The sequence below is a fragment of the Quercus lobata genome, chromosome 7, assembly GCF_001633185.2.
Source record: "Quercus lobata isolate SW786 chromosome 7, ValleyOak3.0 Primary Assembly, whole genome shotgun sequence".
In the NCBI taxonomy this organism is placed as follows: Eukaryota; Viridiplantae; Streptophyta; class Magnoliopsida; order Fagales; family Fagaceae; genus Quercus; species Quercus lobata.
In genome coordinates, this window is record NC_044910.1 from 28758988 (window position 1) to 28830175 (window position 71188).

At 35.2% G+C, this 71188-nt stretch overlaps 5 protein-coding genes and 1 long non-coding RNA gene across 7 annotated transcripts; 2 read left to right on the top strand and 4 right to left on the bottom strand.

Annotated features, from left to right (window-relative positions):
• The first annotated feature begins 16776 nt into the window (after positions 1–16776).
• Positions 16777–27419, top strand: LOC115953117 (delta-1-pyrroline-5-carboxylate synthase-like). The gene is made up of 20 exons (XM_031070623.1): positions 16777–16961; positions 18403–18474; positions 18662–18765; positions 18910–19012; positions 19436–19597; positions 20357–20634; positions 21012–21165; positions 21341–21505; positions 21637–21714; positions 22004–22093; positions 23139–23225; positions 23353–23439; positions 23515–23611; positions 23684–23787; positions 23946–24021; positions 24752–24902; positions 25021–25089; positions 26353–26419; positions 26521–26591; positions 26953–27419. The coding sequence occupies exons 1-20, from the start codon at positions 16896–16898 to the stop codon at positions 27032–27034; spliced, it is 2163 nt and encodes a 720-aa protein (XP_030926483.1). The 5' UTR covers positions 16777–16895; the 3' UTR covers positions 27035–27419.
• Positions 27420–28341: 922 nt separating this feature from the next.
• LOC115953399 (NADPH-dependent aldo-keto reductase, chloroplastic-like) lies at positions 28342–30642 on the bottom strand. Of its 2 annotated transcripts, none has more exons than XM_031071036.1 (8): positions 30535–30642; positions 30180–30320; positions 30001–30051; positions 29772–29848; positions 29512–29599; positions 29119–29394; positions 28773–29018; positions 28342–28647 (listed from the first exon to the last, which is right to left on the bottom strand). In XM_031071036.1, the coding sequence occupies exons 2-8, from the start codon at positions 30309–30311 to the stop codon at positions 28561–28563; spliced, it is 957 nt and encodes a 318-aa protein (XP_030926896.1). In that variant the 5' UTR covers positions 30312–30320; positions 30535–30642; the 3' UTR covers positions 28342–28560. The 2 variants fall into 2 exon arrangements, with proteins under 2 accessions (XP_030926896.1, XP_030926895.1); XM_031071035.1 differs by lacking the exon at positions 30535–30642 and adding an exon at positions 30436–30528.
• An 8332-nt stretch (positions 30643–38974) lies between these two features.
• Positions 38975–39187, top strand: LOC115952806. The gene is made up of 2 exons (XR_004083574.1): positions 38975–39013; positions 39143–39187. It is a non-coding gene; the product is annotated as an uncharacterized LOC115952806 (long non-coding RNA).
• Positions 39188–40063: 876 nt separating this feature from the next.
• Positions 40064–42255, bottom strand: LOC115951279 (uncharacterized protein At2g39795, mitochondrial-like). Its single transcript, XM_031068464.1, has 3 exons — positions 41894–42255; positions 40583–40932; positions 40064–40492 (listed from the first exon to the last, which is right to left on the bottom strand). Exons 1-3 carry the CDS (start codon positions 42158–42160, stop codon positions 40333–40335), a joined length of 777 nt encoding a protein of 258 aa, XP_030924324.1. The 5' UTR covers positions 42161–42255; the 3' UTR covers positions 40064–40332.
• Positions 42256–44842: 2587 nt separating this feature from the next.
• LOC115953665 (NADPH-dependent aldo-keto reductase, chloroplastic-like) lies at positions 44843–50883 on the bottom strand. Its single transcript, XM_031071418.1, has 7 exons — positions 50609–50883; positions 47635–47685; positions 46902–46978; positions 46697–46784; positions 46031–46306; positions 45538–45786; positions 44843–45132 (listed from the first exon to the last, which is right to left on the bottom strand). Exons 1-7 carry the CDS (start codon positions 50726–50728, stop codon positions 45046–45048), a joined length of 948 nt encoding a protein of 315 aa, XP_030927278.1. The 5' UTR covers positions 50729–50883; the 3' UTR covers positions 44843–45045.
• Positions 50884–57030: 6147 nt separating this feature from the next.
• Positions 57031–58350, bottom strand: LOC115951849. The gene is made up of 2 exons (XM_031068981.1): positions 57500–58350; positions 57031–57418 (listed from the first exon to the last, which is right to left on the bottom strand). Exons 1-2 carry the CDS (start codon positions 58348–58350, stop codon positions 57031–57033), a joined length of 1239 nt encoding a protein of 412 aa, XP_030924841.1.
• Between the last annotated feature and the right edge of the window lie 12838 nt (positions 58351–71188).

The window sequence follows — 71188 nt, forward strand, 5'->3', positions numbered from 1 at the left end:
TATTATGCCTCAACTCATTTTGGAACACCAAAGTGCTTTTATGTCTGATCGTTTGATTTCAGATAATATCCTAGTGGCTTTTGAAACACTGCACTACATGAGGAATCATAATACGGGTAAGACTGGATTCATGGCATTGAAGTTGGATATGAGCAAGGCATATGACAGGGTGGAATGGTCTTATATGGAGAAAGTCTTGGTGAAGATGGGTTTTCATGATAGATGGGTGAAACTAATGATGGCATGCATTACCACGGCTTCATACTCGGTTTTGATAAATGGAGAACCCCACGGCCACATCAGACCATCAAGGGGACTTCGACAGGGAGACCCCTTATCTCCATATCTTTTTCTCATGTGCACAAAAGGGCTGCATGGATTGATAAGTAGAGCAGTAGACAATGGTGAAATTAGAGGCATGTCAATCTGTCACAATAGGCCTAAATTAACCCACTTGCTTTTTGCAGATGATAGCTTAATATTTTGCAGGGCTACGAAGGATGAATGCCAAATTTTGTTGAACATTCTTGCTAATTATAAGAGTGCCTCTGGCCAACAGATAAATAGAGCAAAAACCACACTCTTCTTTAGTAAATCCACCAAAGTTGATATGCAAAATAGGATCAAAGATATGCTGGGAGTTACCGTGGTTCAGCAATATGAGAAGTACTTGGGTCTCCCTTCTTTGGTTGGTAGAAACAAGAAAGAGAGCTTCACTCATATCAAGCAACAGATTTGGAAGAAACTACAAGGCTGGGAATCAAAACCCTTGTCTCAGGCAGGTAGAGAAATTCTTATTAAAGATGTTGCTCAAGCTCTCCCCACCTTCACGATGTCTTGTTTTAAACTACCAATCACTCTGTGCAATGAGATTGAGGCTTTAATCCGGAAATTTTTTTTGGGGCCAAAGTGGTGACAACCAAAAAATCCATTAGGTGAAATGGTCGGATCTGTGCAAGCCTAAAACACAAGGGGGCATGGGGTTCAAAGATTTAGCCATGTTCAATGATTCACTTCTGGCTAAACAAACATGGAGACTGCTACATGACACCCAATCACTATTCTACAAAATCTTCAAAGAAAATTTTTTTCCAAATACCTCTGTGATGGAAGCACGATCCCCGAATAATGCTTCATATGCCTGGAAAAGCATAATAAAGGGAAGAGAGGTAATAAAACGTGGAGCGGTATGGAGAATAGGTACTGGGAAATTCAATTAGGGTGTGGGGGGACAACTGGCTCCCTGTGAAAAACAAGCCCAGAGTTTTATCACCTCAGCCGGATGTGGAGAGTACAATATGGGTGAGTGATTTGATCGACCCAATAAATAGAACGTGGAAAGAGGATGTGGTGGACCAGGTCTTCTATGATTTTGAGGCAGCTATCATTAAAAACATTCCTCTGTGTCGCTCCATTCAAGAAGAAGTTCTGATTTGGCCTTTTAATCCAGATGGGGTGTACTCTGTAAAGTCGGGCTATAGATTCTTACAAGAAGCAACCACACCCCAACAATCGGGACCCTCTAACATTGAAGTCATGAAGCCTTTATGGAAAAAAATATGGGGCCTGGAAGTGCCAAACAAGGTTAAGAACCTGGTCTGGCGTGCGTGCACAAACTCCTTACCCACCAAGGCAAACCTTGTCCGACTCAAAATTATCTCTGATGGCCTGTGTAATATTTGCAGATTGCACTAGGAAGACACGAACCATACCCTGTACTGCTGCCCTATGCTGAACCCACTATGGAGTCAAACTCCAATATGGGTTCACAATGCACTCAAGGGCAGCAAGACTTTTACTGACATTATGGATTTTGTTTTTGTAGGTAATAAGGAGCCGGAGTTATTTTCCCTTGTTATCTAGAATCTGTGGAACCGACGTAACAACCTCCGACTTGGCAAGACTGCTCTGCCTCTAGACAAAATAACAGAGCATGCTCGGGACCGACGGTTTGAAGCACTGGACCCCCCAGTAATCCCTTCTCTGCATCGAGGCCAACGACAGGTGGCCTAGTCTCCGCCAGAAGCTCCAAGATACAAGATTAATTATGACGCGGCAACCTTCGCCGAAGACGGTAAGGCTGGACTGGGAGTTGTAATCCGAAATAGTGAAGGTCTCGTAATGGCCTCACTGACACAACAGATCCCATTGCTAGCCACTGTGATCGAGACTAAAGCACTCGCAGCGCGGAGAGCGACGAAGTTTGCATTAGAAATCGGCCTTGCAAATATCATATTAGAAGGTGACAACGAGACTCTATTTAAAGCTTTGAAGACTAGAGACAATAGCTTGGCGCAACATGGTCACATCATAAAGGATATTTTAGTTCTTAGCTCATACTGCTTAGCTTTTAACGTGTCCTTTGTACGTAGACAATGCAATAAGTTGGCCCATTCTTTAGCTCGTAAGGCCAAATTTTTACCCTCTATGACAATCTGGATAGAAGAAGTGCCACCAGACCTTGTACCCATCTTTGAGGCTGACATGACTAGCCTACCTAAATAAAATGCTTTGACTGGATTCTAAAAAAAAAAAAAAAAAAGGATAAAATATAGGGTATTTTCCTTTTTTTTTTTCTCTCAAATATGGGATATATTTTATTTTGGTCCCTTAAAAAAGAGTTCAATTTTGGTCTCTCAAAATTTTAAATGCAACAATTTAGTTAATTAAACTCTTTTCCATTCATATCCTGCATACTTGACTAATAATGTAATATTGATACAAGAAGCAACCATATTTAAGTGAACAAAATCGTACTAAACCCTACACACACACACACACACACACACACACACACACACACACATATATATATATACACAAGTAATAGAGATTTTTATTATGTACAACGGGTAAGAGAAATGAAGTACATGTTGAAACATCTTCAAAAACAGATCCAAATATCAAATTGGATAATAGAAAATTTAAACACCTCTTAAATCACTAGCATAGATTTTTAACAAATTAAGGAGTCAATAAACATATCAAACCTGAGGAGCACTCCATGAGAATGAGAAAGGAAGCCACAAGTTCCTGGGATGCTCAGACTGGCTGGCTAGCTGAAGGGAAGGAGAACCACGTCCCTTCACTTGCTCATCTTTGTCTCTCTCATTCCATATTCAAGTCACACCCTTACTAACTCACTAACACGATATATGTGTGTATGTATGAGTCTATCAGAGTTAGTGGCAACGCCATGTGTAACTCAGGGTGTTCCCAGGAACACCCTGACCTAAAAAAAAAATTTACAAAATTTTTTGTATTTGCTCTGTATTAGGAACACCCTCAATCACAAAATTAGGAACACCTTCAAATTAAAATAAAAAATAAATAAATAAATAAATTATTTGTTCTACTTTCAAGCCAAAAAAAAAATGTAACAGAGCCAAGCCCACGGCAACTTGGCAAGCCCAATAGATTACAGAGGTAGAAAACCCACAGATTCTCCAAAAAAAAAAAAAAAAAAAAATTCCAAACCCCAATATAAAGCTGCAGAGCAAATCAAATCAGAAATCACTTCTACATCAGAAATCTCTAAAGGCCTAAAGCAAACCTAAAGAGTAAAGACAGAGCAAGCAATGCATTAGGCTCAACCCAACTACCAACAGCCGGAGTCACAGAGATCAGATCGATCACATCACTTGCAGCTCGCTCGTCGTCGGAGATCGGTCCAGTCCAGATCGTCATCATCGCTCGGGTTACTCGCCCCTCATCATCGTCACTCATCACTCGCCACTGCCCTCATCGAAGATCACTCATCGCCTCATCATTGCCTCAGCCTTTAGGCCTCCCTGCTCCGATGCTCCCTCCCTCAAGGTATTTCATTTTACTAAACTAACTTCTCTCTCTTTTTCTTTCTGACTCTCTCTTAGTCTCTCTCTCTCTCTCTATCTGAATCACTGAAATGAAAATTATGAATCTCTCTCTCTCTCTCTCTTTATTCTTTAAGACTAATTTTAATACTTTGTCTTTATCTGATTCTGTGATTGGGCCGCTAAACTGCTGAAGCTTTAACTTTATCTTTATTAATATTTGGTTGTTTTTTTGACTTTTTGAATTTGGCTTTATCTTAATATCTTATCCATTGGTGTTGGTGGGTGTTGCTATTGGTGTTGGTGTGTGTGTTTGTGTCGATGAGATATTAAATTATTAATTGTCTTTTAGTATAATATGTATTGTGATTTGTGATTGTGAAATTTTATGATTGGCAGCTAGTTCTTGTGATTGGGGAAATTTTCTTGAGGCTTGACTGGCTTGTATGTTGAGTGGAGTGGGGTAGGAGTGGGGGTGGATGAACACATGGGGCCAGGTAAACAATAATTAAAGCAGTGTCATATGCACATCAGCCCATGGGATGTGTAATGTGCACATGGCTAGCTCTTTTAGTGTAACGTGCACATAGATGTGTGCTAGTGCAACTAATAAACAATAATTTAATTAACCAATAATTAATTGGGGAAAGCAACTAATTGTAAAGTGGTGGGTTGTGCTAGTAGTGTTGGGCTGTTTCTTGCTACACTAGGCCCAAGTTTTCTGGATAAGGGAGTTGGGACCGGTTAAACTACAACTCAATTTGGTCCAGCTTGTGCGCAAACTATGCCTGGTTTGCTAGGAACGTGCTTACGGTAGGTAAAGTTGTTTCTGATAAGTTGTGGCAGACAGACATAATAACAAAAAATATATATATCTAGCTACTTAGTAGGAAATGACCAAATGATCCTTAAACACAATCACAGTAATAATAATCACTTTTACAAAAAAGAAAAGAACAAAAGGGAGCAAATAGTAATATGTATGGGCTAATTAGAAGATGAAGAAATCAGCTTAAATATGTTCTGCAGGAGCAAAACCAGAGAGGAAAGAACGTTCATTCTCAACGCAATTAATCTCTCAGGAAAATCCTACCGTGGAGATTAACTACCCTGACGGAAACGGACCTGAATGGTTGATGCACAAAGGCTCCTTTTGGTTTTGGCAGAGAGTAGGATTTCATGAGGAAGAGAGGGAATCAATCTACCAGTGCATGCCTGCCGTTCTAATTCTCCCTCTATTTTCTTTCTGGTTGTTTTCTTTCTTTCCCTCTCACTCGTTTCTTTTCTATTTCTTTGTCACTCTTTTCGAATTCCTATTTCTTAGTTATGATTTCCGTTGTTGCTCTGTCCTTTGTTCACGGCAAGGTTCTCTTTTTATAATGCTTGTCGTGACCAGATTTTACTATTTTAACCCTTAACCTCCTTTGTCTGATTTGGGTGTACTAGCCGACTACCACTGGTCTGTCTGTGTGCCACCCCCCATCACCAGACAAAGAAGGGTATTTTGTTTGTTTGTCTACCATGGCATCCTTTCCTGCTACGGTCGGGTTCTTTCTCTCTCCATATCCTTCATGGCATGCACCTAGTGGTTCTAACTCAGCTTGCTTCTTTTGGGTAATATGTCATCCCAGTAGGACACTTCCTCCAAAAAAGCCTAAGTCGGAACCTCAAAAATAGATTTTTCCCCTCTTCCTACTACCAAACCATACTCTCTGAATCTCTGACCCACAACCTCACCATGCCCTGTATTGGCTGGGTACAGACTGGTGATGCCTGGGCCTTGCGCGTGCCTCCCTTCCATGTGTGTCCAAAATCTGTCTGCTGATCATTCGCCTGCCGTAGTCTGAAGGCTTGCCTACATAGTCTGCCATCCGTTCCTTTTGACCTTTTATGTGAGTTGCTTTTCGATTTCCCTCTCCCCTAAGGAGCTGGGCTTTATTTGATATTGAGTCTTACATTTCTTTCAGCCCATTTCTTGATTACCCTCATTTTCTGCCATATTACTCTGTCACTCCTACTGTAATGACTCAATCCTACTGGGCCTCTTTAGGCCAGCCGTTTACTCTTTCCTCCAGTGGCTTAGTATGGCCATTGGTTTTTCTACTTATGAGCTCCTGTGTCTCTTTTATCTTCCTCTTGGGCATCCTTGGCCCATTTGTTTTCTTTGGGCTTCCTAGGCCGTTTTACTAACTCTCCATTCCCATTGGCTTTTACTAACTTCATTGGGTTTCCCTAACCCAATTACCTTATTCTCATCCTTGGGGTTCATGGACCTGCCATTAACACCTTACTTTCTTTTTTTGCATTACTTTGGGCCTGCGATGATCCTTTCTCACATTTCTACATGATATACTGCCCATGGGTATGCTATTTATCTCTTTCTGGGCTTCTCCAAGCCCACTTGCCTCTTCAAGGCCCATCTGTTCATTTCATGAGCCTGTGATCCATTATTCCTACCGCTTGAGCCTAATGGTTTTGCCATCTGTTTGCCAATTCTTTGCTACCCTTGTCATTGGGCTTTCTTCTTTCTACTTGGATTCTCAAAAATGACCCTCAACACTAATAAACAATAATTAATAATTTAATTAACCAATACATTATAAAAGACAAACAAATTAAATTATGTTAGGCTAAACAACAATTAATAGTTTAATAATTAATGAAATAACAATACAACAAATTATAGTTTATAAAAGACAAACAAATTAATGAAACAACTAAACAACAATAATTAATAATTTTATTAATATGTCAAATGAACTTATAGTTTATTGTATAGGTACCTTTGTTTATTTCTTTTCTTTTCATTTTTTTTCTTTTGAGGCTTTTAGGTGTACAAAATGCAAATTTGCTTTGGTTTTAAGAACTTTTTTTTTTTTTTTTTATTTTAAGCACAAACTTCATGTTGGCCAAATCTTGAATTTCGGCCGGTATTTACTGAAATATCCCGAAATAGACCGAAATGACCCGAAATTTTTTTAAAGTGGAATAGGAACACCTTGGACAAAATTCCTAGAGTCATCACTGATCAGAGTATTAGAATGTACTAGCTTTAATGTGCCAAACTAGTATCTTAACAAGTAGAGGGTAGGGACCTCTCTATTGTGAGTACTTAACATGTAAGCCTGTATCATTAAAGGTTGCCTATGACGAAATATATACACTAATAAAAATTCATACTATTATTTATAATGTGCACCAAAATGACCCAATATTAAAAATATGTAGTGATCACTATTCATAACTAGTATGTAACCCGTGCTTACGCACGAGAATGGTGAATTATAGTGGTGTTATTGATGTTAGTTTGGGTCATTAAACATATAGGACATAATTCAATCAGGACATTTGGAGGTACTAAAATAGTTTTTTCTTTCTATTTTCATTTACGCCAAATTTCTCATTACATTACTATTACATATATAATTTTGAAAATCACTATTAGACACTATATATACAATATCAATTTACAATTATTGTATGTGAAATTCTACTAAATATAACACAAAATAAAATAATAAATTGATCAAATAGTAATTCTTAAATTGAATAGAGATAAGTGCATGAGATCGTTCAGTTCAATTACAGTTTGTTACGTTCAATATCTTTGCATGTAACAATATAAAAAATATGTTCATTAGTTTAGAGAAAAATAAAAGCAAATATCTAAACAATTTAATTTGTATGGAAAGCTAACAAAAGCAAAATCTAATTTTGATTATAATTAAATTTTCTCTAAACTTTGGTTTAAAAAAGCAAATATATATATTACCTAGTTAGTGACAGACCCTACATAGTCATAGTATATTACATAAATGACTTATAAATTTGAATTGTTTTTAGTTATACAAAAAAAAAAAAAAAAAAGCTAATAAATATAAAATCATTCAAGAATTATGTTTTTTTATGGTTTATTTATATTAGACTTCTCGTTTTTTACACTAAATTAACTCATTTGACACAAAAATTAAAAAACCTTAGATTAGATGAGACACGTGGCATAAAATTAGACTTTAATTGAATTTCAATTTGAAATGTAATTAGATTTTCTCTCAGCTTTACTTATTAATATATACTAGCATGTAACCTCATGCAAATGCATAGATGCATTTAAAATTAAACAAAATTTTTATTATAAAAATATAAATAATTAGTCAATTTAAAAAAAAAAAAAAAACATGTAACACATGCATTCATGCATACGTATAAATACATTTAAAATTAAATACAATTTTTATCATAAAATATAGATAATTATTTAAATTATTTTTTTTAAGTAAATATAATTAGTCACATATTAAAATTCTTATCTAAATTTAATACTACTTATGATAATTTGTTTTTTCTAATTTTTAATAAAATAGAACATGTGGTGATATTTTTTTTTTTTTTTTTTGAGAAACATGTGGTGATTTTTATTGAGTATATGTAATTGTTTTTTTTTTTTTAATTATAATTCATCAGTATTAGATTTTTAGTATTTTGCACTCATTAATTCACTTGACACAAGGATTAAAAAACTTAAGTAGACACATGGCACATACTTAAGTAGATAATTATGGTGTAATCTCCACATAAATTTAGACACGTCCAAAATTGGATTATAATTTCAAATTCTAATTTAACTTTCTCTAAGTTTTATCTATTAATATATAGATAGATGACTTATATATTTGAATTTTTTAAGTTATATGATTATGTTTTTATGGTTTATTATATTGGACTCCTCGTTTTCTATACTAAATTAACTAATTTGATACAAAATTTTAAAAATTTAGATTAAATCAGACACGTGGTGCAATATTAAACTCTAATTGAAATTCAATTTTTACACTAAATTAACTTTCTTGGCACAAAATTCTAAAATTTAGGTTAGATGAGACATGTGGCGCAAAACTAGACTCTAATTGAATTTCAATTTGAAATTTAATTGGATTTTCTCTCTGCTTTACCTTTTATTATATATATAGACTAACTTGTAACCCCATGCATATACATAGATATACTTAAAGATATACAATAAGATGCATAATATAATTCTTATATACATAATTTAAATACTATTGATAGTCATTTTTGTATTTTGTTAACTCTTTAAAAGATTTTGTAGAATATTATTAAGTGTAAAATGTAAATTGTTAATTTTTTTTAATTATTGTGAAACACTTTTTTTTTAACGATTCATTTATTCTAGACTCTTTGGTTATTTTACTTAATAACTCACTTAGATAAATATTTATGATGTGGCCCACATTTGATTTTAAAATTAAGAAATAAAACTCTTTAAGAATAAATAATTTAGGACACATGGCAAAAAATCGGAACTTTAATTTGGAATTCTAATTTGAATTTCTCTTAATTTCACTTATTATTATATATATAGACTAGTGTATAATCTGTGCATATGCACAGTACAATTAAAAACAACACAATTACACATATATAGGTTCAAATTGTACCTTATTTAAGTCATAGATATATACATGAGTTTTTTACTCTTTCTTTCTTTTTTATTTGTTTATTTTATTTTATTTTTTGAATATACACATGAGTTTACAATTTTTTTATATATATTTACATAAGACTCTTCATCTTTTACACAACATTAACTCACTTAGAAATTGAAAAATATATATAGATAGGACATGTGGCAAAAAATTAGACTACAATTAGAATCTAATTTGAAATCTAATTAGATTTTCTTTTAACTCTACCTATTAATATATATATATATATATATATATAGACTAGTTTGTAACTATATGCATATGCATGAGATATATTTACAAATAAGCATAACTAAATGTGTATTAAAATCTTTATAAGTTTATAAATAATATATATAATTTTTTTTATTTGAAAATATAAAATAAATATATTTATATGAAACAAATGAAAAAAAAAATCATTTAAATTGTTTTCTATGAAATTCTCAATTTTAGTTTGTCCAACCACAACAACAACAACAATAATAATGGTGATTTTTTTTTTTTTTTTTTTTTAAGTTTACAAATTTTGATTCTATGGTTTTCTCATATATATATATATATATATATATATATATATATTGAGGAAATGGTTTTCTAACTTAATGACTATGGTGGGCCTTTTTATGTACTGGGCTGGATTGCTCCTGCCATACTACGGCCCAATGATTCTGGGGTAGGAGAGTTAGGACTGGTTTAATTGACACTCACCTTAGGCTAGCTTTTGCGCAAGTTAGAGCCCCTGGTAGGAATCTTGGTGGAGTCATGTGTCCACGGCAAGAGATACTGTCACAAAAAAAGGTTATAGCAAAATACACATAATATAGCAGGATAACTAAAATGTTTTAACTAAATCACTTGCTACTGATGACAATAATGCTTAAACAATTTCATGAAAGGAAAATACAATAATGTAATTATGACAGAAGTGAGCTAACAACAAGAAAATAGCATTAGTCCTTGATCAATCATAACAAAAGAAGGAAGGGGATTAGTCTGCTAACCTTGGCTGCTTGGCATATTTAACTCCAAGTAGGGAACCAATCTCCAATGTGGGTAACCTCATAGGAGAATCCTACCATGAAAATTACTCACTTTGGTGAATAGACCTAAGTGGCTTAATCTCAGATTCTTAACTTGCTAGAGAGTGGGCTATTGAGAGTGAGAGAAGTGGGTAGTCTACTGGTGCATGATTTTCACTCCTATCACTCCCCTTTTCTTCCTCACTCTCGGTTATCTCATTTTCTTTGTTTATCTTCTCTATTTTTCCCTATTTCTCTGTTTTCCATATTTTCCCTATTCCTTTTTCCTCCCCCCCCCCCCCCCTCATTTACTGTGCACAGCTAAGACCCTTTTTTTATACTGCCTGTCATAATAAGATTTACCATTTTTACCCCCTCAACTACTTTTGGCTTGTTGTGGGTGTCCTTCCTAGACTACCCACTAGTCTGCTGGCTAATCAGCCACCACCACTACCTTATGTTGGCTGTGCCACTCTTCATTCCCAGATAAAAGTAGTTTTGTTTTGTTTTTTTACTTCCCTTGGCACTCTCATCCGGATAAGGGTTGGGTTTCTCTCTTACTAACTCTTATAGCATGCACCTAATGATTCCAGCTCATGTTTGCCTCTTTTGGGTGGTATGTCATCCCAGCAAGATATTTCCCTCCAAAAGAGCTTGAGCGGGAACCCCAGAATAGGCTCCCTTTTCTCCCTATTGCCAAACCACATCCTTTCTAACTTCTGACCCATGGCCTACCTCTACTATATTAGCTGGGTACAAGTAGGTGGTGCCTAAGCCTTGTGTGTGCGCTTCACTCTCATATGAGTCCATTGCCTTTTTGGTGTTCATGTGTTTGCCATTGCCTGCAGGTTTGTCTGGTTCTATTACACGTTCTGCTGCTTGTTTAACTCTTGTGGCATGGATGAGTCATTGGGTCTTCATTCTCTATATCTTATTCCTTCCTTGGGCTCAGGGACGGACACAGACGGGGGCTCGGGCACCCCTGACCCAAATTTTTTTAGGAGGTTAATTTTCCCAAAAAAAAAAAAAGACTTGGGCCCCCCTTACTTTTAGCTTGAGCCCCCTCCAAATTTGTAAAACACAGCCGGCCAGCCCACATGTAAAAAAAGAAAAAGAAAAAGAAAAAGGGTAAGTTCGAAAAAGGGTAAGTTCAAATATGTAAACCCAAGCTGCATTACCCAGTAGTCCGAAGACTATACTCTCCAAACGGAAAACAAAAAACAAAAAAAAAAAAAAAAAAAAAAAAAAAAAAAAAAAAAAAAAAAAAAAAACCTAAGAGCTAAGAGGCAAGACAGAAAGAGGGAGAGGTGAGAGATGGAGAGAGACTCTGTTGCTACCCATGCCGTGAGTAAAGCTGCCAAAATGTGAGGTGAGAGCTTGTTGCTGTAGCCCATGCTGTGACACTGCCACCACGCGAGACCCATCTCGTAGACCCACACAACACCCATCTCACTGTGACGCTACTGCTGGCTTTGATCTGCTTTAGCCTTCACACTTCACAATTCACAGTTCACACTCAACTGACTCAAGTATTTAATCTATCCTTCAAAATCTCAGAATCTATGCTTGTGGTGTTTGTGTTTTAGTGAATCTATGCTTGTGTTTTTTTTTTTTTTTTGGGCTTTGTGACTGTCTTTGTGTCTTTGTGAATTGTGACTCTATGTTTGTGACTATCTCTCTTATATGAGAGAGAGAGAGAGAGAGAATATCAGTGTTTGAATGGTTGTTATGTGGTAGTTGGGCAATAAAATAGGGACAAGTCACAGCAATAGGAAAAGTGATTCAACTTTCAAGGAATAAAAATGGTAAAGTGTTTGTTAGTAATGCATAATAAAATCATAGTGTCGGTAGTGGGACTGGGTGAGTGAAAAAAAAAATATAAAATAAAGGAAAAGATACAAAGACAAAAATAGGTGAGTGACCAAAAAAAAAAAAGAAAAAAGATAAAGACAAAAGACAAAGATAAATCATATAATATAATAAATTGTCACACAAATTTATTAAAATAACAGTGATTCACTTGCACCTATTGTTAACTCATACAATATATAATTCTTTTTTTATTTGTAGATCATGAGAAAGTCAACTACAATGTTTGATTTTTTCAAAAGTAAAGATTCAAATTTTTTGGAAGTCAATGTAGTATTGCTAACAACTAATGTTGCTATTTTTTTTTTTTTTTTGGCCATTTTTGTCTACTATTGATAGTCATTTTTATATTTTATTAACTCTTTAAAAAATTTTGTAAGGATATTATTAGGTATAAAATATAAATTGTCATATTTTTTTAATTATTGTGAAGAACTTTTTTTTTTTACGATTAATTTATTCTAAACTCTTTGGTTTTTGTACTTGTGGGGGCCAGTTAATCAATAATTATTAAAACCGTATTAACTGGGCCTGTGGCCCATCCGAGGACGTTAAACCATCCGAGGAGGCCCACATAAGGTTATAAGGGGAACCAAATGAAAAGAGGAGTAGATATCACATGAGATGGATCCAGTATTCATCCGAGGACAAAATCCTTCTCGGCAATATGTGTCAGAGGACGACCTGAACGCCGTATTGTCACAAACACACTTCGAAACTACATTACCACTAAAGGTGGGACATGGGGCCAAGGGTAAGAAAGAAAAGATTCACAAATATCTTTAACAACTGCCGCCTCCGCATTAATTGCCTCTCGACCAACTCTCTGGCCGCATTAATATGGAAGTGATGCCTGAACAGTGATAAAGCAGCCTTACGGCTGCTGGTTGAAGGTTCCAGGAAGTGTTGAATGAGACAGGAAGGGATCCCCCTAATCCAACCTACACATGTGTGGTAAAGATAACACCAAAAGGGCAGTATATAACATGGAAGAATGCATTGAGAAATGGGTTCAGAACTTCTAAACAATTGATGCTTAGAAGAAAATCTTATGAAATAAAGAACTTAGCTTGTTTTGAGGACAAATTGGTAGTGATATTTGTGTTAATCCATCTAGAAACGTTAAGTTTAATCGTTTTTCTTCTGGAGTTAATCTAGTTCTTTTATATCCACGCTCTACAAATTTATTGTTTGGGCCTTTAGCGTTCAAACCCAATATGAGTTTGGGATCGATACAAATTGAGTCTTTACAGTACTTAATAACTCACTTGGATGAATATTTATGATGTGGTCTCATATTTGATTCTAAAATTAAGAAATAAAACTCATTAAGAATAAATAATTTAGGACACATGGTGCAAAATTAGAACTCTAATTGGAATTCTAATTTGAGTTTCTCTCAGTTTCACCTATTATTATTACTAGCATGTAACTCCATGCAAACGCATGGAGGCATTTAAAATTAAACAAAATTTTTATTATAAAAATATGAATAATTAGTCAAATTAATTTTTTTAAAAGCATGTAACACATGCATTCATGCATACATATAAATATATTTAAAATTAAACACAATATTTTATCATAAAATATAGATAATTAGTCAAATTATATTTTTAAAGTAAATGTGATTAGTTACATATTAAAATTTTTACCTAAATTTAATACTACTTATGATCATTTTTTTCTAATTATTACTAAGATAGAACATGTGGTGATTTTTATTATATTTATTTTTTGAGAAACATTTGGTGATTTTTATTGAGTATATGTGAGTTTTATTTATTTATTTTATAGTTCATTAATATTAGATTCTTAGTATTTTGCACTCATTAACTCACTTGACACAAAAATTAAAAAACTTAAATAGACATTTGGCACAAGTTTAAGTGGATAATTATTGTGTAGTTCCCGCATAAATTTGGACACATGGTGCAAAATTGGATTATAATTTCAAATTCTAATTCAATTTTCTCTAAACTTTACCTATTAATATATATATATATATATATATATATATATTTATATGTAGATGACTTATAAATTTGATTTTTTTTTTAGTTATATGATTATGTTTTTTATGTTTTATTGTATTGGACTCATCGTTTTCTACACTAAATTAACTAATTTAGCACAAAAGTTTAAAATTTTAGATTAGATGGGACACATGACACAATATTAAACTCTAATTGAAATTCAATTTTTACACTAAATTAACTCACTTGACAAAAAATTCTAAATTTTAGATTAGATGAGACATATGGCACAAAATTAGACTCTAATTGAATTCCAATTTGAAATTTAATTGGATTTTCTCTCTGCTTTACCTATTATTATTATTATTATATAGATTATTATTATGATTATTATTATTATAATAGACAATTTGAAATCTAATTGAATTTTCTCTCACTAAAATTAAAAATACACTCCAACTAATCCAAGTTTTGATAGATACATAAAAAAAAAAACTATGCTAGCCCTCAACACAAAAAATGCTAACAGCACAATCTAATAAGAGAAATGCTATATCTACAATATTTTTACAACAAATCCTAAGTGGCAGGTTGTTACTAGTTGTTATTGTTAGGGCAAAAAAGTAATCTTAGTGTTAGTTTCAAATTTGAACCAATAATAACTAACCACCTGTGATTTGTTGTAAAAATATTATAGACGTAGCATCTCTCATCTAATAAATCCTCTATCCACACACGGTGTTCCTTATTCTCCTTTTTAGCCCTCCATCAATTTGACCCAATATTTAAAGGGACAAAATCGAATTAACCTCATATCTTAAATGATCACAAGTACAATTTACCAGTGTCAATGTTGGCTAAAATAATGGTTTACCCAATGTACCCCGTTGGTCACGTAATAATCAAGAAATGGACGAAAATTAGATAAAAGATTAAATCGGTTTTGTTTTGTTTTGGTTTTTTTTAAGGATTGAATTAGAACTTCTTAAAATTAAGACCTCGTTTGGGAGTTCTTAAGAGAATGAAATTGAATGATTATAAAAGAATTGAAATGAATGAAATAGATATTTAAATAAGGGAAAGAAATAGAAAATAAAAGAATATAATGGAATCATTAAATAAATAAATGGAATCATTAAACTTGTTTAGGAGTAACATAAAGGAAAATAAATGGAATCATTTTATAATAATATTACTATTAGACCCTTATTTTAAAAATAAATGACTAAATATATAAGGGTATTTTGAGAGTTTTAGTAAAAAATTCATTAAATCTAATTACATTCCCTTCAATTCCTCCCAATTTGGGGGAATAAAAATTTGAGGTTTTGAATATTCTCTCTATTCATTCTATTCCCTCCTACTTAAAACTTCCAAATAAGGGAAATGAACTTTTCTATTAAAACTCCAAAAAAAGAGAAGAGAAAAATATTTTAAAACTATATTTTTCATTCTTTTCCATTCCATTTATTTTCCTAATTCCAAACGAGGGCTAAAGTACTGACCCATTATTTAAGGAACAAAAATGTAATTTATCCCAAACTACATCGAGACACAACTATTAACAACTATACAACTATTATGGAAACATCCATTCTCTTCAACTTTTGTCATATATAAGTATAAAAATGAAAAACATTGAAAAAGAAATGAGCACACTCCATATTATTAGGAAGATCTGTATTCGTGGCCTCGTGGGAGGGTTTGTTATGTTAGGTTAAAAAAAGACAAACAAACAAAACAAAAACAAAAAACAACTATCTCTTCCCCTGATCTCTCCACAAGTTGTTAAGTTGTTTTTTTCTTCTACAATTGGTAGCAGATTAATGTTGGAGTCTATCTTTTTAGTTCACGTTTTAATCCATTTGTGGGTAGAGGAAAACTTTATCCCCAAAGGAAATGAACGGTAGCAAGGAGGAGGAGGAGGAGGATGTATATCTTCCTTTTTCTCTCCTCGACCCCAATTTTCCTTATCCAAACAATGATTTTGTCTTCTTCTCCCTCGTTTTCTTTCCGTTCCCTCCATTCCACCAAACCAAACTTAGTTAGGTAAGTCGAGCACCACATATTCAGCAAACAGAAGGTAACAAATTCTATGGTTTTTAATTGGGTTAAGATTTTTTAAACCACTTATTATTACTACTAATTGTACTACATAAACTACAAAAAATTGATGTAATAATAAATGTAATAAGTAAGTTTCAACTTTCAACTACATAAATTTAAAAATTTTTTGATTGGTATCTCAAAAATTTCTTTTTTTTTTTTTTTTTTTTATAATGAGATGAGATTTTTAAAAAATTTGGGGAACTTAAGCTTAAGCCTAAGCGTTGAGCTGCAATTCAGTAGGATTAAAGAGGATGGGACAGTCACCAAACCTTAGTGGGAGCTAAAAAACAAAATAGAAGGAAAGGAGAGGTGACTCAGCTGAGTTCTTTTGTCAGTTTGTGGAGTCACGAGAGGAGGGTGATCATTAAGATCCTATTTTTTTTATGTAACTCTAACATTACCTGTGGGAGAAACAAATTAGTCTATGAGGAAACTCGTTCACGTGGCATAGTTGCCACGCCTTACGTATCGTTGAGAACCTCTGTAGCAGTATAAATAACAGCCACCCATAAACAAAAACAAAAACAAAATCACACAAAACACAAAAGATCATTGCTTTTTTTCTCTTACAATTATTGGTGGTGGCTCTTGAACAGTCTTCTTGCTTTGCCTCTGATACATATGATAATGGACTCCATGGATCCTTCTCGAGCTTTTGTCAGGAATGTCAAGCGTCTCATTGTTAAGGTGTTATACCCTTTCAAGCGTTATATATGTTTATCTTCTTCTCTGCTGTAATCTTTGCTTTTCATTATGTTTGTTTGTTTGTTTTCGATCATATGTGGGGCTTTATGTTCCATTATTCTTGGTGTTTACAAACACAAACACAAACATCGCACTTTTATAGACCCTTTAGTGCCATTTCCCTGTTTAAATATAGGCATGACTGTGTATTGTACACTGTTCCTATATATAATCTATTTTATGTTATAAATGTGAACATTAATAAAAATAGACATCGCGTGTAAAATTAGAGACGTTGTGTGTGTGTTTGCAGCGTATATCAATGATTGTGTGTAAGACCGATTTCTCTTTAAATATTGTATCTTTGTATGACAACATCGGCTATGCATGGCGTATAAAACGTATTTTGGGGAAGTTCATTAATTTTATCGTGAAAATAAGGTTACCCATATTGATTTTGAACCCACAGATCCTCTATTTCAAGTCTTCTTTATTTGAATCCTTTTCTGCACGTGACATACATAGCCAAAAAAAAGAAAGCCGTAGAAAATAAAATTTAAAGGTAAAATCTTTTAGAAGTAAAAAAAGAAAAATTTAAGGTCGAATTTTTTTTACAAAATCAGTTGTGTTAGAACTTAGAATGTACTCATTTTGCATTTCGGACTTAGGAACTTTGAACTCCTATTTGTGGTTTTTGGGAATCTTATTTTGTCATCATTGTTGTTGCTATTATTAGTATTATGATTATGATGATGATGATGCAAGGTTTTCGAAACATTGCTTATACTGTGGGATTGTTTCTGTGAGTTTGAGACAAAGTGTACTGATAGATAATGCAACTAAAATGGCACACATACTGGAGATTCCATTTGTAATGACATGCCCAAGTTTCATGTTTACTGAGGAAATATTAATTTCGACAAAGTTCAAGTGTAGTATAAGAAGCTGGAATACATTTTCAGAATCTAGCTGCATCCTTGCCCAACTAGTTCCAGATTGGGGGTATATATGAACACTTCAATAGTGAAGAAAAACATCTTTTGTTTTGTTTGTTTTTTTAAACTATAGCAATATCTTTTTTTGTGATTATGACTAAACATCATTGATTACTCTTGCATATCTAGAAGCATTGTCTTGCATCATTGAGGAACACTGTGTTTTATTGAGGGGGAAAAATGAGGAATACCCCCCTTCCCCTTTTATTATTATTATTTTTTTTTTTTCATTTTGCAAAGCTTCTATGTTGTGACAATTAATTATGGTTTATGATTTCATATTTTTTTGCTGGAAAGTTATTCAATTCTTGCATGAATGGTGGGTTCCATTATAAATTAATTTAATACAATCCAATATTATGTGAGATGAGAGAGTATTGCTTCTGAAGCACTCAATAATTGCTTATGTTTGCTAATTATTTTGGTTTGATTTGTTTGGATCATTAAAGGTTGGAACAGCTGTGGTTACTCGAGGGGATGGAAGATTAGCACTTGGCAGACTAGGGGCTCTCTGTGAGCAGGTATGTTATTCTATTGAATTGGAGAATGGTTTTTGTTTTTTCTTCATTTTTAACTCTATTGGTGTCAAAATGGGCAGCTTTCCAGGACTTCTGAAAATCAAAATTATTCTAAAACAATCTCATAATAATTGTAGTTTTTGTGGCTGTTAACGTTTTTCGCACCCCATAACCAATGAAATCCATACAGCTTAAACAATTAAACTCTGGAGGCTATGAGGTCATTTTGGTGACTTCAGGTGCAGTTGGCCTTGGACGCCAAAGGCTTAGATACCGGAGAGTGGCTAACAGCAGGTCATTACAATTTCCATTTGCTTTAACACGCACGTTTATACTTGAATACCTTGTGACCTGCAATTTGAGTGAGATATTTATACTGACCATTTTGTGTTATTCATATGACAAAGTGAAATTCAAGAATCCATATATGTTTTGCAGCTTTGCTGATCTCCAAAATCCGCATAATGGCTTTGATGGAAAGGCATGTGCAGCTGTAGGGCAGAGCAGTCTCATGGCTCTTTATGATACCATGTTCAGCCAGGTACAAATATATTTTCTATCTCACATTGGATTTACATTTGAAAGTGCGCTTGTCTAGTGCTTTTTTCTGTTCTGAATTACTTCACACGTGCTTTAGCAGGTTAAAAAATATATTACACTTCCTGCACTGTCTTCCCCCCCCCCCCCCCCTCCCTCCTTCCCCCTCCCTGCTCTGAATTGTGGAACTGGATCCTCTGGAGAGTTCTGTTTCATAGTTAAGATTTTTTTTTTAATTTTTTATCTTATAGTGTATGGAATGTCATGTCATTTAAAAATTTAAATGACATGGCACTGGATACACCTCTAGATATGTAATATTTAATCTAAATCATGAAATGGGTCTATTTCAAATGGAAATGATCGAAATACCTGATGTGCATCCTCACTTCTTGTAAGTGCTAATATAGGGCTCTTATATATGCAGCTTGATGTGACTTCTTCTCAACTTCTTGTGACGGATGGCGTTTTTAGGGATAAAGGTTTCAGGCAGCAACTTTCTGACACTGTGACCTCATTATTAGATCTGCGGGTTATTCCTATTTTCAATGAAAATGATGCAGTGAGTGATAGGAAAGCACCATACCAGGTATGTAATCCTTTTGTTTGCCTCTACTTAAGCATTTGACATTTCAATTGGCTCTGCAAGTTGTTTATGATTTTCTTTCTTCTACTTTTTGTTCCTCTTTAGTAGGGAGTTATCTAATTGTAATTTATCATCTGATTTTTCTACTGCTTCTGTTAATTCTTGTACTCAACAACCAATGGCTGAAGTAACCATCATCAATGGCCTTTTGGTTTTCAATCAACCTCAAGTCAAGTTCTAAACCAGGCTAAGAACCTCATCAATAATGATTGTTTGGGTTCCAACCAGGCTTGAGTCATATTCTAACTAGGCCAGCCATATGGGGCTTGATCTAAAACATATCTCCTATTTTGTATGGATTTCTTTTTATCAATATACATGTAACTGAAGAAACTTTAAGGATCCCTTGAGTTATCATAATCTGTTGGCTGAAAATACATTCATGATCTTCCTTTTTGCCAAACATGGTGAAAGTAAACCAACACCAGTAATGATTAGACATTCTCACTCACTTGGTGCACACACAAATCTTTGTGTTACTCAATTTTGTGGACAATACTTGGTGGTGGTGGAAAAGTAATTTTCCTGGGCTTTTTTTTAAAAAAACCTTTGAGGCCCAAGCTCCGATATATGTGAATTGCACGACATAAATTGCTTTTGTTAATTTGTGCCAATTTTTTGTAATTAGATTTTGATATCAATAATCTATATTCCCTGTTTTAATAATGTGTCTTTTTATTCTGACTGTAAGTATCATTGCAGGATTCTTCTGGTATATTTTGGGATAACGACAGTTTGGCAGGTCTATTGGCTATGGAACTAAAAGCTGACCTTCTTGTTTTGTTGAGTGATGTGGAGGGCCTGTATAGTGGTCCTCCAAGTGACCCAAAATCCAAGCTAATCCATACATATGTCAAAGAGAAACATCAAGGGGAAATAACATTTGGAGACAAGTCCAGGCTGGGAAGAGGGGGTATGACTGCCAAAGTTAATGCTGCTACTTGTGCAGCTGATGCTGGTATACCTGTTGTTATTACTAGGTATTATTCTATCATTTGCTTGCGTAAGTATATAATATTTAAGAGTGTGGTCTAAAGATACTTTTCCTGGGAAATAAAAAATCTTGAACGTTTATTGTTTTCAGAGCTGGAATGTTAACGAGCCAGTGAACTCATGGTTCAGCTGTTAGATTGTTAGAATCACCAGTTGCAACCATGTTGTCATGGAAGAATTTTTTTTTCTTGTCTCAGTTACTGACTTAGAGGAATGGGCTTGAAAAACTGATGATTTAAGCAGAAAGATACTGATTAGCAGCTATGCTCAAGATACCAACAACTAATCAATCTTTTGCTTCTTAAGATGTTATATACTGTTCTTGGTTACTCTAAAATGATTTTAAAACTTTTTTTTTTTGAAGTGGCAAAGCCACAGACAACATCTTAAAAGTACTTCAAGGAGAGCGTATTGGTACTCTTTTTCACCAAGATGCACATTTATGGACTCTAGTTGGAGATCAAGTTGGTGCACGTGAGATGGCAGTTGCAGCTCGGGAATGTTCTAGACGGCTTCAAGTAAGTCACATCATGTTTTCTTCAGTTTGGCAAAGCCTGGGGTTGCTTGTGTTACTATAAATTCTCCTAGGCGCTCAATTTTGATGTCCTTATGTACTTTTGAATACTTCAATATAGTATCATGAAGGTGGTCATATTGACAACTTCAATATATTTTATGGATTTCTCACCATAGGCCTTAGAAGCTCATGAAAGGAGGAAAATATTGCTGGACATAGCTGACGCTTTGGAGGCAAATATAAGTGTGATTATGGCTGAGAATGAAGCTGATGTTGCTGCTGCAGAGGAGTCTGGATATGAGACATCACTAGTGTCTCGTTTGGCTCTAGAACCCAAGAAGGCAAGTGCTTGTTGAGTACCAGATTTATATTTTGATATGAGCATATATTTAGTATTTTCTTCTATGTAATAATTCAATAAAATGATCTCTTTATCAAAAAAGTCTCTCATTTTAGTCTTTGTATTGTTCAGATCTGCGCTCTTGCAGAATCTGTTCGCAAACTTGCAGAGATGGAAGAACCTGTTGGTCGCGCTTTAAGTAGAACAGAGGTCAGGACTCCTTACTGAATTCTGTTTATCTGATAAATGAAATCAAAGCATGGAAAATGCTTTTAGGGGTTTTACACCCTTTTAAGTTCAAAGATAATAAATCAGAAATGGTTTCTAAGAGAATTATGCTGCTTTCTTGGGAGGTTTAGGCTTTGAATTAAAATCAGCATGTTACAAACAAAAATAAATCATGTTTATCTTTTCACCAATAAAATAGGTTGTGTATTTGATTATCAAGAAGTTCTTTGATCATCATATTGGCACTTCTGATGACTGCTCTTGCATTCAGCTTGCAGATGGGCTCATTTTAGAGAAAAGATCATGTCCTTTGGGTGTCATCCTGGTTATTTTTGAGTCTCGACCTGATGCTCTAGTTCAGGTGAAAGTCAAAATCCCTTCTTATGAACCCCCCAGCATCTATTAATTGCTAAAGATGTTTAAGATGACCTATATGAAAAGATATTTTTTAGTCGAGTGGTTCATTTTTTAAAAATATGTTTGTGATTGACCAGAACTTTTCTGTTTTATAATAGTATTTATGGGCCAGAACATGCATATTACCTTGCCTGAACCTTAAATAATTGGTGTGGATGTTCTCGGAAAGGAATTGCAAAGAATGATGTGTGTTGAGGGTGAGATGTTTCTTGGACCACATGCTGAGCAAAATTTTCTTGAGTCACCCCTTCACTTGGGTGGATAAAAATGATTATTGTTTATAAAAGAAAGTAAGAGGAAGAGTAACAGAAGAAGGGAAAGAAGTCATGAGCACCTGAAGAAAGCTTCAAGCTGCAAATCTCAATTCAAGAAGCACCTACAGTAAAAGAAAATTACAGTTATTCATAGATTAGAAACTTATAATTCCAAAGATCAAACTAATCTGTCCATATTTTAAATCCAATTTGAAGCAAATATCCCAATGAATAGCATGAACAGTGGCTTACCATTGTGATTAGAAACATCCTACCATTGTAAGGAATAAATAAAAAATATAAATATTAGAAGACTATGTCCTAGGTACTACCATGAAGTGGAAAGTTCTTTTTGATTTACAGGGGCTTAGTAACTTTTGTTTTAGGTGTCCAAAGATGACACATTATGTCTAATATGCCAAATGAAGGTGAGGGTGTGGCATCTTTGCTCTGCTGAATACTTAAGATGTAGAAACAAATAAAACTCACTACTGAGCTTATATATTCTCTATATGCACAATTCTCATGCATGCCTGCAGAAAACTTTTAACCCTTGTTATCTGTTATAGGTATCATTATTATTATTCCTTTGAGTTGGTAAGCAGGGAAAATAGTAATCTGACAAGTTGTGAGCAACTGGATGAACTTCAAGCTTATGGCTACAAAGGTTTTGTTGTTAGTTTGTGTTATTCTATTGATTGTTTGACAAAGCTCCTTTATCTCATTCTGTAATAGATAGCTTCACTAGCAATTCGAAGTGGGAATGGTCTACTGCTTAAAGGAGGGAAAGAAGCCAAGCGATCAAATGCAATATTGCACCAGGTTTGACTTTGTAATTTCAGGCAGTATCTTCTTGATTATTTTGGAGCACATCATTATCTGCTTTTCCTTATATTTATTTTAATTTTGGTTTCCTTGTTCCTTTTTTCTCATTTCCTTACTTCTATAGGTCATTTGTTCAGCTATCCCAGATACTGTTGGTGACAAACTTATTGGACTTGTGATTTCAAGAGAGGAGATTCCTGATCTGCTCAAGGTGGGTACTAACATCAGACACTTTTGAGGGTTCTTGTAAACAGTTGGTTTTTAACCTTTTTTTGTACTGTCACAGCTTGATGATGTGATAGATCTTGTGATTCCCAGAGGCAGTAATATGCTTGTTTCTAAAGTCAAGAGTTCGACGAAAATTCCTGTTCTTGGTCATGCTGGTAAGAGGAATAAAATTAATTTTTAATTTACAAAATAGAGCTTCTGGTTAAGGTGAAATTTTTACTATGCAGATGGAATTTGTCATGTTTATGTTGATAAGTCGGCTAATATGGATATGGCAAAACGTATTCTTCATGATGCGAAGACAGATTATCCTGCAGCCTGTAATTCAATGGTATTTTCAGTTTTTCTGTTTACATTTCATGTGACTGACCATCATTTTTTGTCAATCAGTGTCTAATGGATTGTAGCAGTTCTGGTTCTTTCTGCAGAATAAACTTCAGTCTGTATTTTCTCTTATTAAGCTATCTTGGATTTGTTATTGTGTCTCAGGAAACACTTATTGTGCACAAAGATTTGCTGAGTAATGGTGGGCTCAATGAACTTATTTTTGATCTCCAACGCGAAGGTATGATCATCTGTGTAAATGGCCATCTCTTAAAAAATTGCACCTCAGTTTATAAACTATATCTCTTTTTGATACCGTGTCATGGTGTTTGAAGAATTTTATTGAATAGTTCTAGTAATTTGATGGTCAACAACCAAAATTTTATTCTATACTACACTGCAAATCCATGGGAATATCTTCTTTGTGTCTTCATATACAAACATTCTACGAACCTACATGTCATGATATAATATTATGATCATTATATTTTTATTTTTTATTTTTTTATTTTTTGAAATAACAATAGATTTATGAAATCATAATGATGCCACACATTTCTACAACAACTGGCCCAATGGTTGGACCTGTGATCCTTGATCTGATAACTTCTATGCATTGATGAATGATCTGGTTTTTAAAACAATAGTCAAAAGTAAGCATTAACCTTTGGCCCTTAACATTTTCAAAGGAGAATTTGATACATAACAATAAGATTCGTCTGTATCAGTATCATTAACTGGAACTTTAAAATTTCATTTGCTCATATTTTGCTGCTACAGAATCCAATTTTACGTTTGGCTTCTTTAATGCACTTGAAGGTATATTCTGTTTTTTGCTTGAATTGTTTCATAAAGTGAGTTGGATTCAAAATTTAGGCATATTAGCTACCTCCAAAAGATAATTACTAAGAAAAATTCAACATTGATGAGTTCAGAGGGATTCTCCACTAATGCAAGTTCATCTGTTGCAGCTGTTACTCTATATGGTGGACCAAGAGCAAGCAGTTTGTTAAATATTGCAGAGGCTTGTTCGTTGCATCATGAGTACAGTTCAATGGCTTGCACAATTGAAATTGTGGACGATGTGTTTGCTGCCATTGATCACATACATCAATATGGAAGGCATGTTGGCATACCTCAAATTTTCACTTTCTTTTATTTCTATTTGTGTATATCTTTTTAGGTGAATGTTGTAATGATTGATTCTCTAATTCTCTTCTCTCCCTCCCCTTTATTGCAGTGCTCATACTGATTGCATCATTACAGAAGATACTGAAGTTGCTGAAATTTTCCTACAACAAGTTGACAGGTAGGTTGCCTCTTGCCAATAGATCAACTTATGGTATAAGATAGAATTAATAGAATATCTCATTGGCTTCCTCTCAAAAAATTTTCTGATGGACTAAAATCATTGCAGCCACTCTTTGATGTAATAATCATACAACAATTTTGACTTGTGATGTTTGGGTAGTAGGTAGACCATATAATACCGAGAGGAAAAAATGGTTTTGTGTCATGTCATCTCCACTAATGCTGGTAACCACTAACCCCATCCATATCATCATTGCTCGTAGCAAATTTTAGGCACCAAACCTGATTTTCACCATTCACCACCTTATGTCCTACCCATTATAAGTAGATTGGACCAGTCCCCAGCAATTCAGACCATTCATTAAACCATCTCTACTTATGGTAATGCCTCTAGGCACAACAGTGGAAAATTTGGTGCTAAAGGGTTGGTGACACAGCTATAGAGATGTAGGAACAAGTAAGCCCATCACATAGCCAAGCAGGTCAGCTCCTTAGCTAAGCTTTGGTATTTTAGTTAGTTTGAATACGGAGTCCAGCCTTAAGTTTTTTCTAGATATCTAAACTTTCTAAAAGTCCTTTGACTAGGATTTGACATTAAAACGAGCTTGAAAGATTAAGATCATATAGTTTCTATGACCTCATAATCAATTATATTTTAACTGTTTCTCTTAATCAGTAACTTTGCAGTTGTAGTTCACCAATTTCCAAGGGATGGAGACTTGGGTAATTAGGGATTCTTTTCTGGCAAATAGATAAATTTCATGTCTTTTGTCTTCATTCTCCATCCTTTTCAGAAGATCATAGGTAGGATATTTCTAGATTCTTGAATTTCTTAAAACCTAAGGAGCTCATTAAGTTGAGTTCCAATTTCATTTTTTGTCAATTGGATTGGAGGGCAACAGCAACTACTGTGGCCAAGATGATGCATCTGGTCCAAATACACTTTGTTAAAGTTTTTGATAAAAAGGAACTCTTCTATAAGAGATGGCCCCAAAAGTGCATTGTTGTAAATGATAAGGGTATTCTTCTATCTATATTTTATGGTGTCTTTAATGATTAAACTGATTTCTCCCTTTAAAGGATAGCTGTTGGAATATTTTTCCATTTTTGGTTATACCTTAAGATGAATTGATACCTCAAAAGTGATATCCCTCTTATAATTTTGCCCCATCAAATAAAGGGTTCACATTTCATACTTGTTGGTACCTGTATGTTCATATCTTTGCAATATGACCTCAGTCTCACTCTCGTAATTTAACAGTGCTGCAGTATTCCATAATGCAAGTACCCGATTTTGTGATGGATCACGATTTGGATTTGGCGCAGAGGTATGGGATCTTCAACAATCATAGTGTTTAGTACCGATATGATTGATTTTGTTTTATTTCCCTTTTTGATCTATTGTTGTTTCTGTTTAATTGCTGAGTAGGTTGGCATAAGTACGAGCAGGATTCATGCTAGAGGTCCTGTGGGAATTGAAGGACTATTAACAATACGATGGTATGGGAATTCTGCATGATATTTCTTAGGGTAAAACTTAGTCATAGTACCTTAGATGCAGTATATTAAGTTTCCTAATTACATTCAAACACTAAGATGCATTAAAGTTAATTGACCTTGGAAATGATAATAGTGTTTGTGCTTTCTTGGTCAATACAACCATATGTTTGAATTTAATTGGACAACCAATGTATTGTACTCGAAGTATTGTATCTAAGGTTTGCCCTATTTCTTGCTACCATAATTGAGTTATAATTTTCATAATATGATTGGGCATTGAAAATTAGTAGTCAATGTTCTTCAACAAAAATTCATTTTTGCACAGTTTGGTAATGATGAATCCTCTTTGTTGTAAGTGCAGGGTTTTGAGGGGGAGAGGGCAGGTGGTTGATGGTGGTAATGGAGTTACTTTCACACACAAGGATCTCCCTCTGGATTCCTAGTTGAGCAGGAAAAAAATAAAAACATTTCAGGCACTGCAAATTATGGATGTTTACCTTGTCATGCTTTGTATTAGTTTCTATGATAAAAGAATTATTCCCCTTTCTCGATTCTGTTAATCAGGATCACTTTGGGGGCAAAACTTGTGTGTAAGGTTCCTTTTTTAAATAAATGATTTTTAACCATTCATTTTCTAGAGCTTATGCCAGAATCCACCTTCCTGGTACGTATGTCTTTACCTTGAGAGGATCCGCTTCATAGGATTTAACAGAATGGCACCAGAAGAATGGTTAAAAAAAACAAGTATGGTAAAGTTAAAGTTGGAGCTAAATGACACCGGAAGAATTTAAATTAGAGCTAAATGACACCGGAAGAATATCAAATAAACAAGTATGGTCCAGTTCATTATTAGCCACTCCTAAAGATGTGTTTTGGGAAGTTTGAATTGGGTAGTGGGTAGTGGGTAGTGTAATATAAACATTGTTGTAACTCTGTTTTCTCACATAGTGGATTATTAGCCGCTCGCTGAGCTCCTATGGGTGTAGGCACACTGTTGAACTACGTAAATTCTGTGTGTTGATTTCTCTCCACTCTTCTTTAATCTAGGTGTGAACAGATTATTTCACTACAACCTCCATGAATCTAAATGGTAGTAAGATATGAGTAATTGACCAATGGCCAAGAAATTGCGGGAACCAAACACAATGATAGTCTCTTGATTATTAGAAAAAGCAAAAAACACTGCATAGGTTGTAAACATTTTCTTAAGTAGATGGATGGTTGCATATTAACTTAATGTGGATGGTCATTTTTGCCCCAATTGGAGTGTGCCATGATTTCATGCATTTTAATGAGCTTTTTCTTAAATAATTTTGCATATCTCCTCTCCCTCTCTCTCAATTATATTTTGCTAATAATGATTCTAACAACTATAAGTATGTGTATTATCCATTACTTCTATTCAAGCAGTTTATGTGCCTGCGGAAAATTTAACCGATCTTGATCCTGGCACGACATTTACACATTTAGATGCTACTACCATATTATCAAGAGGATTAGTTGCCAAAGGTATCCATCCAACAGTCGATCCCTTTAGATTTAATTTCAACTATTCTCCAACCTTTCGCTGATTGGTTGGGGAAAGGAGAGAAGATTATTCAAGTTTTAGATTTCCTGATTATTGCAATAGGTTTCTTAATAAATTGATTGTCTCAAAAGCTTAAATGGTTAGGAAATGGTGAAACTAATCATAACCAAAATTCTAACATGTGTTGTGGATTTAAAACTTACAACCACTGAAAAAGCTAAATAAATAAATGATTGAATAACAGAGAATCATTATTGGAAATTTGTCTCTGCGTTGTCTTACAAGAATTCATAAAGGTTCAAAGAAATCCAAAACACAAGAATGCTTTGAAGGATGTCTACTACATGAGAACCCTGGTTTCCTTAACAAACGAGAACTCAATAGCATAATAATCCCAGGGTTTCTGTTTGATCAAATAAAATTGAAAGAGTGTTTGTCATATCATATTTCACCATCCCAGAGTTCTTGGAGGCCTTTGTAAGGACTGAGAGTCTCGTGGATTGCAAATTCCCCTCGGAGGAGCCTTTGCTGTATCACACACCAGCGAGAGAGATATTAGTGGACAAGTTAATTTGTCTTTAAAATATATATATATATATATATGGTTGAACGCATGCAAGCCTGTGAATTGCATTGTTTTGAAGCATACATACCTGGTGGATTTCTGATAATTTTGAGAAGAGTTCAGGAGGAATGAACCAATCAAATAAGCTCAAATTCTCCTTGATCCTAGATTCATTTACACTCTTTGGAAGGACACTGTGGCCGCTCTGGAGACCCCAACGCAGAGATACTTGGGCTGGCGACTTGTTAAGCTTTTCAGCAATTTCAATCAATATTGGTTCCTTCAAGACTTCCCCCTTTACCCATGACCCTGGAGATCCCAGAGGAGAATAAGCCTAGAAAGAGAAATTGCATTAGTGACATAAAGAAACAAGTCTTAGCCTGTACAATTTCCCAAAAAATCAAAGTGGTTGAATATAGTTTACGAAAGTACACCGTGAGATGAATGCCAGTTGATTTGCAGAAGTTGTGAAGTGCAGGCTGCTGCCAGACAGGGTGGCATTCCACTTGAACGACTGCAGGTGGAACTTTTGCATGTGTGAGCAAGTCCTGCAGCTTCTTTGTTGAGAAGTTGCTCACTCCAATCGCGCGTGCTTGACCGGATGCATAAAGACCCTCCATTGCATTCCATGTCTCTGGAAGACATAAGGGAGCCATGACTTCAGGGGCGAACCCTTGTGAGCCTGGCTTTGTTCTAATTGGCCAATGTATCTGTAGCATATAAATTCAACAGCCATTTCAATTAGTTTATCATTGCACTTCTAGTTTATAATTTCTGTAGGACAAGACATACAAAAATCTGAGATTGTGAAAGTACTAGAGGCATACAAGATATAGATCAATGTATTCCAGTTGTAGATCTGCCAAACTCTTGCTCAAAGCCTTTGAGACGTCTTCTGGAGCATGAGAACTACACCTGCAGATATTGTAGTTCAGAGTCAGAAGAGGTAACAAGAATCTTTAACACATTGAAAGGCCATAATGGGTTCCAAGCAAATCACTCAAGCTGAACTAATCTGTATATTCTGAATAAAAAAAAATCAGCATTATAGATCAAATTGAAAACAAGCATGAGGTGGAACAGATACCATAGCTTAGATGTGATAAACAACTCACTACGCTGCACTACCCCTGAGGAAAATAGTTCCTTCAGTGCCACTCCTACCTGCATCACAGCAAATATAACTCAAAAAACTTAAATATACACAAAATTTTGCACAACAAGCACATGGAGATCAAAGAAAGCTGATGAAATTGATAGTGGCTGGTGGGTTGTACATAAAGTGGTCGGATGTAAAATTAGAAAGCAAAGTATACCTCTTTCTCATTGTCATAGACACTAGCACAGTCAATATGCCTATAACCAGCCTGCACAATTGGAAAACAATTTCTGGGCAAATTAAAATAAACCATACAATTTTTTTTTTTTTTTTTTTTTTGGGCATAATGGTTTGAAAAGAAAGAACCATTTCAAGAAAATATTGCAAAAAGAGAACCTTGACTGCGGCAATGACAGCTTGACCTACAACACCTGGAGGAGCTTTCCATGTTCCAAGACCAACAGAGGGGATCTTAGCTCCAGTATTAAGATCAAAATAAAAAGGTCCATGTCTAGCTTCCTGATTCATTTCTTCTCCCTGATAATTAAAGAACAAATTCAACTTCAAAAAGAAAAAACAAAAATAAAAACAAAATTCATTAAAAATAAAGAAAATGAACGTCATCAACAACAACAACACAGGTAACATGTACTTTCAAGTGCAGTTAATTCAGCAATATTTTTGGAGCCAAATGCACCTGGCCAGGCCCAACTTTTTCTAAGAAATGTATGGATAATGTTTTAGTCTAGACCTTCAAGGCATACAAGTAGGTATTTTCTTCTTGGAAATCCTTGTTCCTGGGCACTTCTTCAAGATTGGAAAAACTCCAAAAAGCATTGAATGCGTCATTATCCTAATCTACATGTACATTTTAGTTAAAAAAGCCCATCAACTAATCTTAGTACTCAATAATTGATACTATTAGAAAATCCATTCACATCCCAAATTTGATTATCTAAATATGTTAAAAAATATTATGGAAATTACACAAAATAATAATTAGATGTAATTTAATTTTTTAAAAATTACAATATGTGTCATTTTGTTATTCATGGAACTATTGCAACTTATTAATTTCCGCATTTTGTTACAAAGGCAACACTAACTTTTATTTATTTATTTGTGAGATTTATATCAAATTTTTTAATTACATTTCGTTATTGCTAATAAAAAATTTATCCAATATCCTTTTTTAGACTTAATTAGTTTTTTTTTTTTTTAGTTCTTCATATCCAAATACATATTTTATGGTAGAAATTTATAATAAATAAATATTTACAAATAAAACAAAAGCTATCTACAACAATAACAACAAAATCTTAGGTACAAATTTCTTTCGGGCTGCTATGGATCCTCAAGTCAACTATATATATTCTTAAAAGAAACGCTATTTATAATATGAAATTATAATAACTAGAATAAAACATATTTTCAAGTGAAAAACAATTGAACTTAATTTTGAAACTTCACTTAAAAATAGAAGTATGAAGTATCTAACGATCTCAACTTTGCATAAATAAATAAAAATTCATTACATTATTCAATGAGTTAACACTAACAAATTCAAGATTAGTCAAATATCAAGGTCATGCATGAAATTTAATAGAAGGAGATAAATATTAATATTAAAAAAATTTACTTATTTAATTTTCCAAATAGTGGATGATATAAATTAAAGTTGAGCTTTAAGCATAATACAAATACTTTTTTATTTCCTAAGCGCAAAGTACAAATACTTTATTTTTAGACTAAAATGCAAAACTGACCTTCTAACTTTCTTCAGATTTCATTTCAGTCCTCTAACTTTATTTTCATTCATTTCAGTCCTCTAAATTTCAGATTTATTCAATTAAGGCATTTCCGTTAACTTTTATTAAAAATTTTGAAAAAAAAAATCTGGAAAATATTTTTCAATCATTAATTGAATTTTTTAAATTTAAAAAATTTGAAGAAAAAATTATAAAATTGAAAAATTAACCATAACATATAACAAAAGTTGATGAAAAAGCCTTAATTGAATAAAATTGAAAGTTAGAAGGCTAAAATGAGATCTGAAGAAATTTAGAATGTCAGTTTTGCTTTTTACCATTATTTTTATTAACATAGTACAAATCCCTAATTATCTATTAAAAAAAAGTACAAATACCTATTGTACACACTACAGTTAGTTTTTTTTTTTTTTTTTTTTTTTTTTTTTTTTTTTTTTTTTTTCTAGAACTCTGAACCATAAAGTCAACTATAATCTATGGTATGTACAACTAAAAAAAAAAATTACTAAATGACATATTTATTTATTAAATAGAGAGAAGCAAAATAATAGCAATGAAGTGATTTTTGGCATTTTGATTTAATTTTTGCTTGTGGTTATTGATAGAGTGATTTTCAGCTTCTTGCTGTTGGGAGAACGTCTTCGCTGCCAATGAAGTGAAGTTCTTTTTTTTTTTTTTTTTTTTTTTTTTAATCTTTGTTTGATGTATATTTTTTTATCTATTTTTTCGTAGCAAATAAAGAACTATCATTAAATCTTGTGCTTTATCATTTTAATTAGACCACTGCACACCCTTGGTACGATGATCACTTTACAAGTATAAATGCTTGTGGGGTGTGGGGGGTAAGGGTCGGGGTTCAAGTCTCCAGGAGAGAGTTTCACACACATATACACTTAGATTAGGTTAGAGTAAAATTCTATCTTGTATAAAATAAAATAAAAATCATTTTAATTAGGGTAAATTGTAAATTACACCCTTAAAGTTTGGGAGTGTTTGAATTTTGCACCTTGAAATTTAGAATTTGGATTTTACCTCCTGAAGTTTGGGGTGTTTGGATTTTACACCTTAATATTTCAGAATTTGAATTTTACCTCCTAAATTTTAGAGGTGTTTGAATTTTACTTACTAAAGTTTACGGGTATTTAGATTTTACACTCTAAATTTTCAAAATTTAGAGTGTAAAATCTAAACACTCCCAAACTTTAGTGAGTAAAATCCAAATTTTGAAATATTAGGGTGTAAAATTCAAACACCCTCAAACTCTCATTCGAAATGGTCACAAACAACACCATTGAGAAATTCAATCATTACAATCTAAAATTTTTACTACAAATAAATGTTGTGTCTATTATGCCGATCTAAGATAAGTTAGGCTCCACACACACACACCAAAAAAAAAAAAAACTCGTTCATTTGTGGTTTTCCTTCAAAGCAAGAAAATAAACATAGCTTTAGGTTTAAAAGTTTATGCATTCATTTTCCCAAAGTTTTTCACTACAAAGCAAGTAGCACATACATTTGAACAAAATAGAAAGTCTCAAAACAAACAACTGACCAACAAGTATTCATTTTCATGTATATGCACATATGTGTACACACAAAAATATCGTTGTCAAAACATACCTAAAGATCAAGAATTCTGAACAAAGTAGTAGCACGCCACTTGAGGTTTTTTTGGGAGGCTGAGTTATCAGTTGTGTTTGTGCGTAAGAGAGAACGAAAAAACAATGCCTATTGATAAAAGTGAAACGAGGAACAAAAAAAATAGTTGAGATCTGGAGTTTGACATGGTCTATTGGAGAATCTAATGGCTTGCATTGGTCTTAGGCGTACAAATTATTGGTTATATTTTGGTCTTGCATGGAAATTAATGGCCTCGAAAGAGTCGAAACTGACCAACTGATGCCTTAAAATAGGTAGTTTGTTAAAGAAGTGTTGGTTCAAGCTGCTCCAAGTTTGGGTAATTTATATAAGGAGAAATTACATTATTAGTCTCTGAAGTTTACTATATGTGTGTAATTGGTCCTTCAAGTTTTCAAAATGAGCAATATAAATTATTCAGTTAACTTCCGTTAGTGGTGTTGATTATGTGACTAACGGAATAATGACCTTGCATTTTTTAAATGATGTGACATTTATTTTTATTAAAAAAATTCCAAAATTAAATTTACACATAAGAAAGAGACTAGACCCATTCCAAATCAAATATTTATCCTAACCCGGTACAAAAAAATCTCCAATCTGATTTACAAACCACGAGAGAGGAGAGAGAATGAACAGTTCTGCCGGCGACGCCGCTGCCCTCTGCTAGAGACGGTGGCCTCCTGCTTCACACATCCTTCTCCAACTGACAGCCACTGACCCGCCTCCCTCCTTCTCTCGCACAGCCACTAACCCACCTCTATGACTGATTCAGTGTTGGTTTCCCAAAACACGTCCTCTTCAGCTTGAGTTTTCATCCTAAGCAGCCTTGAGAATTCGAATTGAATCAAAAAGCCCATATTGTATGGTGGGTGATCTCATAGTTTGGACCGCTTTGAGCCTCGCGAATTGTTGCCCCTGTCTTGGTCTTTAGTATTAAGGAGTATTCGTCATTAATGATTTTTTCTCCAAAGCACGTTTCTCCAATTAAATTTATGCTAACTTACAAGTCAAAACAATGCAAATAAATTTATGAATTTATGCTTCCATTGAAAATCATCAATTTAGCTCTTTCACCGTAAATGGAGGTTTTTTGTACCGGGTTAGAATAAAAATTTGAATTGGAATGGGTCTAGTTTCTTTTTTATCTGTAAATTTAATTTTTTTAATTTTTTAATAAAAGAAATGTCACATCATTTAAAAAATGTCAAGTCATTATTTTGTTAGACACGTAAGTAACACCACTAACGGAAGTTAACCGAAAGACTTATATTGCTCTTTTTGAAAACTTAAGGGACCAATTGCACTCACTTGAAACTTGAGGGACCAATTACGCACACAAGATAAATTTTAGGGACTAATAGTGTAATTTTGCCTTTATATAAACCCAAAATGATATGGAAAGATCACAACTGGGTCCACGTGGTGGGTTTATTGGTATGGGATATCCTGAATGCAATCTATCACGCTATCGATTCATGGAATTTTTAATTTGTCACATGAGTAGGAAGTGGATTGATTTGGCAAAAGGCTAAGACACCACTTCCTTTATATATATTGTAAGGGCCCAAAAATGTTCGGCCCACTTAGAATAGTGGAATTAAATTTTATAGACCCAGTGTAACTAATTTGTTAGAGTATGGGTTTGCGAGGTCAACTTCAATACTCTCTTATGATCGAGATATTAGATTAGTGGAGTTAGGGCTGAGTGAATGGTAAAAAGAAGTACTAAATGTGGAAATAACACTTCCTCGAGTCTGGTCAAGGAGGCAATGTTCATAAAAAATTTCAAGTCTTTAATACAAGATGGTGTTCAACAGTTTCTGTTCTTTCCTTAATTTTCTCGTCCCTTTCCTTGGAGGGATTTCTCTCCTTTATATAGTCCCTCTCATTGCATCTAAGACCTCCACCTATACAACTCAAGGCATTAGTTTGGATGTTTGTCCCATCAGGGCTCTGCTGGAGGTGGTAGAGTGTGCTATAAGCAATAAAATTACTGTTCAGGGGTCATTCTTTCATTAATGCAGCCAACTGAGTTAGTACAGTGCATTGAATGCGGAGATGATGGCTATTTTACCTTGATATTTCATCTCTTCTTTACTTGCACGTCTCTATTGTCTTCCTCAGTATCCTGTCCTTTTGTGCAAATGGCTAGTTGAAGAATTCCCAAGGAGTGTTTGCTCTTCGGGCTCCTCGAATGATGGGCCTTTACATCTTCCCTTCTTGGGTTCTTATCCATGGGTCTAGCCTGAACTGACATGCGAACGAGCCCTTTTCCATCCCCGGACTAGGCCCATGTGCTCTATTCTGCGTTCGGATCCTACCCTCCCCCCCCCCCCACACACATATATATATATAGTTGATATGAAAATAATTTGAAAATTTTTAGTTGGCAGGAGCTTTCAGGGTTTTATTTTTTTTATTTTTTTTATTTTATACGTAAATAGTGGTTGCAAAGGATTGGGAGATTGGATTTGAACCACAAATATAGGGAACTAAAAATATCTCATTAATATTAGACTATCACATCAATCCCTTTCGAGTCATATTCTATTATAACAATTCTAGATATTAATCTATATGATACTAAAAATGACATGATTGTAAACTATAATTCGATCTTCCTTAGTTTGAGTGAGGCAAGCCCACAATTTCAAATGGAAAAATCCAATCTCTCTCTCTCTCTCTCTCTCTCTCTCTCTCTCTCTCTCTCTCTCTCTCTCTCTCTCTCTCTCTCTTTTTGACTTGGAAAAATTAGACCTTAACTCGATAACCCATTCAAATCCTAATAAAAAATATTAGTATGGGTAGAGACTTTTAAACCCATGGGAAAATGTGTCAACCCATACCCAACCCATTGAAATAACGGGTTGGGTTGACTCTTATTCTTTTTTTCCAAAGGGATTTTTTTCACATTTTTCGTATTTCATTTATTTTTTTTAGCTTTCTAACTATGAGTAAAAGTGTTTCACTCTTTCACTTCTTTCTCTTTTCTTTATTTTCTTTCTTTTCACAAAAGTCATTTTTCATGAGGTTGAGGCTTGAAGGATTTAGTTTTTTTTTTTTTTTTTTTTTTTTTAGTTTTATTTATTTTATATTTTATTGGCATATGGGCAAAATATAGCTCATATCAAGTTAACTTGGCCCTCAAACAAAAGACCAAGTCAAGGATATAGGTTTCACAGCTTATTTAGAACATCCTATTTTTTATCCAAACCCAATCAACCCAATTCGTTGAATATATTTGTTTTATTGGAAATTTCATACTTCTTTTGTGCACTACAAATTTCTATTCTCAATATTAACATTGTACCTATCATTATCGACCTCTTCCTATCACTCTCTTATCTCCAAATTATTAATAAACTAATATTAAATGATGGAATCCATTGATCAAAAAAAATAATATCTGAATCAATATATATCTACTCTAGATTAGAAACTTTAAGCCACTCTTAAACCAATTAGTTTTTTTTTACTCAGATAACTCAAAAAAGTTTTTTGAACAAACTAGGAATTCTAAGGAGCCTCTATCTCCCAATCGGGTTGCCTTTCCAGGTCTTTCCAGTCTTGTCTGTAGGTCGTGATATGCCTTGAGATGGCTGTCTCCTATCCCCCCTTGTTTTGTGTGTGTGTGTGTGTGTGTGTGTGTGTGTGTTGGGGGGGGGGGGGAGGGAGGGGGAATCTGATCTCAAGTCGTCACTCCGTTGTGTCTGGCCTGTTCTCTAGGCACCTTTGGAAGGCAAGGAATGTGACAACGTACACACTTCCCTACATGGGGGCATGGGGCCTTCTCATTAGTTGCAGGGTTTGGTGGCCTGAAATTGATTGGGCTTCGCCAAAAGGCCTCATCTCGCTTAAAGATTTTCGAGAGAAGTACTTTAGAAATCCCTATTTACAATTTATCTAATGGTTTGAAATTTTTAGAGTATAGGATAACTAATTTTAGGCTTTTTTTAAATTATTTTTTTGACACCTTAGTAATTGAAATGATTGATGTAAGTAAACTTTTTCTTTTTTTTACTAGTTATATTTTGCTTAAAATACTATGTTTTATTGATTAAATATTCCTTCAAGTTTCCTTATAATTTTTTATTTAATTATGTAGGTACCTTGATTCAAAGAAAAGAACTACAAAAGGAGGAAGAGGTAGGAGAGAAAGAAAAGAAAAGAAAAAATAAATGGACAAATTGGCTAGTTAATTGATAAAACCAGGGCAATACGAAGATTTTTGGTATTTTCTGGGCCCAATGGTGATTTCATTAATGAAGGGTAAAATTATAAAATTATTAATATGATCAACCAATGACAAGTTTATTATTTAACCACAAAAGAGGAGTTGTATTCAAAATTTTGGACTAACCCTTGTCCTTACCTAGAGCTATAGGGTTAGTCCATTTTTTTAAAACTATTTAACACTAATCAAACCTACATTTGATGGGGCTGACTGTCATTTTCATTAAAGTTTGAGACTCTGTTATTCTGTTAAACTTGAGGAAGATTTGTTTAATTTACTAAAAAAACATGTACAAAAGCCATAACGATTTATAAAGAGCTACTCTCCACTGACTTTTAGTTCACATTTTGTGTACAAATGGATTAGCCTTTTACTGAAACATGAGCATTAGTACAGTTGCATTACTATCTAAGTAAAAAAAATTACTATTTTAAAAAGTTATACAGAAGATAATATGCAAATTTTAAAAAGAATCCTTAATCCAAATGCACTTAATTCAAACCTACTGCTATGAACATGATGTTTTCTTTCACTCTTCCTGATCTTCCTGCTTTCTCCATTATGCTTGATTTCAGCTAACATGGAAGGTTTGTTTTGATATTCATAAACTTGCTCTTATTCTTTTAGTGTTTTTCTTTTGCTTTGATCTTAATTTCTGGATATGGGTTTTTTTTTTTTTTTTGGCAAACTAAGAAGGAAAAAAAAAACTTTTTGTTTTTTGTGTTGGTAGTGGAAATTGGTATGTTTAAGTTAATTGAATTACTTATGTGATTCTTGTATTTCTTAATAGTTTCCTTGTCTTTTGTTGATTGGCTACTGTTACTGTGTTTGTATTCAAAGTAATAATTTTGAGTAGATGGGTACTCAGCACAGCTTTTTTATGGTTATCGTCAAGAGTTTGAAAGAATTTCTAAAGACAATTCTTTCTTTTCTGGATGCCCTTATGAGATGCTTCAGATATGGTTCAAGCTGGGCGCTTAGATTAGTGTACATTAAAATAATGAGTGGATGATTTGTGAAAATAACGGTAGTTTTAGAAAATTTGAATAGCTTTTAGTTTACCCTTCTCAAGATGGCCATAAAACCAAGCTATTTGATACAAAAGTTTCATTTTTTTACCACTTTTCCATTCTTTATGATCAACAAGGGATCCGCTGGTTTAAAGGGGTCTGACATACATTTTCTTTACATTCAATATTAATTGCCTTTCAATATCCTTGAATCTGTTATTGAAGTGTCTTACTTTGAGCAACATTTAGCTTTCTTCTGATTTTTTTAGAGATTTAGAGGTGTTTCTGGTGATTGGTGATGAGTATACTTTCTCATTGTATCTTTTCAAGTTCATGATCATTTATTATCAGCACGTAATGGTGTTCACTTACATCTTGAAACAGGTGATGCTTTGCACAGCCTAAGGACCAATTTACAGGATCCTAACAATGTCCTACAGAGTTGGGATCCTACCCTCGTTAACCCCTGCACATGGTTTCATGTCCTACAGAGTTGGATTTTTTATGCAGTTTGAGGATGAAAGTTTGGAGTTTGCAAAGACTGTGAAGCAGTGGAATGTAAAGATTATCTCAGTGAGTATTGTTTTTCTTGATCTGGTTGGTTGTTTTGATCTCAGTTATGTTGAATAGGATATGAGTATATCGATGTCTGCGACCATTTATTATTAGGATTTGATGTGAATGTATATGGCAAATGTGCAGATTAGCAAGAATAAGCGACACCAAGATAGAACTGCAGCGTTGGATGTGTGGGAAAAACTAGAAGATTTTGTTCGATCACAATCACATTCTTGATGTGCACTGACTTTTTATCAATAGATAGTTTGCTTGAAAAATCAATTACCCATATTTACAAATTTGGATAGTTTGGAGTTTATGTCAAAAGTTGGAACTTTGATAAAAATAAGTAGGGCATTGTAGTTGACATTGTTTATTTTAGGTGTGTGTGTGTGTATAATTGTTAATGTAAGACTTGGTCTTTGTTTTCGTGAATTTTGGTGAACTTCAAGGTTTTTCATTCATAGTATTTGATACAGAGGATGCATTTTGCAAGAACACTGAATGAAGTATTATGTGTTAAGTCACACTTCAATTTCCTTGATGGGTAATTGGAGATGGACCATGCAATTTTATTGATATGTAAATTTCATTTTTTGTTGTTGCCAATTTGCTTAGGACAATACTAATTTTAAAACCCAGGAATGATTTTTTATTTTTTTATTTTTTTTTTTGATGAATGAGCAAATTCATTCAAAAGAAATGACCCACTTTAGGCAAGGATAGGAAAATCTAAACAATCAAACAAAGTATCCAAGAGCTGAACTAGAGATGACCCAATAACAACCCTTACTTCCCGTTTAACAAGCAGCAGTAAAAAAAAAAAAAAAAGGTCCAACCCAAGACCCAACCTGAGACCCGAAAAATCGACCAGATTTTTCGGATCGGGTCAGGTTTCATGCAGCCAAACCCGATTTCTATCGGGTCAGGTTTCAGGTCACAGTAAACCCGACCCGACCCGACCCAATATCAGTCCAATGAACATCCACAATCTAATCCGACCTATAGACAATTTTTCTACTAATATTCTTTGTCAAAATGATACCATCTATTGATTTTATAAAATAAAATAAAAACATAGTCACAAAGTTTCAAGATGAGTAATAAAACAAGTGTCTCAGGGACTTATAAAACAGACCTCAATTATATTTCAGAGGATTCAATTCACTTGGCCTAAGCGGCTAAGCCTAACATTGTTTCTCAGAAATCATACTTTATAGGTATAATCTTCCTAGCTCAACATAATACCAATCCAACTGAGAAATATCAAAAAGAGGCAAGAGTCTACTACCCTCCCCAAAACCGAAACATTGAAAGTAGGATTGTCAATGAAGTCACTTCTCAATAAATTTCTTGATGTTCTTCAGCCACAGCAGATACTCGTTGCTTTCTTTGATGTCCATGTATTCACGCAAGGTGTTAGTTGTTCTGGGTTTAATCCCTCTAATCTCAAGATATTTGTGGAAAGCCTTCTGCAAGTTTTCATCCAAATCACTGGGGCAAAAAAAAATTCAGATAGTGAATAAAGGATTATCAAGAAATTTATATGAAAATCAAAAGAGTGATAGGTTACAACAAGCTTACTTGAAGTCAGGTCCTTCATATGCAAGCTGATCTTCAGAAGTATCTGGTAGCTTAATTGACAAGCTATCAATGCAAATCTCATCAGGCAAAGCGGAGATACCAAACTCCAGACACAGTCCACTTCCTTTGGTTATACTCACAACCAAAGGAATGCTTGGACCACTTTTTGCCTCATCATCACCGGCAGCATCATCATCATCATCATCATTCTCACCCTCCTCGATTTCATCAGGTTGAGGCATGTCAACTTCTACCCTGATGGTTTCATTTTGGTAATTACTCTTGAGTATTATAGTTCTTTGTCCAGGATTGTTTTCAATTTCAAAAGGGAAACCATCTTCGATATCATACTGTTTGGGTAACATTGAGAAGAAAAAAGTCAAAGACATCAACAAAATTATTAATGCATATTCCACCCCTCACCCCCCACCCCCACCCTTTCTTTTTTCTCAATAACATAACAAAGTAGTGCTTCTTCTTGCGTGTCTTCTAGCATGTAACTCTCAAAGCTAGATAATTAATTCAATGAAACCAAAGGGCAAAATGCTGAATTTATTTCGGATGATTTTGGTTTTTTTTTTTAATTAAAAAAACAGTGTCACAAATTAAAACTTAGGTTGTGTTTGGGATAACTTATATTGAACAACTTCTTTTACTATTTAGCTTATTTTTACTACTATTCATAGTTTCATCGCACTTTTTATACTATTCATGGGTTCTATAGTACCATTTCAGCTAATTTTTAGTTTAAGTAATTTCAACAAAAAGTTTTCAGATACAGTTAAATAAGCTATTACCAAACGGACTCTTATAGTTTCAAAAGGTAACAAATTAAAGGCCCATTTAATTGAAATATCATTCATTTTGGGGTTCAGTATTTCACTTTTTTGATACTTAGTCCTTTAATTTGTTACTTTTTTGAGATTTTGGGGCTTAATTTGTTATGCCACTAAATTATAGGGTTTAAAATGACGGTTCAAACTGGATTGGAACTAAACCTCCAACTTAGGAATTCACAATAACAGACATACTAAGTTCAAACCCAAGACTCAGCAGAACCAGATTTGCTTGCAAGTTTCAAAGTACCAACATGAAATTATACCCAATTAAATTTTTACATATCACCCAAATCCAAAAATTGCATAAAATTTCAAACTAAAATTTACAGTTAAAAAAAAAAAATGAAACCTTCAAATTATTTTTTTACTTTTTTTTTGTAAATGGAAAAATTAATAACCCAATAAGAAGATAATTAGAGAGAGAGAGAGAGAGAGAGAGAGAGAGGAAGAAGAAACCGTGAAGAAAACTCACGTATTGGAGGTTGTCCTTCTGGGCGCAGTCGATCTCGGACTGGAGGATCCGAATAAGGTTCTCGTCTTGGCTTGTTTTCGAAACGGCTGCAGCGGTGGAGAAACGCAGAAATGGGGAAAAGCTTTTCTGGGTCAGCGCGTGGCCGAGTTTGACCTTCTGGGCGGTGGAGATCACGCTGTGGAAGGATCTCGAGGATCCGACGGTGGCTCTGATGGCCAGAGGGAGTACAGAAGAAGTGGCTCTCCGGAGCATAGAATTCAAGGCCATTTTCTTCACAAGTACAGAGAGTGAAGAGTGTGGGGACTTCGGTGGCTATTAGGGTTTTGCACTGAGGGTTTTGGTTCTATATAGGGTTTATACTTTTGTACTGCTGAAAATGCCTTTTGGAAGATTTTTACCTTTTTTTTTTCTTTCTCATTTTGGATGCACTTGGGCTTTAGATTCTTGGGCCGGTTGCAAGTAATGACCAAGCTTTGGGTAATTGGATTGGTAAGTTAAAATTCAAGTGGGCTATAGTAGCTTAAATGGTAATTTGATTTCTTAAAAAAAAAAAATGAGGTTCATATCCCACCCAAAAAAATAAAATAAACAAAAATAAATCTATTGTATCTATCAAGAATAAAAAAATTTATAACTCAATATCATATATTTCTGCTAAGTGGCATAGTCTGGCCTTCTTTTTATCTTTTAGTAGATTCACTTCTTTAAATTTACTCTTTTATCTCAACTATTAATAAATAAGAAAATCACTAGTCTTAAATTTTTACTTTTTATCTCATCTTTCAGCAAATAAGCTAGCAAAAAATGCGGAATGTTAAACTCATCTTTCATATACAATATAATAAATTTGGGTCTAAGATGCTGTGAATATATTGAATCCAACCAATGAACAAGAGTTTCATGGTAATGAATTGTGAGTGGAGAAAGAAGTTAGTTTTAACTAACATTCTTTGTGTGCCATGAGATTGAATTCATATTGTGAAAGGATTCGATTATTTGATATGGATTATTTTAATAATTGTTTGTTTATATTCAATGTTTTTAATTTGATTGCAAAATCGATGTGTATCCAAGTCATCTTTTTTATGACATGAAATAATCATCATTTTTACATGATTAGTTAATATATTAAATTTCAACTATTGATACTTATGTTAAAGTATGAAGTTTTCTTTTCCATTCATTGATGATTTTTCTAAATTTACATATGTAGAATCGAAGAAAAACGAGGATGATTTTCTCGACATGCTCAAACACAATGAAAATGAAGTAGAAACACAAACAAGTAGGAAGATTAAAACTCTTAGAAGTGATGAAGGAAGTGAATATTTTCCAACTTTTATGGTGCGCATTTGTTAAGGACTTGGAATAATACACCAAAGTTAAATCCTTTTTACACCCCAACAAAATGATTTTGGTAGGGGTAAAAATGAAAAAAAAAAAAAAAAAAAAAACTTCGTATATATTTATAAATATCATGATCTAGAGTGCAAGGCTCCCATTTAATTTGTGAGGTGCTTTGCTTACTATTAATCTCCATATGGGTTATGGAATAGAAGACAATCATTATTTGCGTATCAATTTTTTTTTATGAAGGTACAAATCCTAAGACAATTTAATTAGGACCAAAAGCTATATAGAGCTATAGATTATGTGGAAAATTTGAGTGCATATAGATTGTTAGGTTTAGTATTAGCTAATTACATGACATGTAAGTTTATTATTTGAGTTGTATTGTCTAAAATAAAGTACAAGACCATATTCCAAAATTCATCTCAAGAAAGGGCATTCACTGATTTCTCGACTAACCCTCAATCGATTGAGAATAGCCTATCAATCATCTCTTGACTAAGGCTCACTCAATCGAGACACAAAAAACTTAATTCTTAATCAAGCTCAATAAGTTAGTTAATGACTTGTTAGTTGGGTCCTACTAGTCAAACCATATAAAGACTCACTAAAGTTAACTAAAAGGGGTTAAAAAGAGCATTGTCGTGCATCAAAGAAGAACAAAACCCTAAACCTCTCTTTTTCACCAGATATCGAGTTTGAAAAAGAGAATATAAAGAACAATACTTAAATTGGTGATCAAAGGCTAAAGCCAAATTTCCTTCCCTATTTTAAAATAGACAATAAATCTTCTAAGCAATTCTTAAGATCACAAATGTGATTCATGCAAAGAATTTTAGATTAAGAGTCCAAGTAACTTGGAGCAAATTGTGTGGACACGTCTGTAAGCACATCTGAGTAACAATTAGAAATATGAATAGATTTCTTTGTAAGACTTCAATCCTATAGTGAAATTTTCCTTTGAATTAGGATATAACTCCAGAAACCTTTTTTTTTTTTTTTTTTTAAATTCACCTTTGACATTTAGTTTATTTTCAAAGATTCTTCAACGGTAACTTTTGCCATTCAGCTAGCTAAGTTACGTGCTATCTATTTCTAAAGAAGCACGATAGCTAAAATCCATTTCGGTTAATAGATTGAGAATCCAATACATTAGGCATATAAGGCCAAAACGGCCAAATATCATTGTTTTTGAAATTATTTTACAATCTATCACTATTTTTGAAATATGTAAAGATCTACCATTAATTGAGAACTAGAGTTTGGGGAACTTGATTTTTTCTATGGTACTCAAGTTCTATAAACTCGAGTTTCATGGAAAAATTTTGAATCTTTTTATGAAACTTGAGTTCCATAAAAAATAACACGACAAATTTTTTAGGCTATTTTTTCCAAGAACTTGAGTTTTAAAAAAGTGGTAAATTGCTTAATATTTCCATACATATTTTTCCAAATTGTGGTATAAAGTCATTTTGGCTCATATTTAAACTGAAATAGTATTTTGCCTAATCCAAGGTGAACGCTCTAAAGTGGTAAATTGTGCATCCCTAGACCTTACCGCAGAAGTGCAGGTAAAGAAAAAAGTGCAGGTTAAAAAAGAAAAAGAAAAAGAAAAAAACATAAATAGTATTCAATTATGCCAACATAAAACTTCACACATTTGAACGGGTTCCTCCCCATAAAAACCATTACCAGACATCTAAAACTCTTTTTTATCACTAAAATATCAAGCATAAAGATAAAACATCAAATGTTACTTCGCTCTTGCTTCTGTCTCCAATAACCAGTACTTATCCAACTGCTCAGATTTCGCCATCCCAGAATTCCTCAATAGTCCTGTATACGCCATAAGTCTCATGGATGAATGAGGTCCCCTTAATCAGTCTTGCCTGCACAGTTTAAAGAGAAGAGTTTTATGAAGATAAATGAGTCCCCCCAATAGCCATCCTGAACAGTATCATCATAATATAGTCATTGTACCCTCATCCCCAAACCCCCCCACCCCCCCCCCCCCCCCCCCAAAAAAAAAAAGTGAAACTCAGTAAAAGCATCATAAAGGCAATTAGCACATGTATATATATAATTTTTTTTTGACAAGTAATATAGGGAATTAGCATATTACAAATGATAATTGATGGCCATAAAATTTCGCGGGCTTTTTCATTTATAACATATTAGTAGATAGCATTTACCATCCGTGGCCTAACAGCTATATGTCATTTGGCCATAATAAAACCAAGTGTAGTAATTTCAGAAGCACCATTTATACAGGTGATATTTAACTGATTACTTGCCTGCTCAATTTCAGAGAACTTGGTGAACAAGTCTTCGGGTATGGACCAGTCAAAGACATCAAAGTTCTCTTTGATCCTTGCTTCATTTGTACTCTTTGGAAGCACACTATGACCCATTTGCAGCCCCCAGCGAAGGGCAACTTGTGCAGGTGTTTTGCCTAATTTCTCCGCAACTGTAACTAAAATTGGATTCTTGAGGACATCACTCTTGAGCCATGTCGTGCCAGGAGAACCTAATGGCGAATATGCCTACAAAAAGTATAACAGTTTCAACAAAAATTCTAGATAAATTCAAGACTACTTTTTAATTCATAGGTACACACCTAGTGGGTTTTGAACCCATGATCTCACCCTCCATCCATTATTATTGAAGGAGGAAGTGCCAATTGAGCAAGCTCATTGGCTAGATAATTCAAGATTGCAATGGAAATCAATATTTCAATTTAACAAAAAACTCAAGCAAATAAAATCGAATAAAAATTTGCCTACTCACAGAAAGGTGAACTCCATTGGATTTACAAAATGCATGTAACTTTGTCTGCTGCCAAGAAGGATGACACTCAACCTGGATAACAGCAGGAGGAACACGTGCTACCTTGATCAAATCTTCCAATTTCTTTGAAGAGAAATTGCTCACACCAATAGCTCGAGTTTTGCCAGCATCGTAGAGGGCTTCCAATGCTTTCCAAGTGCTAGGTATATCTGGCTGAACAAGGTTTTCTGGCTTAAAGCCTACTGACCCCTTCTTCATCCGGACTGGCCAATGGATCTTAAAAATTCAACAGCCTCATTTAGTTATAGTTGAATAATGTCCTCAATAAACATATTGTTAAGTTAAAAATGCAATGTAATTTTCCAGGAAAAACAGAAGCAAGGTAGCTAGACTTGGGGCAAACTATGATAGTATGCTTTGCCATTATTTGTAACATTCTTGATGAAATCAAAAAGACCCTCTTGTGTTTAACCTTCAATCAGGTAGATCTAGGCAATTTCTATCAATTGGACTCCAAAGACTGTAACAAGGTATATTGATGAAAAAGCTCTTTTTACCAAGTTTCAAGAAGGAAATTGAATAGACGCTATAAGTGTATGAATGCAAAATCTTTTTTAACAAGTTCCAAAGAAAAATTGAATAGTCGCTATAACCAGTAGTACATACAAGGTATAGATCAATATAATCAAGCTGCAAGTCTCGCAAAGTTCTATCCAATGCCACTGGAACATCTTCAGGAGCATGATCAGTGCACCTGTGGATCATGACAGCATTTTAGAGGGGGTTAAAAATACTAGATGAAGTCTAAGCTCAGTTAATAAGGCATAAAGTATGCAGCAGTATCATTGATATTGTTAAAATAAAAACAAACCAGAGTTTGGAAGTAATCCACAAATCCTCACGCTTCACCACACCATCTTCAAACAGCTTCTTCAGAACCAAACCAATCTACAAGAATAAAGGATCAGACAATGTTGACATACAATTCTTGCAAAGGCTTAAGCAATTTAAAATATCATGCAAGATTGTATGATAAAGCTACTAGGTATCACACATGTATTGCAAAACTATTAATTTCACATTATGAACGTGTCAATTCCCAGTATGTAAATTATAATAAACCTGATCAGGAATATGCACAAAGAGGTCTTGTCATCATTTTTATATCTAAATAGAGTAAACCCTGAGAAAGAAGATGCATAGGCTACTCTAATCTAGAAGCAGAAAAATCTCAAAAGTAAGATCAGAGAAAAAAATAGTAAAATGTTTACCGTACCAAGAATCTAACAAACTAAAAATTGAGAAAACTTTTTATTGGTGAAAAAGGTAACGAAATGAGGGTTTCACAATAATAAAGTACTTTTTTTTTTAATAGACATAATAATAAAGAACTTGGTTAGAGAAACAATCACATGGGTCAGACCAAACAAATACAACCATACAAGTCATACTTTAGCAAGGTCTAAACTCTAAACCATCATGGCTTTTAGATAAATAAAGAAATTCTAGACATAAGACTGAATGTATTGATCACAATAATAACAATCGGAGGACATTGAGGCCAGAACTAAGAAAAAGATTTGATAGGTAGACACTGTATTTACCTCCTTGTCATTGCCATAAACCTGAGCACAATCAATATGGCGGTATCCAACCTGCAGTACAAGTAAAAATGTTGGTTGAGTGCTAAACAACAAGGAAATAAAAAATCTTTTGTAAAAATTAGCAAGACAAGTTTGCACTTTCCGTTAACAAAATGTATGAAATGCCTCATTTTACTGCTCCTACAAACAGATGGTCTAAGCTGACACATATAGGGCGTGCTGTTAATGGGGCGTTTGGTTTAAAAGAATCTACATTACTCCCAGCATTTAGATTCCTTAGAATGTGATGCTTGAGAATGTAACAATTACCATGCTTGGTTTTATTAGGAACCTACTAATATGCCTGAGAATTTTATAAAAATTATTTATTTTTCCCAAAATATTGTTAGATTTATAAACACAATATCAAGTAATTTTTTTTTAATCTTCTTCCAAATAAATAATAAGAAACAAAATATAAACTATAAATCATGGCAAATTCACTAAAATTAACTTTTAACATTCTTCAATGACCTATATAATACAAAAAATAATTTTTTAAATTCTTAATCTTCATTGCAATCACAAGTCACAACATCATGCTATGTTAATTAAAATAATTTACTTTCATTAGCATCTACCTTAATCCCAAATAGGAGATTCTTAAAAAAAAAAAAAATTGTCTTTATCTCCTTCTAAAAATTATGGTTAAGAATCTCTCTCTCTCTCTCTCTCTCTCTCTCTCTCTATATATATATATATATATATATATATATTATTAATAACAAAAAGTGAAAAAATAAAAACACTCCACAATCCCCACCTTCTCCTAAAAAAAACCATCCCACATTCTATAAAATAAAAAATAAAATAAAATAAAAACCTGCCCCATATCACATCAAAAATAATAATAACAACTAAACATATTTCAATGCTACTTTGGTGTTCATTTTTTAGAGCTAACCTTATGATACTTTTGGCTATATTAGTGGTTCTAAACATTCAATTTTTGTGGGAAAATAAGTGTAAATCTCAAATTGAAATAAGTGAAAAATTATAACACTAATCCAAAAAATAAAGAGCCTCATTGCACACAGTAGAGCACCTGTGATGAGGCTAGTATATATCAAAGGATAGGGAGGAATGTGTAAAATTATTAATTTATATTTTAAAAAAGCAACCTTTTCCATCCTGTGGGACCAGTGGCAGAGCCAGGATTTCAATTTAGGGGGGGGCAAGATTAAAAGAGAAAAGATTGAAAGTAAAATTATTCTAAAAAATAGCAATTCAATATTAATAACAAATAAATAAGCAATTATATGCTAATGTAATTGTCATTTGTCACACACAATCTAATACAAATGTAAACTTTAATTTATTTTTTTATACTTAGTTTAATTTACTTAAATGCCCTCAATGTAAATAGTTAATTAGTGATAATCAAATTGAGAAATTAACTTGAATGCACACAGTTTAATCATATAATTTGATGATTTCTTCAAAGAAATTGAAAAAATAAATCAATACAAAAGTGTTAAGAATATGACAATATGCCTACAAAGTTGTATACGTGTCTCATTGTCAGGAATGCTTTTAAAAAACTAAGTAAAATTCAATTTTCTTCTTTAATTCTTCTAAGTAGTTAAAATTTTGGATTATAACAAAAATTTGAAATTTGAAATTGTGAAGAGAAGGAAGAGAAAGATTAGTAGATGCTCTAAGGTTTCCTTTAACAATTAGTCTAGAGTCACCATTTTTTTTTTCTTTTCACAATCATTGAGCTGACAATTTGTAAATGTAGACAATAAAATAACGTCAATGATAAACCAAAATGAAAATAAATAACATCTCAAAAGTTGTGGAATTTGTTGCAGAAAATATTTTGTTTAGCATTGCTTGCTTTTCAGTAGTGTACTTCTACTAACATGTATAAAGGCATGGGAGAGTTTTTCAATTTTTTAAAAATTTGTGGGACTGGCACCTGCTATTCAATCTTGATTCTAGAGTCCATGACTTACCGGGAGGAGAATACTAGTTTTTTGCTTTTGAGAAGCTTTCTGTCAGTGGATGGTGCAAAATACTTTCAACTATAATAAGAGTATATTATACATGATTTTTTTGGCGAGCTCAGGGGGGGGGGGCAACTGCCCCCTCTCGCCCCCCCCTTGGCTCCGCCCCTGTGTGGGACCCACCTATTTTGAAGAAAATCCACATTCTCACAAAATTGGGACTGGGTGGGAATTCAGATACCGTCTGATATCTGATTCTCTTGTGCAATTTGCCATCAAACATGGAATTTCCACATAAGTGGCTTAAAACCTTACTTAAAACCTTAAAACGAAACAACGTTGTTGTCTTTGAGTATTATTTTAAGAAATATATTGGACAATATGTTGGAAACCTTCAATATAATATTATTGGCAAAAATATTGTAAGTATTGCAAAATATATAGAAATATATCAGATTCACCAGTCGATACACAACAAAAAATGGGAAAATTTGTCTGAACAAATTGATAAAATAATCAGTTAATCACATATGGGTCACCAAGGAAATTATACAACAAACAACCTGCCCAGTATGCTAAACATAATAGAATAAATCATTCGGGTAACCACCTAGGAGATTTGTTTGTCTGTTGTTGTCACACAGTGACTTAAAACAATCAGCCAATCATAGAGAGTTTGTATAGTGCTCACTACTCTACTTGCATGTGATTGTTCATTTTATTCTGATTTGAATTCGATTTGCCAAACAGACCCCTAGATCTCTGGAATTTCTGCACCATGATTTTCTAAAATCTAATACGTTTCATTAAAATAAAATTAATCATCAACAAATAAATAAACAAATGGACGAAATCCAATTTCCATGGAAAATATTTTTCCAGGAAAACTTTTTAGAACCGACTTTACTCAATCTGCGACATAAATTTGTTTTCTTCACCATAATCATGTTGAAAATAAAGAAGAAGAAAAAGAGCGAGAGAGAGACCTTAATGGCGGTGGCGACAGCTTCGCCGACGAGTCCAGGGTCAGATTGCCACGTACCCAAAGCGACGGAAGGGATCTTAGCGCCGGTGTTCAGTTGAAAGAATGAAATTGGGTTCGCCATTTTTCAGAGTTTTTGCTACGAAGTGCGTTGATTCCACGCTGATAATATGTATTGTAATGAAGCAGAGAGACTAAAAGGAACGACGAAAATGAGAGTAAACAAAGAATGCAAGAGTACAAAAATGAAAGCATCTCCGGCTTCTTTATAGTGAAAACAAACGATACAGTCCGCACCATATCAATCTCGTTCCCTTCCGGCCACGTGTAGCGATCATGGTGAGTGGAATAATGTAATGCTCAACGATGATTAATCACTTACGGTTGTCACGGGAAAAAAAACTGCCTTTATCACATGGGTTTTGATTTTTAGGAAGTTAAGGGGTGTATGGTAATGTTATTCTACTGATGTTTATATTTTTTAGAAATATGTGTTGGTGAAATAATGTGTGAAAATATATGTAATATTGTTTATAAACTAAAAACATGTGTTTAAACATATTTACCAAATGGCCACTAAAATTTAGGATTTAGAAAATTAGGAAATGACACGTTTAATAAACTACTAGCCTCTGAGCACGCGCTCACGTGCGTGCTAAGCGGCTCTTTTATTTTTTGGATAAAGATTGATGATGTCGTAATATCACCAGTAAACAACACAATCCACACTCGCTCCAGATAACAACATGCAAGAAGAAAAAGTGATCTCGCCGTGGGCACCGGTGTGGTGTCAACCAAATACCCTCCGACGGTCAAGTTAGAACTGTTCTCAACTCTAGAGTGCTAGAGAGGATAAATTATGCGTACCTTGATTTGCGAGGGTATTGAAGCTTTTATAGTAGAAGAAAGTCGGCTTCTCTTCCTTGGACTAGAAGTCTTTTCCTTATGGGACTCTTCCTCTAACAATCCAAAACGTGATGGACAAATATTTCCTTGTAGAGTGGTTTTTTTCATTAAGGCAGATCTTCTAGAATTATCCTTGTGCGAACATCCTGATTTCCTTAGGATTCCCTCGGATTCCAAACGTGTACACCAAGTATTTCAAGTGATGCTAAGCCCTGGGCCCACGCTTAATATTGGCCCGTGAGTCCGAATCCGTCAGGCCCAATGTTGCGCGATTTCTTACCCCTTCAGTTGCCCCCTTCACCCTATGGTCTGTCATGTTTTTAAGTGGTCGGATCATTAGGGTGACGGTTAAATGTAATTGGGGATGACGATCAAGGATTGCTAATAGTGACGGTTGAAAATTTTGACGTTTCCAGATGGAACATATTGACAGATGAAGATTCATGAAGTTGACGACTCCTCAAAGGGTACGATCCATGGATGCGTGCTGCCAGGTTGTCACATTAATGAAGCATGCCACATGTCATTCTTGGATTGGATGGTGTATCGGATCGAAGCGTCGCTTCATCTTCCGTGCATCTCTCATATATATATAGCGCACCTCCCCCTTTCATTTCTAACATTTTCAGCAAGAAATCGTTGTCAGAGCGAAGTCGTCAGCCTTGTCAGAGCACTCCGTTGGGAATCTATACCCGTCGGTTATTTCAATCGTCAACTACTCTTTACACAGTGTGGTAAGTACTTCATTCTCATTTTTCATCATCATTTTTTTTTTTAAGTTACATTTTGTATCTACATTTTTGTTAGACCTACACACCCGTCAATAATTTGAGACCCGTCAGTCTTAGGTTTTATCGTAAATTTGTAGGAAATGTCTAGTGCGTCAAGTAACCAGTCAGTGGTTCGTGACGGGACGAAATACGAGGAGGTATACCCTCCGGTCATAAAGACCAAGAGAGTCTCGGCGAAGATAGGAGTCCGTCTGCTTATGTGGATTTGTAAACTTTCTCACCCTTTGGGTGACTTGTCCATTTTGTGAATATATTCATCTTTTGGATGATCCGTCCACTGCGTGGACTTCGTAAGTTAGTTCGTCGTTTAGGTTATCCGTCTACCTTGTGGACCGCTATTTCTATTGTCATGGTGATCCGTCCACTTTGTGGGCAGTTCTTTAACCTTCATGGTGATTCATCCACTTTGTGGTAGTTATTCCACCGTTTAGGTGACCCATCCATTTTGTGGACAGTTCTTTTACACTGTTGGTGATCCGTCCACTTTGTGGAGAATGTAAATTAGTTCACCATTTCGGTGATCTGTCCACTTCGTGGACGCAAATTTGGTCGTCGTTTTGTCGATCCGTTCACTTTGTGGACAATTCTCTCACGCTGTTGTTGATCCGTCCACTTTGTGGATAATGTAAATTAGTTCATCGTTTTGGTGATCCGTCCACTTTGTGGACAGTAAATAAGTTCACCGTTTTCGTGATCCGTCCACTTTGTGGACAGTAAATTAGTTCACTGTTTTGGGTGATCCGTCCCATTCCGTCCACTTTGTGGACAGTAAATTAGTTCACTGTTTTGGGTGATCCGTCCCATTTGTGGACTTGTAAATTTGTTTATCGTTACGGTGATCCGTCCCATTTGTGGACTTGTAAATTTGTTCACCGTTTTGGTGATCCGTCCACTTTGTAGACATTTTTCATCACCTTAGTGATCTGTCCACTTTGTGGACCTGTCCTATGTAATATTCATGTGAAAAATCAAAGCTTTGTCTGAATATTCTTCTTTAAAGAAAATGCTTTTGTAGAAAAAGTACCTGCCCCCTTGGGCTTAAAAAGGCACAAAAAGATTGTAGCAAAAGTAAAAAGGAAAAACTAGTAAATTGTAGCTAAAAGAATAGAATAAAATAAACTTGGAAATCGCCAGTTCCCAATATTTTCCTCTACTGGCAGTATTTCCGAAGATGCTCTGTGTTCCAAGGGTGCTGAAGCTTTCGTCCGTCCATCGTCTCGAGGTGGTAGGTTCCCTTCCTTTGCCATGACGCGATCCAGTAGGGTCCTTCCCAGTTGGGGCCGAGTTTTCCTTGGGAAGGATCTCTGGCGGCACCCATTACTCTCCGTAGTACGAGGTCCCCGACCTGGAAGTCCCTGTGCCTCACTTTGTTGTTGTAGTGTTTCGCCATGAGATCCTCGTAACACGCCAACCTCTGTTTTGCTGTTGCCCTAACTTCGTCCAGTAGATCAAGCTGGAGGCGCATACCCACTTTGTTCGTATTCTCGTTGTAGCTCTCCACCCGGTAACTCGTGAGCCCCACTTCTGCAGGAATGACAGCTTCGGTTCCATATGCGAGTCGGAATGGGGTTTCTCCAGTAGGTGTTCTTGCTGTGGTCCAATATGCCCATAGGACGCTTGGTAGTTTGTCTGGCCAGATACCCTTTGCCCCCTCAAGACGGGTCTTGATTATTTTGAGCAGGGACCTGTTCGTGACTTCAACTTGCTCGTTTGCCTGTGGGTGTGCGGGTGACGAGTAGTGATTCTTGATCCCTAGCTCCGCGCAGAAGTCTCTGAACATGCTGTTGTCGAACTGCTTTCCGTTGTCAAAGACCAGTACCCTGGGTATCCCGTACCTGCATATGATATTTCTCCAGACAAAATTTCGGATGTTCTTCTCCGTGATGGTGGCTAGAGCTTCTGCCTCGACCCATTTAGTGAAGTAGTCTATGCCAACGACCAAGAATTTCAGCTGCCGGATAGCCGTTGGAAACGGACCCATAATATCAAGTCCCCATTGTGCGAACGGCCAGGGAGTTGTCATAGGTGTTAGCTCTTTGAACGGCTTCCTTATGAAATTGTTGAACCTCTGGCATTTGTTGCAAGATTGGACATAAGCTTGTGCATCCTTCATCATTGTAGGCCAGTAGTATCCTGCTCGGATCAATTTGTGTACCAGTGATCGTGCGCCTGAGTGGTTTCCGCAGATACCTTCGTGTACTTCTTTCATCACATAGTCTGCTTCTTCCTGGCATAAACATCTTAGGTACGGTCAAGAGAAGCCCTTTTTATATAGGACATCCTTCATCAGCACGAACCGTGACGCCTAGACCTTCAGCTTCCTTACGACGCCCTTTTCCTCTGGTAACACCCCGTCCCTTAGGTAGGAGATCAATGGCGTGGTCCAGTTATGTCCAGAGTTCACCAGCTGCATATTTGTCCCGTCATCGATAAGGGAAGATATTTGGACGAATGATAATACCTGTTTGGGAACCAGCATGAATTCGGCTGATGCAGCTTTTGCTAGTTGGTCAGCCCATTCGTTCTCTTCTCTTGGGACCTGAATGAATTCGACTTCGAGGCTGTTGATTCGATACCTCACTTCTTCCAGATATCTCTTCATTCTATCGTTCTTGCACTTATAGTTGCCATTGATCTGACTTGTTACCATTTGTGAATCGCAGTGGACAATTATGCTCTTTGCACCCGCGGCCCTCGCAATGTCTAGCCCCGCGACCAGGGCTTCATACTCTGCCTCGTTGTTGGTTGTTGGGAAATCCAGTCGGATCATGCACTATATCGTGTCCCCCTGCGGAGTTTTAATCACTACACCGGCTCCTCCGGCTCGTCTGTTTGAGGATCCGTCTGTGTGGATACTCCACCGTTCCTTCTCTTCTATCGACTGGTCCGCCCCGAGTGTGAACTCGGCGATGAAGTCGGCTACTGCCTGTCCTTTTATGGCCGTCCGCGAGCGGTACTGGATGTCGAATTCACTTAGCTCTATTGCCCACAAGGCCATCCTTCTTGCTGCTTCTAGGCTATGCATGGCTTTTCTCAGCAGCTTGTCCGTTAAGACAATAATTGTATGCGCCTGGAAGTATGGCTTAAGTCTCCGCGCAGCAATTACTAACGCGAAAGCCAACTTCTCCAACTGAGGGTACCTCTCTTCTGCTCCACGGAGCGCACGGTTGGTAAAGTAGATGGGTTTCTGTATCTCGTCCTCCTCCCTTACCAAGGCTGTGCTTACTGCGGCACTCGAGACTGCCAAATAAAGGTAGAGTTCCTCTCTGTGTATGGACGGACTGAGCAGCGGTGGAGATGATAGATACGTCTTTAAGTCGTTGAAAGCCGTTTGGCATTCATCTGTCCACTCAAATGACTTTCTCAGAGTTCGGAAGAATGGCAAGCACCTATCAGTTGCCCTTGAGACGAACCTGTTTAGTGCTGCGATCTTCCCATTTAAACTTTGGACCTCCTTGACCGTCCTTGGTGGTTCCAACTCCATTATAGCCCGTACCTTCTCCGGGTTGACCTCTATTCCTCTTTAGGATACCATGTAACCCAAGAATTTTCCTGCAGTTACTCCGAAAGCACACTTGTTCGGATTCAGCTTCATGTTGAACGATCGAAGCGTATCGAATGTTTCTCTGAGGTCATCTAGGCGATCTTCTTCATGCACGCTTTTAACCAACATGTCGTCAACATAGACCTGAACGTTCCTGCCAATCTGATGTGCAAACATCTTGTTCATTAGCCTTTGGTATGTTGCTCCGACATTTTTGAGTCCAAAAGGCATCACCTTGTAGTAGAATAATCCCTGGCTTGTGACGAAATAGGTCTTCTCCTGATCAGATTCGTCCATCCTGATCTGGTTGTAGCCGGAGAAAGCGTCCATGAAACTAAGGAGCTGGTGTCTTGCAGTCGAATCCACAATGGTATCTATTCGTGGGAGCGGGTAGCTGTCTTTAGGACAAGCCTTATTGAGGTTTGTGAAATCTACGCACATCCTCCAGCTTCCGTTGGCTTTTTTAACTATAACTACATTCGCCAGCCAGTCGGGATAGTATACTTCTAGGATGAAACCTGCCTCCAATAACTTCCGAACCTCCTCGGCTATGGCCCTATCCCGCTCCCGGGCGAAAACTCATTTCTTTTGCCAGACCGGAGGGGAGGAGGGCGACACATTCAACTTGTGGACTATGACCGATGGGTCAATCCCCGGCATGTTTTCATGATTCCAAGCGAAAACGTCTTGGTTATTTCTTAGGAAAGTTGTGATCGTCTGGCATACGGGCCAACTGGCTAGTGTGGCAATCTTAGTCGTTTGTTCAGGCCGTGTGTTGTCAAGTTTTACTTCTTCTAGCTTTTCAACCGGCTCTGTCAATGCTCGCTGTTTCCCGATGCACATTGTTTGCTGCTGATCCTCCATCTCTAACATGGCGATATAGCATTCTCGTGCTGCTACTTGATTCCCCTGCAGTTCTCCTACCCCATATTCCATCGGGAATTTGATCATTAGGTGGTATGTTGAGGTTACCGCCTTCTAGGAATTGAGAGTGGGTCGCCCAAGGATGGCGTTGTAAGCGGACGAGCAGTCGACTACGAGGAACGTTATTTCCTTAGTGATCTGCTGAGGATAGTCACCTGCCGTCACAGCTAGCATTATTGCGCCAAAAGGGAAGACCTTTGTACCCCCAAATCCTACGAGTGGGGCGTTCATTGGGGACAATCGTTCCTTGTTAATCCTCATCTACTGGAATGCTGGATAGTACAGGATGTCTACTGAGCTGCCGTTGTCGACGAGGACCCGGTGGATATTATAATCCCCAATCTGCAGGCTGACTACTAGCGCGTCGTCATAAGGATGGTGAAGTCTCAGAGCGTCATCCTCTGAAAAGTTTATGACGGGGTTATCTATCCGTGGCATCTTTGGTACTGATCCTGTGAGTTGGACGCTATGGACCATCTTGAGGTAGGTTTTGCGGGCTTTCTTGGAAGATCCGGCTGCAGTTGTGCCCCCTACGATCATTCGTATGTCTCCTATGGGTGGTCTAGGGCGATCGTTCTCCCTTCGTGGAGCCTGCTCTTCCGGCGTATCAGTTTTTTCCCTGCTGACAAACCTCTGTAGGTTCCCCTGCCTGATTAGGGCCTCAATCTGCTGCTTCAGGTCATAGCAGTTAGCTGTGTCGTGACCGTGGTCCTAGTGAAAGCGGCAATACTTGTCTCTCGGTCTTTTGTTGGGGTCTCCTTTCAACTTTCCAGGGAAAGTCAATGCTCCTTCATCTTTGATTTGCATTAAAACTTGGTCGATTGGAGCGGCTAACGAGGTGAAATTGGTGAACCTTCCAGTGGGTGGTCTGGAGCGCTTTTCATCACGTCGATCCCCGATTTTAGCGACCTTTCGCCCCCTGTCTTGTCTCGTTTCTTCCTGCCTTTCCCTCTTCTTAGGCTTTTTCTCGCGGGCCAGCAGCGCATCTTCTGCATTCATGTACTTGGTAGCCCGGTAGAGGACGTCCGTCATGGTTTTTGGGTCATTCTTGTATAAGGAAAACAAGAACTTACCCTTCCGTAGCCCGCTAGTGAATGCGGCTACGAGTATTTTATCGTCAGCTTCGTCAATCGAAAGGGCTTCTTTGTTGAAACGAGTTATGTAGGCTCGCAGCGTCTCGTCTTCTCGCTGCTTGATGTTCATTAAGCAAGCGGTGGACTTTTTGTACCGATGTCTGCCTATAAAATGTGAGGTGAACAGGGTGCTCAACTCCTTGAAAGTATTGATGGAGTTTGGTGTCAACCTACTGAACCAGACCCTCGCAGGCCCCTTTAGCGTGGTCGGGAACGCCCTGCACATGATCTCGTTTGGTACGCCCTGAAGGTGCATCAGGGTCTTGAAGGTCTCTAGATGATCGAGTGGATCCTTGACCCCGTCGTAACTTTCGATCTGCGGCATCCGGAACTTTTGTGGCAGGGGGAATGAGTTGACGGGCGCAATGAATGGTGAGTCGGTCCTGTTCACTAAATCGTCGAGATCAGAAGATACTCGCCCCTTGAGGGCGTTCATCATGACCTCCATCTACTCCTTCATCGCTTGCATCTCGACGACGATAGGTGGGGGGGGCAAAATCCATGAGAGACGGAAGGCTCACGTTTTGCCGCTCTGGTCGGTTTGGGGCATTGCTGCCTTCAGGCTTCTCCTGCTCCCTTCGCTCGGCACTGTTACCTTCCTGGTTTTACTCCTGAAGGTTGGGTCCTACATCCCTTTGTCGTAGCTACTCCTCCAGATCGTGGTTCTGCTTTGTGAGTCGTTCTACTGCTATCATGAGTGTCTGGACCTGCCTTTCTAATGCAATGGATCTCGGTGGTTCGTCTTCTTATGCGTTATTGGTGGTAGCCATCTAGCGAGTGAGTACCATGCGACTCTTATGTCCGGGAGGCGATGATCTGGCTTAAACTTTTCGCGTTGTCCCCACAGACGATGCCAACAGATGATGCCGTAATATCACCAGTGAGCAACACAATCCACGCTCGCTCCAGATAACAACCTGCAAGAAGAAAAAGTGATCTCGCCATGGGCACCGGTGTGGTGTCGACCAAATACCCTCCGACGGTCAAGTTAGAACTGTTCTCAACTCTAGAGTGCTAGAGAGGGTAAATTATACGTATCTTGATTTGCGAGGGTATTGAAGCTTTTATAGTAGAAGAAAGTCGGCTTCTCTTCCTTGGATTAGAAGTCTTTTCCTTATGAGACTCTTCCTCTAACAATCCAAAACGTGATGGACAAATATTTCCTTGTAGAGTGGTTTTTTCATTAAGGCGGATCTTCTAGAATTATCCTTGTGCGAACATCCTGATTTCCCTAGGATTCCCTCGGATTCCAAACGTGTACACCAAGTATTTCAAGTGATGCTAAGCCCTAGGCCCACGCTTAATATTGGCCCGTGAGTCCGAATCCGTCAGGCCCAATGTTGCGCGATTTCTTACCCCTTCAAAGATTAATAATTTGTATTTATTATAACTTGAGATTTCTACTTTTTCTAATCACAAAAAAATAAATAAATAAATAAGAATACGTGAGGTGAGTTTTGTAGATTGCAGGAATTTTAAAACTAACAAAAGAGTGATCCTATTTTGTAAAAAGTTAGAGAGTAGAAGTGAGAATTTAAATTAACGTAAAAGTATAAGTTTATTAGAAGTAGGAAGGCATTTCAACGTAGAAGTAGGAATTTAATATTTTTTCAATTTACTATTTTAACCCCATTTTTAAATTTTAGGTAGGGGTATTTTTGACAGTAAAAAAAGCAATAACTAACTTTCTTTTGCCAATTTACTATTTTAACCCTATTTTTAAGTTGTTGGTTAATTAATTTAGGGGTATTTTTGATAGGAAAAAAAACAATAACTAACTTTCTGAATCCTCTTAATATATACAGAAATATATACAGATACAGATAATGATAATTATATAGGAATATATATTACAAGGAATACAAAATACTATAATGTAATACTTATTACTAATCATTTATTTGGTAACAATACAATAATAGAACCCTAAAAACAATAGAATGAAAACATTTCAAATCAAGTTTAAGATATATTTTTGTATCAAAAAAAAAAGTTTAAGATATATTTTAAGAAATATCTCACTCATATAATTATATTTTCTAAAAAATAATATTTTCTAAATTTGAAAAAGAGATTAGTTATTTTTTATAATTTTTTATTTTCATAATTGTTACGTACATCTGAAAAGTTAGTTTATTTAGAAATATATTCATTATAGAAATTAATATATATATATATATATATATATATTACGGAATAGCTATTACATCCCTTTTAGAGATGAAAAGTTATTCCTCATTTTAAGTAATGACTATTCTCTGTAATAAAAATATAATCAAACTATTGAACAGTTAAACCATAAGAATAACTATTCCACTACCCTTTTTTTGGTAGTTTTTTGTTTTTGAATTTTGTTGAATTACAATTTTAATCCATTTTTTTTTACCAATAAAGATTATCTAATTAGATTAGGGAAATTTTTTATTTTTTTTAATCGTCTTAATATACAGATATACTAGTTAACTACTTACTGTTTATCTAGTCAGAGTTGTGACAAAAAAAATTGTAAAATAATTTGTGGTTCTAAAATTACTTTCTTCTACTTTATATGAACCCCATTTTTTTCACCAATTATAATGAGTCATGTAAAAAATTATGAAAAAAATTGTGCATTTTTTTTGTAACATTAGAAATTTTAGCACCATAAATGTGAGATAAACTAGATACGATGGAATCCACTCTGATGTGAAATTCATACAATTACATGTATTGAATACACCATGTATCATCATTTCATAATCGTGGCAAAAATTGCAATACGCAAAATTGCATCTTTCTTTCTCAACTACACCGTTGTTGTTGTTATGAAGAGCGTGCCAGTTGTAATCGTGTGATTGTTGACTAAGTGTGCGTTTGTTTGCACTTTTAGGAGCTGAAAACGTGCATATTAGAAAAAGCTGAAGAAAAATTGCGTTTGGCTCAGCCCAAAACCCAACTTTTTGATAAAAGTTGGGTTTTGGGCTCAAGCGAAAATCGCGTCCAAAACGCGCAAAATTTATGGACCTCCTGAGGTCCATAAATCAAAACGCACATATTGTTACCGTTGGGCTGATGATAAATTACGAAAATACCCATAACAATTCTTCGCTCACGCCTGAAGCCTCACGCCCCTCATCTGATCTCTCTGCTCTCCCTTTGCACGAAACTCCTCTCACGCCTCCCATCTCAAGCATAATCAAAATACAAACTCAAAAACATAATCTTAAAATTAATCAAACCACAACAATAAAAGCAAAAAAATTCTTGCTCTCATAAAACTGATATAATTTAAGCAACAAATCTAAAATCAAAACAACAACAACAGCAGATCAAGAACAGAAAAAAAAAAATAGAACAACAATAAATGATTAAGAAAAAAAGAAGAAGCCGATATGACCCCTAGTTGCATGCACTCCGTAGTGAGGAGGAGGAGCAGCGGTGGCGGTGTGGTGGAGCAAAGACAATTTCTCCTCTCTCCATGAGTGTCTGTGTTTGTGTGTGTTTGAACTTTGAAGATAATGACACCAAAAAGACAAGCAAGATTATGGAATCAAGTATCATAGAGAGAGCTAGAGAATTTATGGAATCAAGTAGAAAAAAAAAAAAAAAAAAAAAAAGAGAAGAAAATGAGAGAGCCGGAGAGCTTTTGGAATCAAGTGGAAGTAAAGGAAAAAAAGAAGAAGAAAGAATGAGGAGCTTCTGGAAAGTGGAAGTAAAGAAAAAGAAAAAGGAGAGGATGTGGACAATGGTATATGTGGGTGGTGGACAAAATGCAAGAGAAAAAAAAAAAAAAATATGGATGAAAAAATGCAAAGAATTAGAAATCCACAATATTTTCACAATAAATTTTAAGTAATTAGCCAATATTGATGAGTAAAAATATAATCTCAATGGTGGGTTCAAATTAGAACTAGTAACAACTTTCTATATAAGATTTTGTTATGATTCTTGTGAAAGTATTGCAAAAAATATTATGAATGTAACACTTTTTGTTGAAAAATATAATTGTTGAGAATGAATAGAAAAGGAAAAAATAAATATTAAAAAAGAATAAATTTGATTACAAAATAAAAATTAAAAAAGTGGGTAGGCAAAAAATAAATGTCACTGTTGATTGTCTAAACAGTACAAAAATTTGTCTAACCTGCTGAAGATGTTCTTATATATACATTGTCCTTTTTGGTCATTTATCCCTCAAACTACCACTTTTATAAGTGCTAGCTAAACACTCAGTTTTTTCAAAAAGTACTTTTTAACAGTTTTTATCAAACACTCAGTTTTTTGAAAATGCACTTTTTCATTATGTACTTTTTGAAAACTCTATTTTTTCATTATATACTTTTACAAAAAGCTAAACTAAACTCACCCTAAATTAGATAGACGAGAGTGATGGACATTCTACTATTTAATATGTCATCCCACAAATACTGGGACCTTTCCGGTCCCCTACCTTTTCTTTTTCTCGAGTGTTTGACAAATACCAGTGATTTGCCTCTTTGTTTGGGAAAGTGCTCGTCCTTTTTTTCTTTCTGTTTTTTTTCTTTTTTGATAGGAAGTGCTCGTCTTTTTTAAGTATAAATAAAATGGTAGCCGACAAGTATGCTTGGAGTTGGCAAATCATGTTTGAATATTTTCTTTTAATCTTTTCAAAAAAAAAAATATTTGCTTTTAATATCTTCCTCTTGTTTAAGTTTAATGACGCTGCACTCTTTTCTGCCACATACTTTACTACAAATTTCAAGAAAAATTTCGAATGCTTTTTAATTTTATTTTATTTTTTTTGCTGGGTAAGTGTAGTTGCAGGGGATAGAACCCCTGACTTGTTAGGCCCCAAGTAGACCGGGCACCACCAGGCCAGAAGGCCCGGTGGTAATGCTTTTTTAATTTTCGGGAGAAAGAAAAAGTATCACGGATTATTTTAAAATTCATCAACGTTAAAGTTTACAACTATATAAAATTGCGTAAAAATGATAGTTTTGATAGTAATTAGGGGTGTCAATTCGGGTTAGCATGTCGGGTTCGTGTCGTGTCGAGGTAGGGGTATTTGACTAAATGACTCAACCCTAATTCGACCTATTTAATAATCATGTCATGATCCTTCAACCCTAACCCGACTTGTGACTTGTTAAAGGCGGGTTGGCCTTGTTAGGTTCTAAAGTTTAGGATTTTATGTATTTAGAACTCTAATGTGTATTATTGGCAAACCATGATCAAAACAATGTGTTTAGAAGTATTTAAGTCTAGCTCAAAGTTGTGATTTTATGTAAAGTTGGAATCGAGTTAAAGCAGGAAGCATTGTGCCTTTTGGCCTGGCTCGATCAATCGAAAGACAGGCTCGATCGATCGAAACTCGGGCATAATGTTTTTCTGTAGATTCGTCCAAGTCAGCCCTAAGTGTTTTAAAACGTTTTTAGAGTTTCTTATTTGTCCTAAGTATAAAAGGAAAACCTTAACCACGTTTTAGTGTTGCTCATATTTGCGGTTTGTGTAAATCTCTTGTGAGATCTAGAGGAGTTTTCCTTTACACAAACTTAGGGTTTTCAAGGAGAAGATTTATTTACGCCTTGATGATCAATTCAGTTGCTGCCATTGAAGATTAAAGAAAACACAAGCGGGTATGCTTGTATCTGGTGGTGAATCCAAGAAAGAAGGAGTCCGTAGATTCGAAACTTGCATGTGGTCGTGTCAGTAAGTTCTACTGGTTGGTAGTAATAAGAAGTCGAGCGTGGGGGCTTGTAAGTCTTATTGTATGAACTTCGATTCTTTCAAGATAGTGGATTCATGTTTACCTTGAGGATAGTTAGGTCAAATCCTCCCCAGGTTTTTACCGGTTTGGTTTCCTGGGTGATCATATCTTGTGTTATTTATTTTCAACTACTTTGCATGATTTGATCTTTTATATTGTGATAACCTAGACTTGTTTAATTGGACTAAGTAACAACTTGGCTAATTACCTAGGTTAAATCAATTGTTTAAGGGGTCTAAAAACTGTCAAGTGGTATCAGAGCGGGTAACTCTTTTGTTGTTGATCCTTTGATCACTGAGCTGATCCTTGACCCCTGTTGTCATGGAACACGGACACTCTCTAGTTATTCCTCCTCACTTTGATAGGAATAATTATGCTTACTGGAAAGTAAGGATGAAAGCATTCCTGAAATCCATCGATGAGAGGGTGTGGAACTCCTTTGAATACGGATGGAAGAAGCCCACTACTTTTGTTAGTGAATGGGAAACTTCTCAAAAAGAAGTAGCTTCGTTTAATAGCAAGGTTAGGAATGCGATTTTTAACGCTGTTTCTATGGAGGAATTTAAGAGAATCTCGAATGTTGAGATCACTCATATTGCTTGGAATATCCTCCAGATTGTGCATGAAGGTACAAAAGCTGTTAAAATAAATAAATTGCAGCAATTGACTTCTAAATTTGAAAGCATTAGGATGTCTGATGATGAATCTTTTGATGAATTCTATGCTAAATTGAATGATATTGTTAATTCTGCTTTTAACTTGGGTGAAATCTATGATCAACCTAAAATTATTAGGAAGATTCTTAGATCTTTGACTGAAGACTTTAGACCCAAGGTGACTGTCATTACTGAAAGCAAGGTTGTGGACTCCATCCATGTTGATGAACTTGTAGGATCTCTTCAATCCTATGAGTTGGATCTACCCAAAACTACCAAATCCAAATCAATGGCTCTTAAGTCAGTTGATGATGTTGAAGGTGGTGGATTTGATGATGAGCTCTCTACTACAGAGATTGCCTATCTTGCCAAGAACTTTAGAAACTTTCTCAGGAATAGCAATAGAAAGGCAAAAGGCACAAACACTGCTGAACCTAGAAATTTTAGGAAGCATGATCCCACTAAGATTAACAACAATGATAAACCTAGAGAAAGAGTAGGTCAATCTTCAAACAATTCCATGGGCTCTCAGTGTTTTGGATGTCAAGGGTATGGACACATGAAATCTAAATGTCCAACCTATTTGAAGTCTAAGGGTAAGGCTATGGTTGTAACCCTTAGTGATGGTGAAGTTTCTGATCATGAGTCTGATTGTGATGAGGATGGAAACTTCATTGCTTTCACCGCTACTGCTGTAGTTGATGAGAGCATATATGTTGAAGAGAACCCTTCTGATGGGGAACTCTTTGAAGATGCAGATCTTCAAGAGGCCTATAACAAACTTTGCAAAGTTGCTACAAAGGATGCTATGAATGTTGAACTTGGCCTGAAGAAAATTGAATCTCTTGAGCTTGAAAAGAAAAATTTGCTTGTCAAACGTGTCTATTGCGAGTTATGCGGGTTGACCCGCTTATGACACGTTTCTTATCATGTCGTTTTCGGGTTGACCCGTTTATGACCCAAACCCATTAAGGCCCAACCTTAATCCGAAAAAACCCGTGTTGGGTTCGTGTCGTGTTCGCGAGTTGGGTCGAACATTGACACCCGTAATAGTAATAGTGTATATTTACATAATACTATTTATTTGATATTTACGTTCTGTTTGTTTCAGTAATGATGTTTTCTAGAAAATGAGTCATTTTTCAAAAATCATTTTCTATAAAAATATCTTATTTTCCAATGTTTGGTAGCAACTTTAAATGAGTTGAAAAACAATTTCCTAACTTCCCTTATTTAACTTGTTGTGAGATAGAGTTATTTTCCAAAAAAAATTTAATGGAAAACAATGTCTAAAAATAAGCCATACTTTTTATGTTGACTAAAGATAGTTTTCCTTTGACTCATCTTTTTTTATGCTACCAAACACTGAAAAATACGAAAAACTATCTTTACACAAAGTTTTCCATCAAAACAAACGAAAGCATAAAGCAGACTTGTTATTTGTAAAGAAAAATAGGCAATTAAAATAAATTAAGAAAAATTGATATTTTAATAAAATACAATATTAAATAGATAATTTGAAATTGAATGTATTTGAAAGTTGAATATGTTAAAAAAAAAAAGATTCTTATATTAAAATAGACAAAAAAAATTTACACGAATTAATACAAATGTTCTTTTACAATCACTTTCATACTAGTGGCCTATAAGGCTGTTACAAAAGCATAAAATAATTTTGCAGATAGCACTCAAAATTCTAGAGTTCCTTTTTTTCCCCTAAATGTTTTACCTATCAAAAAAAGGAGTTCCTCTTTCATTTCTTTTTTTAACAAAAAGTATAATGTCAGTATGTAACTGTAAAATTTATGACAAATTTCAATTTCACAACAATTGAAATGATAAATTGGGATGTACCACAAAAGTGATTGCAATTATGATTTTATTTAAAAATGATATTGTAATAATCATACCACTTTAACAATTGTAAAATTTATTATGTCTACAACAACATTGTTATTTTGTTAAATGTCTTTCGTCTTACAGATTTGCATCCAAAAAGAATATTCATGCCATAATATTTCAAAGTGATTAGGCAATTCCCTTATTATTCACTAAAAAAAAAAGAAAAAAAAAAAAAGAAGAATTGACAATTCTCTTATTTGAAATATGGGAAATTCGGGAAGATTGAACGACTCCAATAGTAAAGTTAGAAATAGTTATTTCCATGGTTTTCAGACCTAGAACGTTCAAAAAACCGAAAAAAATGAGAGGTTCAAGGTTTTTAAGGTTGGACCGAGGTTCGACCTCGGTCGAGCCGTGATGATGTCATAATTAATTTAATGATTAATTAAAATACAAATAACAGTATTTTAAATATATAAATAGTAGCAACATTGACTAAAAATATCTAAAAATAATTGAAATATAATTTATAATAAAATTTCTTGATATTATAAGGTTAATATAAAATAGTACAACATAAATAAGCATTAAAAAATATTTTATAATAATCCTACAAGTCTAAATCATTTTGATTAAATAAAAAAATTACTTTTGATTATTTTAGTAAATTCCCATGCAAAGGCATTATTCTTTAATCAAAAGTAAATTCATCAAAGAAAATAAATTTAGTAGAAGTAATAGAATATGGTGAAAAATGATAAATCACATAAATATATAATAAATATAATATACTTTATACTTGTTCACCAGCAGCCAGTGGTGCGTTGTGAAAGTTCAAATAGTGTATAAAACACCCTTGAATGTTTAGACCCCCAATTACAAAATAACCAATTCAAGTTTTATGACAAACAACTAGTGCTCGAAAAATGAACAAAAGCTATGAACAGAATTGGTAAACAATCTAAGCCAATTAAAATCACAACCACAGTAGATAATAAAAGGCAAAGATAAAAGGGAAGGAAGATGCAAACACAAGGACAACACACGATGTGTTATCGAAGAGGAAACCGAAGCCCTTGGCGTAAAACCTCTCCGCCGCTTTCCAAGTGGTAAGTAATCCACTAGAAAATGTAATTGGAATACATGAACAGCAATAGACCCTCCAAGCCTAATCTACCCAGTATACCTAAGCCCTCCAAGCTTCTTGCTCCAACGAGGTTGCGCCGAACCTATTTCTTTTCTAACTTTCCGAATTCCGCTACTTGACTATAGCATCAACCAATGTAGATTGGTTCCTTCCTAACTGCTTCCCAGAACACCAAACAGCCCTCTCACAGTAATGGATATGGTGAGAAAAGGTTTTGGTAAAAAGACCTCTCAAGGGTTTAACAATGGAGAGGAAGAGAGTTGAGGAATTTGAAGAGTCTCTTATGTGAAGATTGAGGAAGAGAGTTGAAGAATTTGAAGAGTCTCTTATGTGAAGATTGTGGATGGATCAATCTTGTATAACTCTAGGGTTTCTCTCACAAAATTCTCTCTAGAAGCTCTCATTCTTTTGTGGGTATAAGGGGTATTTATACTCGGGTGAGAATAGAATGTGAAGAGTCAGGTTTTTCAAAACAGGGCTGGCTCGCAGCTTGTCCTCGTGGCTTGACTGAGTCGCGAGATCCAGCCGCGAGATAACAGAACGGCCAGTTGTCCTATTTTGTCCTGTAGTGCTCTAGCTAGCATGACGCTTCGACTTCTAGCATGCTTGACACGTGTATTACTTCTGGTGGCTTGAATTGAAGCCGCGAGTCACCCGCGAGATCCAGTCGCGAATCTCTGTTTTCTTGCATACTCTTGAGCATTTCAACACTCACTACCCTTACAACAATCCCACCTAAGTACAGGGTTACTAAATGCTGAAATATAATCAAATTTGGTAGGGAATAAAGCGAACAAGATGGTTGATTAAATTCAACCTTACAATCTCCCCCTTTGGCTATTCTGTGACAAAACCCTAAAACAGACTCTAGACTTAACATGTGAGTTGGGAACAGTTGAGCAAAACTCACTCACATCTAACTCTAGAAACTGTGAAGCTCTTGAATCATATGAACATGAAACTCCTGAAACACAATAATACACCATGATCATTGTATGCAGAAAAACATGAAATGCATATGAAGCAGGCAATATGTGATCAAGCAAAGATGGAGTTAAGAAACAAACCATGGTTTGATCAACCAAGCAATCACTACAAGGTAGTGACCACAATGCTCATTCACACTTGAAATGAACACTTGAACAAACAAGCTAACAAGCTCAATGCAAGTCACTTGCATGCCCAACACTCAACCAATGCACAATACACTAAGTATATGCATCTAAGAACAATCCTACAAGGGCACAAGAGTGACAGTACTTAACAAGAAAATGCATGACATTTATTTAAAAGTACTGATTTAACAAAGTATAAAAGGCTGCATAAAGCATGGTACAGACCATAAAGCCTACAGATAAAGAAAACAAACCCTAAAAGTTTACAGAAGCAACATGGGTACAAAACACATTATAAATTGAATAACATCAACAATATATATATATATATATATATAAATATATATATATATATATATATATTTATATATAAACAGTAAACCAAGTTTCAAAAACATCCATGTGTTATGAGTTAGAATCTATCATACACTAAAACCACAATGTATCAAACCCATAATAACAACAAATTATCCATAACATAAACCTATAAGATAAAAGGTAAGACCAAAACAAAAGTATGTGTACTCCCCCTATTACTATGCACACTTCCCTTTGAACTTTCTCCCCATTTTTGGTACGAATAGCTAAAGGCTGTCATCTAACTTTTGTTGAATAGCGTCTAACTGATTCTCCATGGTCTCGAGTCGCATTTGAACATGGTTGTTGATGGAGTAGAGAAGTGCCACCATTTCCTCAATGCGCTTCTAAATACTTTCAAGCAAACTACCCACTCTATCAGTTTGAGGACCAGACTGTACTTGCGGAATGCTAGTTTGTTGAACTTCAGGGATGACACACGAAGTGGGTGTGGTATGTACATGTGCCTCTGACTTAGGAGCAGACGGAGTAACCGGAGAGATGTGTGCACTCTTTGGTGTTTTAGAGGAATGACTTTTGCTGGCTTGTAGAGTGAACATGGAAATTAGACGCAGATGGGTCATCATTTTTCCATCTGAGGGAGGAACAATACCTTCACGAAGAATGATCTTCATGATGAGACTGCAAAATGGAATACATCCTTGAGTTGCTGATCGAGCTGCGGTCTTCCTTATGGTTTGAAAGATGTGGGCACAGATATCAATGAGGGCTCCTATAATAAGATCACAAAGGAATTGAGCTCTTCCAAGATTGATGAAGTAGTGTTGAACAGTGGGTAGAGATTAGAGAACATGATCAGCTTTAGTGTGGTCAACTCTGGTGCAAACTTGGCGGTGCTTATGGATGTGCCTGTACTAGATACTTCATGGTCAGGTCCTAGAACTTGTAGAATGTCTTGAGTCTCTGGAGTTCGATCATCATACAGAGTTAGATCCACATTCGTAGGTCTAGTGATGAGGAGAATTTCGGCTATGGAGTTTGGGGTGATGATAAATTCCTTTCCTCTTACCTAACAAATTAGCTCAACTCCAAGATCACTTGAATTAGAGTAGCATTCCTTAACCAGTTCATCCATTGGGTAGTCAAAATTTCCAAATAAGTTTGCCCAATCTCTTGGCTCAAAGATTCGAGGGATAAAAGTGGTCCCCAAGGTGTCAAACTCAACCACCCGTTCCACTATAGGAGATGCCTTGTCAAAAATGTTTGAGTAGATGTGTGAGGTAAGCGGGGTTCTAAACCTCTCCAAATTGGAGTCTTGAGATGACTGAGATGAGAGTCGAGTCCTTTTAGCAACTGGGGTTGATGGATCATCAGTTATAATGTCTTTGCCCTTAGAAGATCGACGAGACATCTACAAGAGAATTGGCACACAGCAAAGAACTAAAAACAGCACCACAAAGGACAGATATCAACTTGATTAGATTCAGATATGAGTGTAAACCAGAGATATCACACACAATTACAAACATAAGTCTGGTCAATGCCAAATAAAACCATAAGTAACACTGAAGTATAGAGTGAGGCAGGTGCATCAAAATGGTGAAAGTGCAATAGAGCACAGAGTAACACAAATTTATAAATAACTGTCAATAAGACAATCTACCATGAGCATGATATGCACAAATCAAATGCAGTAGAGAACAAATTAGACCACAGAAGATAGGAACAGGCATAGAACATCAATATGAAAAAAAAAAAAAAAAAACAGTGAAAACCACATATATCCAAAATAGAGCAAATGGCAGTGGGACATAACATACTGAAAATGGAATGTTTTAAAGTAATACCCTCAAGACAGAAGCACACACATGTTATGTCAACATAAAAACACAGTAATATAAGATAGGCAATCCAAAGCCACAAACATATTTAAACTCTCATACTCACAAACGGAGTAAAACACAGAAAAACACCAAACCCATTTACCAAATGAGTATGAAAACCAACAAAAGCCAAAGCACAGAACAAAGATTAGCACAATGTGACCAACAATATGAAACAAATGAAATCAGCATCTAACATAACCAACCATACCCAGCAATCTAAGAGTAAAATGTTCGAACACAATATTTCACAAAATACAGTATCAACTCAAAAGGTAAGAAAATGATACTCAAAACATAAAATATGAAGTGAGGAAGAGAAGACCCATACCTTTTTTTTGATGATTTTAAGAAGAATGAAGCAACAATGGTGTTCGAAGTGGGTTACACGAAGCGTTTGGGAAGTTTCAGACAAAAGAGAAAATGAACAGTCACATAAAGTTTGAGGGAAAAATGAAAAAGATTTTAAAAACTGTCCTCACTGTGCAAAACACGGGTTTTTCGCGGCTGAGGTAAGTCGCCAGATAGTCACCAGATACACCCGCCAAAACACTTCAAGCCAAAAGTTTTGAAAAATTTTCTAAGTGTTTTTCACGACTG

What these genes read in the sequence shown, in the direction of transcription:
- LOC115953117 (XM_031070623.1), top strand. Translation starts at nt 16,896, where the DNA reads ATGATAATGGACTCCATGGATCCTTCTCGAGCTTTTGTCAGGAATGTC. An exon ending in AATGTTCTAGACGGCTTCAA is followed by an intron (nt 21,166 to 21,340) that starts GTAAGTCACATC and finishes TTCTCACCATAG; the next exon opens with GCCTTAGAAGCTCATGAAAG. An exon ending in GGACTATTAACAATACGATG is followed by an intron (nt 26,592 to 26,952) that starts GTATGGGAATTC and finishes TTGTAAGTGCAG; the next exon opens with GGTTTTGAGGGGGAGAGGGC.
- LOC115953399 (XM_031071036.1), bottom strand. Translation starts at nt 30,311, where the DNA reads ATGAATCAGGAAGCTAGACATGGACCTTTTTATTTTGATCTTAATACT. An exon ending in CTGTCATTGCCGCAGTCAAG is followed by an intron (nt 30,052 to 30,179) that starts GTTCTCTTTTTG and finishes CCAATTGTGCAG; the next exon opens with GCTGGTTATAGGCATATTGA. An exon ending in AATACATTGATCTATATCTT is followed by an intron (nt 29,395 to 29,511) that starts GTATGCCTCTAG and finishes TATATGCTACAG; the next exon opens with ATACATTGGCCAATTAGAAC.
- LOC115951279 (XM_031068464.1), bottom strand. Translation starts at nt 42,160, where the DNA reads ATGGCCTTGAATTCTATGCTCCGGAGAGCCACTTCTTCTGTACTCCCT. An exon ending in AGAAGGACAACCTCCAATAC is followed by an intron (nt 40,933 to 41,893) that starts GTGAGTTTTCTT and finishes TTACCCAAACAG; the next exon opens with TATGATATCGAAGATGGTTT. An exon ending in TATGAAGGACCTGACTTCAA is followed by an intron (nt 40,493 to 40,582) that starts GTAAGCTTGTTG and finishes TTTTTGCCCCAG; the next exon opens with TGATTTGGATGAAAACTTGC.
- LOC115953665 (XM_031071418.1), bottom strand. Translation starts at nt 50,728, where the DNA reads ATGGCGAACCCAATTTCATTCTTTCAACTGAACACCGGCGCTAAGATC. An exon ending in ATTATATTGATCTATACCTT is followed by an intron (nt 46,307 to 46,696) that starts GTATGTACTACT and finishes TGAATTTTTAAG; the next exon opens with ATCCATTGGCCAGTCCGGAT. An exon ending in AGTTCTCTGAAATTGAGCAG is followed by an intron (nt 45,133 to 45,537) that starts GCAAGTAATCAG and finishes TAAACTGTGCAG; the next exon opens with GCAAGACTGATTAAGGGGAC.
- LOC115951849 (XM_031068981.1), bottom strand. Translation starts at nt 58,350, where the DNA reads ATGGAGGTCATGATGAACGCCCTCAAGGGGCGAGTATCTTCTGATCTC. An exon ending in AACAAAAGACCGAGAGACAA is followed by an intron (nt 57,419 to 57,499) that starts GTATTGCCGCTT and finishes GGCCCTAATCAG; the next exon opens with GCAGGGGAACCTACAGAGGT.